Source organism: Mustelus asterias, chromosome 4, assembly GCF_964213995.1.
Source record: "Mustelus asterias chromosome 4, sMusAst1.hap1.1, whole genome shotgun sequence".
NCBI classification, from domain to species: Eukaryota; Metazoa; Chordata; class Chondrichthyes; order Carcharhiniformes; family Triakidae; genus Mustelus; species Mustelus asterias.
The window spans coordinates 52,757,253-52,829,341 of record NC_135804.1 but is presented as its reverse complement, the minus strand read 5'-3'; the positions used below and the strand labels follow the sequence as shown (position 1 = coordinate 52,829,341).

Below are 72,089 nucleotides of genomic sequence, written 5' to 3'. Positions count from 1 at the left end.
GTCGCCCACAATTGTGGCAAATCAATCTGGGTTTTGTTTCACTCCCGTTACTGTAGGCTGCTACTCTTTCTAGCCTTGCTCTTGCCTGGGGTTTCTCTTCCCCTGGGACGCCGCTAGCCCACTCCACCAGCTCATTGTAATTTTGGGACATGATCACTCCCATTTTCAGGATGATCTGGTGGGCACTAGAGAGTCCATCCTTAAAAGCTTGGATGAATGCTCGATCTCATCGCCCTGGGTCCCCTTGTCCTGAGCACTCTTGGTATAATCGGAACAATCGTTCCCCGTGCTCAGAGGCTCCTTCCCCTTTGAGCTGCTTTGTGGTGGTGATTCTGCTCCAGTTAGTGGGGGCATTCCCTAAGACCCTCTGAATTTCTTCTTTAAACTGTAAGAAGGGTGCCTGTTGGGTATTGTAAGGGGAAAAATACAAGGGAGCACACTTTAAAATGGCAATACAAGAAAGCACACTTTAAAATGGCTGCCTGGCACATAAAGGGTTAACTGGGAAAGCCAAAAGAGCAGACACAGGCTCCTGCTGTTCAGAAAAACCTAACAGACAAGCCATTTCCAAATCACAGACAGTGACTCATAGCAAACAAACACCTCAGGAAGCCAAAGCCAAGGGTCAAGACATCTTTTAAGATAAGAAAACCCCAAAACAAAGAGCTTAGATTAATGTTAAAGGAAGGCAGGAAATATGAATGCGAGGGAACCGATTAGCACCTGAACGAGACGAAACTAGCCATTGATAGATACAGACATAAGGAGATGTACCCATTCATAAAATGCTAAATGTCTATACCTGTTTGTACTCTTGTAAACATGGGGAAATGTACCCATTCATGAAATGTTAAATACTTGTACTCACTTAAACAATGTGATAATGTTCGAATCACCGGTATGCCCATTGTGTAAAGAGTATAAAAATGAACCGCTCCCGACATAATATTGAGAGAAGGTTTGCTCCAGACCATGTGCCTTGTCTCCACGGATCCGTTTAATAAATCGTATTTTCTGAATCTCGAAGTCTGACTACTAGTGGATTTTTCCCACAACAAATGGCGTAGTCGGCTAGGATCCTATTACTGGTGAGACCAATTGGCCACGGTCGCAACCGGGGTGGAGATCACGGAATCTGTGACAGTCGGACTGGATCAGAAAATACGGTTTATAAGAGGGAGATATTTGTACTGTGTATTTGTGATAGTATTTGTTATAGTGATAAGTACTAACTGCTGATAGGAATAAATAACTGTGATTTGTGCTGATCGACAAAAGGACAAGGTAGTGCCTGTCTCAAAAGCTCTGCCTTAGACTGGCTATTAAGAGCAGAAATCTGTCACGTGAAGGTCAGGAATTGAAGTGAGTGAGAGACACCAAGGGCACTAAAGGATTGTGAAGCACAAAAGGGCAGAAGTCGGTTTAACATCACCCTCTGTAGTGGCGAACAGACGCAGAGGTGCCAGCTGATTGCATGAATGTATTGAAAAGTTGGGAACTGTACTGTCAATGTGGTGAAAAGCGGGGCGGAACAGGAGTTTGATCAACTCTGACCTAAACCGAAATCCGGTGGAGAAGCACATTGCCGAAGTGGTAATCGTGGAAGCCGTGAGTATAACTTAAAACCCTGTAACGGCAGTAAAACACGGTGTGAGAATAGCAATAGTGGCCGGGGGTAGTGAAGTCCCTACGGTAGTTAGCACACTTTGCTAAGAGTAGTAATAGTGGCCGGGGTTAGTGAAGTCTGCGAAATGGCAGACAGTGAAGTTAAAAGGGGATCTGCAGGTTCCCTGATTGAAATCTACATAGTAAGAAGTTTAACAACACCAGGTTAAAGTCCAACAGGTTTATTTGGTAGCAAAAGCCACACAGGCTTTCGAAGCCCTAAGCCCCTTCTTCAGGTGAGTGGGAATTCCGTTCACAAACAGAGTTTATAAAGACACAGACTCAATTTACATGAATAATGGTTGGAATGCGAATACCTACAACTAATCAAGTCTTTAAGAAACAAAACAATGGGAGTGGAGAGAGCATCAAGACAGGCTAAAAAGATGTGTATTGTCTCCAGACAAGACAGCCAGTGAAACTCTGCAGGTCCACGCAACTGTGGGCGTTACAAATAGTGTGACATGAACCCAATATCCCGGTTGAGGCCGTCCGCGTGTGTGCGGAACTTGGCTATCAGTTTCTGCTCAGCGACTCTGCGCTGTCGTGTGTCGCGAAGGCCGCCTTGGAGAACGCTTACCCGAATATCAGAGGCCGAATGCCCGTGACCGCTTCTTTTGACTTTTGCTTGACTTTTGCCGTGACTTTTGCTACCAAATAAACCTGTTGGACTTTAACCTGGTGTTGTTAAACTTCTTACTGTGTTTACCCCAGTCCAACGCCGGCATCTCCACATCATGAAATCTACATGACAGACAGGAAGGAGTTAATAAAGAGAATGCAAAAGAATGGCTGGGATACTTCTCAAACCTTACAGCAGCAGAGAAAGTGGATAGATAAAGTAAAAAGAAACAGAACGAAGAAAATAGGAATAATGTTAACACATCAGTTAGCAGGTCTAATTGAACAAACAATTGCCTCTACAAGGAAATGGAGAGAGGACAAAGAAAGAATTAGAGAACTAGAATCCCAAGTGAGGGAATTGGAAAAACGAAATCAGGTTTTAGAAAGGCAAGGGGGAGGAGAAACTGATCCTCTACCTTCTTATGAGTCCACCCAGCAAGGGCCAACGGCACCCTCAGAAGAGTGGGAACAGCTGGAACACAACTTAGCGCCCATAACTAGAGGGGGGACAGCAGCGCGACCCAAGGCAAATTATAAACCCTTTACCCCAGGGGAAAGACAGCAGAAAATGGCTTCCCTGGGCAAATTACAAACCAGAAGCGCGAACACTACATTCGGGGAAGAATTAGACACAATCTGGGTAGGACATCAATTACACCTAAGAGACGCACACCAGCTGGTCAGGTCAGCCTGTCCAGCGGATAAGTGGAGGCAGGTAGCAGGGGGACCCGTTGCCCCTATAGCACAGGATTATAGTGGGGGACGGTGGACACATGTAATCCCCCTAACAGCAGAAATAGATGCCCAACAGGCACCCTTCTTACAGTTTAAAGAAGAAATTCAGAGGGTCTTAGGGAATGCTCCCACTAACTGGAGCAGAATTACCACCACAAAGCAGCTAAAAGGAGAAGGAGCCTCTGAGTACGGGGAACGATTGTTCCGAATATACCAAGAGTGCTCAGGACATGGGAATCCAGGGCGAGGAGATCGAGCGTTCATCCAGGCTTTTAAGGATGGACTCTCTAGTTCTCACCAGGTCATCCTAAAAATGGGAGTGATTATGTCCCAAGATTACGATGAATTGGTAGAATGGGCTAGTGGCATACACCCTGGAGATGGATAGGAGAGATCTTAGTTTTTGTATTTCAGTGTGTTTGTGAGATCTGGTAGCTTGTCGAATGTAGGTGGTTGTTGTTGTATTAGATTGAGAGCAGGGAGCTGGAGAAGCCTGTTTGTTCCTGTGGAATGTTTGTTCCAGGCAGTGGGTGCAGTGCATTGCACCTTGGTTTAGCCTCAGGGGGGCTGGGAGAGTGTTAAAACTGTTAAAGATTAAAGTGATAAGATTTCTTGAATTTACTTCTGTTTTGAGTCAATTACAGTTTGGAAGAAAGAAGAATAAAAGCGACTGTCTTAATCAATGTTCTGTATTCTCTTTGAATGTTTCACACTCATCCCAGCTTGAAATGATAAGTTTGAATGAAAAAGGATGTGCTGTGGAAAGACTTTTGGAAGCTTCCATGTGTGTGTGTGTGTGTTTAAACAAAGTGGTTGCGTGGATGCTTTGTTGTTTGCTTTAATGTTTTAATGTTAAGAAAGAATTTAAACCTTGGAAAGAGGCATGTGCTCTTTCCTTTGTCTTGAAGTAGAAATTATAAGAGTTAGTTGAGGAGTTAAGAGAAGAAAATAAGTTATTTTGTGGAAAGGTAGAAAAGCAGGAACAAAAGACTGAGGTCTATGAATCAGTTTAAAGTATATCAAGTCAGTGAAATACAGTATTAATCGCAGAATATCGCGATTTACGAACGCCAGATTGTTTGGTATTCTGAACTAGTTAAAATTATGTACTGCCGTCGGAATTTCATGAGCCATCAAGGTTCAAGGTTTGCCAAATATAAAAACACTGCAAAGCTTAAAATCTAGCCAGTTAAGAAACCAAAATGTTCCTAATCAAATAACTGGTATGTATTGTACCTGCTTTGATTTTGATTCGGCACCTGTTACTTTTCCTAGAGTGCGGGGGTTTCGATCTGGAGCTCAGTTTAAAAATGGAAACGGCTTGAATTAAAAGGATTTGGATATCACGGTTACAATGTGTAAAGTGGTATGATACAACTGCCGCTTGATTATTGATATTATACAGTATAGCACTGCCATATAGACACAAGAATAACATCAAATCCTGAAAAGCCTTAACCAACTTTGTATGATATACTATATTGGGTATTGATAAAGACATAATTATTTTGTGAAGTACTGTGGTGCGGCGTTTGCACGCAAACAAATGATCAAATTAGAGATAATGTAAGAGTACATCATATAAAGATCGGAACTGTATGGCATGTGATTTTAATGGGGAAAGCGATGTCTTTTGATAAAGATTACATACAAATGAATGGATGTCCAATTGCAGCCAAAAAAAGGCCAGTACAAAGTGTTATTTAATTCACACTAAGCTTTCTATGGAAGGGGGATATATAGTTAAAATGTATAATGCACGAGCTAAAGACATACAAACATCAGGGAGAAGGTGGACAGAGGTATTGCCCACTAGTTTAAAGAAATTAAGAGCTACCACAAACCGGACAACCGGATTAACCCCTTATGAGCTAATAACAGGACGGGCGATGCAATTACCAGAAAGCATCATAACAGGTGGGACCGATGTCGGTCCACTAAAAGATAAAATCAAGAGATACGTTCTGGACCTGAGCACCCAGCTAAAAGGGATGCGCAAATTGGTAAAAGACAAATCAGGAAATAAAAGAGGCAGAGAGAGAGCTGGAAATGTTCCCTGACGTCCCAACAGTGGGAAGTCGCGTCCTAGTGAAAACACTACCCGACAAACCAGGGTTTGCACCAAAGTGGAATGGGCCATATGAAATCATAATTAGTGGGGATACCTGTGCCTGTATAGACATAAGAGGGAAAGGTGTCTGGAAGCACTGGACGCAGCTGAAATTATACAAAGGAGATAAGTAGCTAAATTGATGAACGAACAGAACTGCTTTCCTCAACACAGGCAAAGACTGCAAGCAAGAGCCGGCGTGCGCGGGTTAATAAATGAACTCACTGTAAAAAATTGAATTGTAGTGTTAAGTTTTATAACTGTAGCGAATATGTATGTAATCGCGTATGTAATTGTATTATTTTGCGTTGTGGCAACTGTAAATCTGACTGGGCTAGAAGATAACTTGTTTTACAAAGCCCACATACATTTACAAGGGAATCGAACTGTATGTTACCCATTAACACAATCTGTAGAAGCCCTATTTGTAGCCACCCCTGGGTGGACCCCTCATGACTTATATACTGTAGATACATCAGAGACACCCTGTAAGGGACAAATTGGCAAATATAAAAGAGGTTTACAGGGGAGATGTGTGGGACTTGTAAACCCCACAAATCCTACATGCGAGGGGTCCCAAAAGGAGGGAGGAAAAGCTTGCCCAGACACTGCAAGCTATCCGCTTTGTTTCACGGGGCAGGGATGGGGATGTGCCTATGCCTTAGTCCCTAAGAATGATTCTTGTGTACAGACACAGTGTGTCCATCAACATTGTCGGATTAACAAGGGACAGATTACTTGTATTTGTGACGAATGGAAATGTTTAAACATAACCGCGGGAAGACAGCTTATTTGCGGGCAATGTAATGGAACTCACATAAGCTCAGCCAAATGGACATACCCCTTTGATACTTACCAGGTGGTGGGATCAAACGGGAAGCCAAATAAACTGAACAATTGGCAATATGAGCAAACTCACAATCGGGACACTAAATGTTACCGGGCTAAGAAGGGGTATGTATTCCTCTTCAATGGTACCTACATGACAGAAACTCCAAACCTCCCAAACCGTTTTGCGGTAGGAACAATCGGGCCACTGACTGTTCCATGCCCTCAGAAGGGGTACATTCGGAGGAGAATAGTAACCCGGGCTATTAGCAGGGAATTCTGCGCTGACTGGGAAGCCCCGGGTACACTAGGATCCTCACTGGGGTATGGGTTCCTCGGAGCTTTATCTCTAGGAGGGTCAGCCGGGGTAATTGGAGCAAAGAATAGAAACCATATTGTTTGTGGACTAACAATCCTGGGAAACAGCACTTCAAAAGCATTGGAGGCTGTTAACCAAGAAATGGCTGAATTACGATTGTATGCTCAGCAGACACGATACGCAGTGGACTACCAGTTAGCACAACAAGGGGGGATATGTGTAATCATAGGCAACAAATGCATAACCCATGTCACAGATGAGTCTTACAATATTACACAGGTCATCAATGACATCAGGACGCAACTTGATAACTTTAGACAGGGACCCACAAGAGGAGGTAGTTGGCTGGCTTGGCTGGTGGGAGAATCCTGGGAATCGTACCTGTTACATGGGTTGATCATACTCATTGTCATTATACTTGTCTGTTGTCTGACTGTGGGATGCCTTAAAGCCTGTTTTAAAATAATGTTGACAAGAATTGTGCCAGGAGCCAGTGTGTACATCGAAGAAGAGCCCCTAATGAAGATCCCTGAAGACGTCAGAAGAAATGAAGATACTGGAAGAAATAAAGACATCGAAAGAAGCAAAGAAGGAGAGAAGAATGAAGACCTGTATATGTGAATGTATGATTGTTGGTCTGGGGATTGTTCAAGCTATAATCCGACCAAAAAGGAGGGACTGTAAGGGGAAAAATACAAGAAAGCACACTTTAAAATGGCTGCCTGGCACATAAAGGGTTAACTGGGAAAGCCAAAAGAGCAGACACAGACTCCTGCTGTTCAGAAAAACCTAACAGACAAGCCATTTCCAAATCACAGACAGTGACTCATAGCAAACAAACACCTCAGGAAGCCAAAGCCAAGGGTCAAACATCTTTTAAGATAAGGAAACCCCAAAACAAAGAGCTTAGATTAATGTTAAAGGAAGGCGGGAAATATGAATGCGAGGGAACCGATTAGCACCTGAACGAGACGAAACTAGCCATTGATAGATACAGACATAAGGAGATGTACCCATTCATAAAATGCTAAATGTCTATACCTGTTTGTACTCTTGTAAACATGGGGAAATGTACCCATTCATAAAATGTTAAATACTTGTACTCACTTAAACAATGTGATAATGTTCGAATCACCGGTATACCCATTGTGTAAAAAGTATAAAAATGAACCGCTCCTGACATGCTATTGAGAGAAGGTTTGCTACAGACCATGTGCCTTGTCTCCACGGATCCGTTTAATAAATCGTATTTTCTGAATCTCGAAGTCTGACTACTAGTGGATTTTTCCCACAACACTACTATTCCCATATTGCCTGGTTATTTCAGACATTACAATAAAAGTCTTTCATAGAATCCTGCAGTGCAGAAGGAGGTCATTTGTCCCATCGAGGCTGCAACAACAACAATTCCACCCAGGTCCTACCCCCATAACCCCATTCCTACTCACCTGACAATAAGGAGCAATTTAGCATGGCCAATCAAAATAAGCCACACATCTTTGGACTGTGGGATGAACCCGCAGCACCCGGAGGAAACCAACACAGACACGGGGAGAATGTGCAGACAGACTATCACCCGAGGCCGGAATTGAACCCGGGTCCCTGGTGCTGTGAGGCAGCAGTTGTAACCACTGTGCCACATCTGCTCCTTTCATTGGTTATAACGTACTTTGAAACATCCAGTGATTATCAAAATCCCAGTGCAATTGCAAATCTTTATTTTCCTTTCTTTATATTGTCACACTCTGTGGGGTTAATGTAACAGAGCAGAACCCATGTCAAAACAACATTCTCCTAATTTACCATTATTTGCAGGTTGATGTGCAAACTGTAAACAGCAAACTAACCGACATGAATCCTAATGCTGAAGCAACAACACCATCAAACCACTGACTGCACCTTTCACCACACTGATCCATCACAACACGATTTACCTCCTTCCACCACAATGCACAAAAAGGCAGTATTGCCTCAAGGCATCATTTTCTTCACTGTGTCCTGTTTCGGCACAAACCCATCCCCAACACGCAGCACTGTCATTAGAAATGTCATTTCATAATGAGGAGAATGATTCTGATCACAGGAATTGAAGTAGTTTTATTTATTCATCAATAACAAAAATGATCATTTCAAAAATAATTCATTCATCATCACGATATTATACAAACACACAACTCATCAGGATACAGACACAGGGAACATGCAGCTTGTGGAATACAATGCATGTGGATAATATTTCATATCTTGTGTCTGAAGGGCCTGTTGTTCAGGAACAGCAGCTACATTTGGCAGAGGATTTGCCTTTACACACACAGCCATTGGCACAGTTGGTGCATCCGGCAGGACAGCAAGAGCAGCAACCTGAAAGGAGAGACAAAGACACTAATCAGTAACAATCAATGAATTCACTGAAACCTCCTCCCCACCACCCCCCACCACCCCCCCCCCCCCCCAAAGCCTCCCATTCCAGCACTCAGTTCCTCCCTCACAACCTCATAAGAACATAAGAAATAGGAGCAGGAGTAGGCCATCTAGCCCCTCGAGCCTGCCCCGCCATTCAATAAGATCATGGCTGATCTGACGTGGATCAGTACCACTTACCCGCCTGATCCCCATAACCCTTAATTCCCTTACCGCTCATCTGTCTCATATCTCCAAGTAACCCATCTGTAAAGGATCAGCATCACAACACTGTGTGAGAGAGATTGCCTGAAGATGTCCCACTCACTATCTCGACAACACTATTTCTAGTTATCAGACGAGAACAGCAACATTTTCCTATGTTAAACGAAGACATTTCTTTAACCAGCAGGTTCCTGTCTCCACATTTTTGGACGGACATTGACTCAATCTGACGGCAATGAAATCAGGTGAAATGCTGGATCTTCTACTTTTCTATCGTGTTCCTCTCTGAGTTGTGCCCAGAACTATCTGTCACATCAATACAATGTGAGGAGTTGGAAACTCTCCCACACTGACTCACTTTTCTGGCAGCGACCAGCTTTGCTGATGGGACATCGGCAGTCGGAGCATCTGCAGGTGTTTTCACAGGAGCAGGATCCTGAAAAGAGGAGAAAGACAGACATTGAGTTGTGTTCAAAGCCTGAGAAATGCCCCCCTCCCGTGTGGAGGAGGCCGCCTCTTTGGCACATTCCCTTCTCCAGTCAGTTGAATAAACAGCTTCCCCGACAATGCTGCAGTCCCTCAGTGAGACTGAGCCGGCACACTGTGCTGAAAGGACTGACACCAGCCATCACTCACCATCCAGGCACACACAGGGCTTCGAGTCAGACATTTCACTAACTTCTTCTTCAGCTTCCAGTCCTCCCCAATCAGCGCTTCTCGCTCTTGTGCCTTTTGCTGAATCGGAGCCGAGTTTTATGGGCTTGTGATCGGTGGGGAAGCGGCTGCAAAACCAGGGAAGGGGCGGCTCGCTCCGGCCTGAATGCACCCGGCACACCGAAGTGACTCAGCGGCTGAAAGTTTGATTTGCTCCCGGCTCCTTCGCTCACAACACGGCCCAGAAAGATTTCGCAATGACAGCAATTTTCCAACATTCGGTGTGGAATCAGCGTGCGTGTGAGCGTCTGCAACACGTTTCACCCCCACAGTCTGGGGGCAGTCCAGGACTGCACTTTCTCTCTGAAGTTTCATTCAGTATTTTCACTCGGGATATTTGCTACTTTCTCATTGCTCTCACAGATCCTGTGTCCACACAGTTTCTCACCTGTTTTGACATCTACAGGAGGTGACATTGATATTGGGATTTCAATGGGCAGCACGTTTGAAATGCCCAGTGTTTGGAGAGTTGGAGAATTGATCAGTTTAGTCTGATCAGAGTGAGGAAGCAGGAATACAGGTGACCTGTGAACCGTGTGCACATTCCTGTCTGTGTAAAGACTGAACTACACTGAAGATTTTTATTCACTCTGCAAATATCTAGAATCAGAAAGAATCCTGTTGGCAAGTTTTAATTCCAAATCTCAAATCACACTCAAATCCCGGCACTGGTTTCTGTCCAAAACTCCGACACAGCTCTGTGCAGCTTCCAGCCAATTGAGCTGCTGACTGCAATGAAAAGTTGTGTGTTTGAGATAGTGCTGAGCTGATTCATTGTTCCCTGGTGCCCGCGGCTGGCTCTCATCTCTGTGTCCTTTGCTTTTTCTCCAGCACAAACGCAGTTAATAAAACCCACAAAATCCCAGTTACTGGCGGAGGAGGGAGAGGGTGTGGCATCTGATGTAAGTGACCAAGTTTTAAAAATTAAAAATGTTACATTCGAGTTTACCCACTGTCCGGGCTGACACACACCTCTCCATTAATATCGCTAAAATCGGATGACCTGGTTATTTTACTTATTGCTTTTCCAGGGGTCTTCCTGTGTGCAAAGATCCTGTGGTGTTTCCCTGCCTTACAATAGTGATTATTCTTTGAATGCATTTTACCTCTTCCTGACTGCCCTCTTATTGTTGTGTGACTGACAGAATTCTGAACACAGGGTTGCAGCGCTACCTGTCCTCCTGTATGTGTCAGACACATGGACAATGTACAGCAAACACCTTCAATCCCTGGAGAAATATCACCAGGACTCCCCAACAAAATCCTGCAAATTCATTGGCAGAATCGATGCTCCAATATCAGTGTCCTGTTTCAGGCCAAGATTCTGGTTAATCAAATACATTGGGTAAGCAACATGGTCCACATGCCTGATTCAAAATTCCCAAAACAAGCTCCTTACTCTGACCTACATCACAGCAAGCAGTTACCAGTAGTGCAGTGGAAATGTTTCAGGGAATGTCCCCAAAACCCCCCTGGAAAAATTTAACAGCCCCACCAATTTACAGGAACCTCTTGCTTGAGACAGTCCAAACTGGAGATAAAGTATCCGTGAAGGTGCCAGGCATTTTGAGTATCTTCAGCAGGTCCAGGTGGAAGCCAATCACAGACAGTGGAAGGAGCATTTCAGAACCCGAGCTTGCCACCCACCCCATCAAACATTACCTACCCCAATCTGTGGCACAGTGTGTGGACCCAGCATTGGGATTTTTAGTCACCTCAGGGCCCACAACCCTGGAATGGAGGAAAGTCATCCTCAGTCCTGAAGGGCTACCATAGAGCAAGAGAGAGAGACTGATAGAATGATTGACTGCCGTGTACCGACCTGATTGAGCACTTTATAAATGCAATAAATTCCACTTTGAAATTTCCCTTTCAGCTTGCCCTCTGTCTTTCAGAACTACTGTCTCATCAACAACCAGCCCCCTACTCTCCTAAGTCCTTGAAATTGTTGTCATCTTACAAATTCAGACAGATCTTTTCCAGAACATCCTGATTGATCCTCTCTAATCAGGATTCTCCCCATTACACCACTGCGAGGAGTCTACCCAAAGTCACAATGACATCTTCTGTGATTATAATCAAAGCCCATTATCGCTGCTCAATCACCCTGCAGCCTTTAACATGGCCAATGACACATCCCCCATCTCCTTCAATACCTTGCTCAGTGCCATTGCCCTCACATGTTTCCATTCAGACCAATCCATCTGTAGGCTGAAATACGGATCACATGTTTCTGTGTGTACAAACCATTCAATTCCTCCTCATGTGATTCTTTAGATTTGTTCTCCCTCCTGGCTGTGATTTTGTGTGTGTTCTCACCTGGTTCCATTCTTGTCTTTCCAGTCTTAGACCCAAACCACCTGCAATGTATTCTATTCCAGTGCCTGCATTGTTAATTCTGGAGGTGTCCACCAAAGATCTATTCTCTGCCCTCTCCCATTTTTCACCTACATGATGCCCCTTGGTGACATCATCCCAAAACCTCTGTGTTCACATTTACACTGATGGAACCCAGCTCTCCCTCACCACCACCTCCCTCCACCTTGCACTCTTTTTAACAACAGGAGACCCCAGTACTGGAAAATCAGAAATGTCCTTGCACTACACAATTGGAAGTACAAAGCTGTTGCCTGCTTTAGCTGCCCAGCCTGGTCCCTGGGCACTGACCCCATCCCTCTGCCAGCAACTCCCTGAGGCTGATCCAGTCAGTTTGCAACGCCCGGGTCATACTTGATCCTGAGGCCAGCTTCTGACCACATTTGTGTGGCGTCATGTGGCTGCCTATTTCCACGTCTTTAACATTAGTAGACTCAACTGCTGCATCAGACCAACTGCGCTTGAAATTCTCATCCATTCCTTTGTCTTCTCCTGATTTCTGATTCCAGCACATTCTTGACCTCTCGCCCCACATTCTAACCTTCATAAACTTGAGGTCAACAAAGGTCTGCTTCTCAGGACCTAACTTATAGACAGATGGGACAGGCTTACATCTAATTTCTTGTGTAATTAACAGTAGGATGCTGCTACATTCATGCATGAGAGAGTCAGCAGGATTGCCATTGAATCATTCACTCCTCAATTGTTCATCATCATATAGCTTAACCTCACTGACCAGATTGAAACAGATGTTACTGTAGCTTGAATACATCTTATTTTGCAATCTGGCTGGATGGTACAGTTAGATCTCATCTAATTTCCTAAGATGTTGTGCTGTCATTAGGAATTTCACATCTTTAAGTAACAAAACGGGACTAATGACTGGACATTAAATAGTGGAATTTTATTCAATTCTTGACACATAAATGATAATTTCAATAATACTCATTCACTTTTCATGACTTCGTTTAAACACACAATTTATCAGGATACAGATACTGGGAACATGCAGCTTGTGGAATACAGTACTTATGGACAATATTTCATATCTTGTGTCTGAAGGGCCTGTTGTTCAAGAATAGCAGCTACGTTTGTCAGAGGATTAGCCTTTACACACACAACAGTTGGCACAGTTGGTTTTTCCTGTTTGTGGGATCCTCCTGTGCATACATTAATTGGCTTTTTCACACATTACAATAAAAGTCTTCCATTGGTTTTAAAATGCTTTGAAACATCCAATGATCATCCGAAGCCAACCAATTCTTCCTCATATGATTCTTTGGATTTCTTCTGCCTCCTGGGTGTGTTTGTGTGTGTTCCCACCTGGTCCTATTCCTGTCTTTCCAGACTTAGATGGAAAACCACCTGCAATGTATTCTCTTCCTGTTCCTGTACCATTATTTCTGGAGGTGTCCACCAAAGATCTATCCTCGGCCCTCTCCCATTTCTCATCTACGTGTTGTCCCTTGGTGATATCATCCCAAAACACTGATGGAACCCAGCTCTCACGCACCATCACCTTTCTCCACCTTGCACTCTTTCTTAACAACAGCAGACTTCAGTACTGGAAAAACAGAAATGTCCTTGCACTACATATTTGGAAGTACAAAGTCAATGTCTGCTATAGTTGCCACAAATCATTTCTCTGGGCACTGACCCCATCTCTCAGTCTTGCAACTCCCTGAGCTGAAGCCGTCAGTTTGCAATGCTGGGGTCATATTTGATCCTGAGGTCAGCTTCTAACCAGATTTGTGTGCCATCGTTTGGCTGCCTATTTCCATCTCTTTAACATTGCTCGACTCAACCACTGCACCAGACCATCTGCATTTGAAATTCTCATCCATTCCTTTGTCTTCTCCTGATTTCTGATTTCAACACACGCTTGACCCCTCGCCCCACATTCTAACCTTCATAAACCTGAGGACAACAAAACTCTGCTCCTCAGGACCTAACATGTAGGCAAATGGGACAGGTTGACATCTAATTTCTTGCATAGTTAACAGTAGGATGCAGCCACACTCGTGCATGAGAGAGTCAACAGTATTGCCACTGAATCATTCACTCCTCAATAGTTCATCATCATTTAGTTTAAACTCACTGACCAGACTGAAACAGATGCTCCTGTAATTTGAATACATATTATTTTGCTGTCTGGCATGATGGTATGGTTGGATCTCTGCTAATTTGTCAGACTTTGTGCTGTCAGCAGGCAAATCACATCCTTAGGTATGAAAATGGGATTGATCACAGGACATCAAATAGCGGAACTTTATTCAAAAAAGGATAATTTCAATAATATTCATTAACTTTTCATGACTTCATTTAAAGACACTATTCATCAAGTTACTGATTCTAGGAAAAGTACAGCTGGTGGAATACAGTTGTTGTGGGAAAAATCCACTAGTAGTCAGATCTCAAGGTTCCAAAAATACAGTTTATTCAACGGAGCTCCGTGGAGACAAGGCACAAGTCAGTCGCAAACCTTCTCTCAGTAAAATGACGGGAACGGTCCATCTTTATACTTTTCACACAATAGATGGACTGGAGATTTGAACATTATCACATCATTATAGGCAGATACAAACAGATACAAACATTTAACATAGTATTGTTCTTATGAATGGGTACATTTCCTATGTCTGTGGCTATCAATGGTTGGTTTCGGCTCATTCAGGTGCTAATCGGTTTCCCGGAATTAATATTTTCCCGCTCTTTCTATGACTAATCTACTCCCTTTGTCTCGGGTTTTTTCCTTATCTAAAAGATGTCTCGATCCTTGGCTGGCTTCCTGGGGTGTTTGTTAACTTTAAATAACTGTCTGTGATTCTAAATGGCTTGTCTGTTGGGTTTGATTTCAAGTGATCTTTGTCTAAGTGGAAGCCGGTGTCTGTTTTGAGGTTCCTTTTCCAGTTAACTCTTTGTTTGCCAGGCAGTCATTTTAAAGTGTGCTTTCCTTACGTTTTTCCCCTTACACTACTGACTTGTGCCTTGTCTCCACGGAGCTCCGCTCCGTTGAATAAACTGTATTTTTGGAACCTTGAGATCTGACTACTAGTGGATTTTTCCCACAACAATAGCAATAAGTAAAAAGCCAAGCCATCCGATTTTAGCGATGTTAATGGAGATCTGCGTATCCATTGGGACAGTGGGTAAACTCGAATGTAACATTTTTAATTTTGGAAACTTGATCATTTACAACAGATGCCACACCCTCTCTCTCCTCCGCCAGTAACTGGAGTTTTGTGGGTTTTATTAACTGAGTTGGTGCTGGAGAAAAAGCGAAGGACACAGAGATTAGAGCCAGCCGCGTGCACCAGGGAACAATGAACCAGCTCAGCACTATTTCAAACACACAACTTTTCATTGCAGTCAGCAGCTCAATTGGTTGGAAGCTGCACAGAGCTGTGTAGGAGTTTTGGACAGAAACCAGTGCCGGGATTTGAGTGTGATTTGAGATTTGAAATTAAAGATTGCCAACAGGATTCTTTCTGATTCCAGATATTTCCAGAGTGAATAAAAATCTTCAGTGTAGTTCAGTCTTTACACAGACAGGAATGTGCACACGGTTCACAGGTCACCTGTATTCCTGCTTCCTCACTCTGATCAGACGAAACTGATCAATTCTCACCTCTCCAAACACTGGGCATTTCAAACGTGCCGCCCATTGAAATCCCAATATCAATGTCAACTCCTGTAGATATCAAAACAGGTGAGAAACTGTGTGGACACAGGATCTGTGAGAGCAATGGGAAAGTAGCAAATATCCCGAGTGAAAACACTGAATGAAACTTCAGAGAGAAAGTGCAGTGCTGGACTGCCCTCAGACTGTGGGGCTGAAACGTGTTGCAGACGCTCACACACACGCTGATTCCGCACCGAATGTTGGCAAATTGCTGTCATTGAGAAATCTTTCTGGGCCGTGTTGTGAGCGAAGGAGCCGGGAGCAAATCAAACTTTCAGCCGCTGAGTCACTTCGGTGTGCCGGCTGCATTCAGGCCGGAGCGAGCCGCCCCTTCCCCGCTTTTGCAGCCGCTTCCCCACCGATCACAAGCCCATAAAACTCGGCTCCGATTCAGCAAAAGACACAAGAGCGAGAAGCGCTGATTGGGGAGGACTGGAAGCTGAAGAAGAAGTTAGTGAAATGTCTGACTCGAAGCCCTGTGTGTGCCTGGATGGTGAGTGGTGGCTGGTGTCAGTCCTTTCAGCACAGTGTGCCGGCTCAGTCTCACTGAGGGACTGCAGCATTGTCGGGGAAGCTGTTTATTCAACTGACCGGAGAAGGGAATGTGCCAAAGAGGCGGCCTGCTCCACACGGGAGGGGGGCAGCTTTGAACACAACTCAATGTCTGTCTTTCTCCTTTTCAGGATCCTGCTCCTGTGAAAACACCTGCAGATGCTCCGACTGCCGATGTCCCATCAGCAAAGCTGGACGCTGCCAGAAAAGTGAGTCAGTGTGGGAGAGTTTCCAACTCCTCACATTGTATTGATGTGACAGATAGTTCTGGGCACAACTCAGAGAGGAACACGATAGAAAAGTAGAAGATCCAGCATTTCACCTGATTTCATTGCCATCAGATTGAGTCAATGTCCAGTCTTAAGAATGTGGCGACGGGAACCATGCTGGTTAAAGAAATGTCTCAGTTTAACATGGGAAAGCGTTGATATTCTAGACTGATCACTAGAAATAGTGTTGTCGAGATAGTGAGTGGGACATCTTCAGGCAATCTCTCTCACACAGTGTTGTGATGCTGATCCTGTACAGATGGGTTACTTGGGGGTATGAGACAGATGAGCTTTTGAGGGAGGAGCTGAGAGATGGAATGGGAGGCTCGGGGTGGGGGGGGGTTAGTGGCTGTTTCATAGAATTCATTGATTGTCACTGATTTGTGTTTTTGTCTCTCCTTTCAGGTTGCTGCTCTTGCTGTCCTGCAGGATGCACCAACTGTGCCAGTGGCTGTGTGTGTAAAGACAAATCCTCTGACAAATGTAGCTGCTGTTCCTGAACAACAGGCCCTTCAGACACAAGATATGAAATATTGTCCATATGTACTGTATTCCACAAGCTGCATGTTCCCTGTGTCTGTATCCTGATCAGTTGTGTGTTTGTGTAAAATAATGAAAATGAATGAATTATTTTTGAAATGATCATTTTTGTTATTGTTGAATAAATAAAACTACTTCAAACCCTGTGATCAGAATCATTCTCTTCATTTTGAAGAGACATTTCAAATGACAGTGTAGCATGTTGGGGATGGGTTTGTGCCTAAACAGGACACATTAAAGAAAATGTTGCCTTGAGGCAATACTGCCTTTTTGTGCATTGTGGTGGATCAGTGTGGTGAAAGGTGGAGTTATTGTAATGTGTGAAATGTCCAGCCAATATGTGCACAGGAAGATCTCACAAACAGGATGCACCAACTGTGCCAATGGTTGTGTGTGTAAAACAAATCCTCTGACAAATGTAGCTGCTGTTCCTGAACAACAGGCCCTTCAGACACAAGATATGAAATATTGTCCATAAGTACTGTATTCCACAAGCTGCATGTTCCCTGTATCTGTATCCTGATCAGTTGTGTGTTTAAATGAAATTATGAAAAGTGAACGAATATTATTGAAGCTATCATTTTTGTGTCAAGGACTGAATAAAATTCCACTATTTAATATCCAGCCATTAATCCCATTTTCTTGTGAGATGTGATAATCCTAATGACAATACAATGTCTGAGACATTAGCTGAGATCTGCATGCACCATCCGGCCACATTGCAAAATAAGATGTATTCAAACCACAGTAACATCTGTTTCAGTCTGGCCAATGAGGTTAAACTATATGAGGATGAACCATTGTAGGAAATGATGGAGTGAAAGTTTCAATGACAAATGTGTTGACTCTCGTGTGCACTAGGGTGGCAGAATCCTACTGTTAACTACACCAGAAATTAGATGTAAGCCTGTCCCATCTGTCTACAAGTTCGGTCCTGCAAAACAGAGTTTTGTTGACCTCAGATTTAGGAAAGTTAGCATGTGGGGAGATCGGTCAAGTTTGTGCTAAAATCAGAAATCTGGCGATAATAAAGGAATAGACAAGAATTCCAGCCACAGATGTTTTGATGCCATAGTTGAGTCCAGCAATGTTAAAGAGGTGGAATTGGCAGCCTTAGTGATGGTACACAAAAGTGGTTGGAAGCTGGCCTCAGGGTCAAATATGATCCAAGAATTGCAAACTGACTGGCTCTGCCTCAGGGAGTTGCTAGGCAGAGGGATGGGATCAGTGTCCAGAGACAAGGCAGGGCAGCGATAGCAGACAATGGCTTTGGACTTCCAAATATGTAATGCAAGGAATTTTCTGATTTTCCAGAACTGGAGTCTGCTGTTGTTAAGAAAAATTGGAGGGGCGGAGGGAGGTGGTGGTGAGGTAGAGCTGGGTTCCATCAGTGTAAATGTGGACGCTGACACTGTGTTTTGGGATGATGTCACCAAGGGACATCATGTAGATGAGAAATGGGGAAGGCCGAGGATAGATCTTTGGTAGACACCTCCAGAAATAATGGTGCAGGAACAGGAAGAGAAGTCAGTGCAGTTGGTTTTGGGTCTAACACTGAAAAGACAAGAATGGAACCTGGTGAGAACACACTCAAACACAAAACCAAGGAGGGAGAGCAAATCTAAAGAATCACATGCAATGGAATCAGATGGCTTGTCTACCCAGAAACATGTGACCTGTATTTCAGTCTACAGACGGATTGGCCTGAGTAGAACCATGTAAGGGCAATGGCACAGAGCAATGTGCCATCCTCCGGGTGCTCCGGTTTCCTCCCACCGTCCAAAGATGCGCAAGGTAGGTTGATTGGCCATGCTAAATTGCTCCTTTGTGTCAACGGACAGCAGGGTAAATACAGGGGACAGGGCCTGTGTGAGATTGTTGCCAGCGCAGGCTCAATGGGCTGAATGGCCTCCTGCACTGTAGGTATTCTGTGGTTCTGTGAGTCCTGGTGATATTTCTCCAGGAATTTAAGGTGCTTCCTGAGTTTTAATTTCATATAAACCTCTATGTTGCCACAGTGACTTGCATTCCTTCAGTGCTTGGTGTGGATCAGATTAGTATGGGGGTCAACCCCAGTTCTGGCTGGGGTGGATTTGAGACCTCCTTTGTCCTACTTGTTGTTGTTTTTAACTTTATTTATTAGTATCACATGTAGGCTTACTCTGCGATGAAGTTATTGTGAAAATCCCTGAGTCGCCACACTCCGGCGCCTTGTCGGGTTACTGAGGGAGAATTCAGCATGGCCAATGCCTCTAACCAGCACACCTTTTGGACTGTGGAGGGAAACTGGAGTGCCCAGAGGAAGCCTATGCAAGTACGGATTGGGTCAGTGGCCAGGGCCAAGATTTGTGACAGCTATAACAGACAATGGCTTTGGACTCCCTGTTGTGGGAAAAATCCACTAGTAGTCAGACTTCGAGATTCAGAAAATACGATTTATTAAATGGAGCTCCATGGAGACAAAGTACTTGGTCTGTAGCAAACCTTCTCTCAATTGTATGCCGGGAGAGGTTCAAATTTATATCCTTTACACAATGGGTAAACCGGTGAGTCGAACATTATCACATTGTTTATGTGAGTACAAGTATTTAACATTTTATGAATGGGTACATTTCCTCATGTTTACAAGAGTACAAACAGGTATAGACATTTAGCATTTTATGAATGGGTACATCTCCTTATGTCTGTATCTATCAATGGCTAGTTTCGTCTCGTTCAGGTGCTAATCGGTTCCCTCGCATTCATATTTCCCGCCTTCCTTTAACATTAATCTAAGCTCTTTGTTTTGGGGTTTCCTTATCTTAAAATATGTCTTGACCCTTGGCTTTGGCTTCCTGAGGTGTTTGTTTGCTATGAGTCACTGTCTGTGATTTGGAAATGGCTTGTCTGTTAGGTTTTTCTGAACAGCAGGAGCCTGTGTCTGCTCTTTTGGCTTTCCCAGTTAACCCTTTATGTGCCAGGCAGCCATTTTAGAGTGTGCTTTCTTGTATTGCCATTTTAGAGTGTGCCCCCCTTGTATTTTCCCCCTTACAGTCCCTCCTTTTGGTCGGATTATAGCTTAGACAATCCTCAGACCAACAATCATACATTCACAAAGAATAAAGAACAAAGAACAGTACAGCACAGGAAACAGGCCCTTCGGCCCTCCAAGCCTGTGCCGCTCCTTGGTCCAACTAGACCAATCGTTTGTATCCCTCCATTCCCAGGCTGCTCATGTGACTATCCAGGTAAGTCTTAAACGATGTCAGCGTGCCTGCCTCCACCACCCTACTTGGCAGCGCATTCCAGGCCCCCACCACCCTCTGTGTAAAAAAACGTCCCTCTGATGTCTGAGTTATACTTCGCCCCTCTCAGCTTGAGCCCGTGACCCCTCGTGATCGTCACCTCCGACCTGGGAAAAAGCTTCCCACTGTTCACCCTATCTATACCCTTCATAATCTTGTATACCTCTATTAGATCTCCCCTCATTCTCCGTCTTTCCAAGGAGAACAACCCCAGTCTACCTAATCTCTCCTCATAGCTAAGACCCTCCATACCAGGCAACATCCTGGTAAACCTTCTCTGCACTCTCTCCAATGCCTCCACGTCCTTCTGGTAGTGCGGCGACCAGAACTGGACGCAGTACTCCAAATGCGGCCTAACCAGCGTTCTATACAGCTGCATCATCAGACTCCAGCTTTTATACTCTATACCCCGTCCTATAAAGGCAAGCATACCATATGCCTTCTTCACCACCTTCTCCACCTGTGTTGCCACCTTCAAGGATTTGTGGACTTGCACACCTAGGTCCCTCTGTGTTTCTATACTCCTGATGACTCTGCCATTTATTGCATAACTCCTCCCTACATTATTTCTTCCAAAATGCATCACTTCGCATTTATCCGGATTAAATTCCATCTGCCACCTCTCCGCCCAATTTTCCAGCCTATCTATATTCTGCTGTATTGCCCGACAATGCTCTTCGCTATCCGCAATTCCAGCCATCTTTGTGTCATCCGCAAACTTGCTGATTACACCAGTTACACCTTCTTCCAAATCATTTATATATATCACAAATAGCAGAGGTCCCAGTACAGAGCCCTGCGGAACACCACTGGTCACAGACCTCCAGCCGGAAAAAGACCCTTCGACCACTACCCTCTGTCTCCTATGGCCAAGCCAGTTCTCCACCCATCGAGCCACTTCTCCTTGTATCCCATGAGCCTTAACCTTCTTAACCAACCTGCCATGTGGGACTTTGTCAAATGCCTTACTGAAATCCATATAGACGACATCCACGGCCGTTCCTTCATCAACCGTTTTTGTCACTTCCTCAAAAAACTCCACCAAATTTGTAAGGCACGACCTCCCTCTTACAAAACCATGCTGTCTGTCACTAATGAGATTGTTCCGTTCTAAATGCACATACATCCTGTCTCTAAGAATCCTCTCCAACAACTTCCCTACCACGGACGTCAAGCTCACCGGCCTATAATTTCCTGGGTTATATACATATACAGGTCTTCGTTCTTCTCTCCTTCTTTGCTTCTTTTGATGTCTTTATTTCTTCCAGTATCTTCATTTCTTCTGACGTCTTCGGGGATCTTCATTGGGGGTTCTTCTTCGATGTACACACTGGCTCCTGGCACAATTCTTGTCAACATTATTTTAAAACAGGCTTTAAGGCATCCCACAGTCAGACAACAGACAATATAATGACAATGAGTATGATCAACCCATGTAACAGGTACGATTCCCAGGATTCTCCCACCAGCCAAGCCAGCCAACTACCTCCTCTTGTGGGTCCCTGTCTAAAGTTATCGAGTTGCGTCCTGATGTCATTGATGACTTGTGTAATATTGTAAGACTCATCTGTGACATGGGTTATGCATTTGTTGCCTATGATTACACATACTCCCCCTTGTTGTGCTAACTGGTAGTCCACTGCGTATCGTGTCTGCTGAGCATACAATCTTAACTCAGCCATTTCTTGGTTGACAGCCTCCAATGCTTTTGAAGTGCTGTTTCCCAGGATTGTTAGCCCACAAACAATATGGTTTCTATTCTTTGCTCCAATTACCCCGGCTGACCCTCCTAGAGATAAAGCTCCGAGGAACCCATACCCCAGTGAGGATCCCAATGTACTCGGGGTTTCCCAGTTAGCGCAGAATTCCCTGCTAATAGCCCGGGTCACTATTCTCCTCCGAATGTACCCGTTCTGAGGGCATGGAACAGTCAGTGGCCCGATTGTTAGTTTGCTCATACTGCCAATTGTTCAGTTTATTTGGCTTCCCGTTTGATCCCACCACCTGGTAAGTATCAAAGGGGTATGTCCATTTGGCAGAGCTTACGTGAGTCCCATTACATTGCCCGCAAATAAGCTGTCTTCCCGCGGTTATATTTAAACATTTTCGTTCGTCACAAATACAAATAATCCGTCCCTTGTTGATCCGACAATGTTGACGGACACACTGTGTCTGTACACAAGAATCATTCTTAGGGACTAAGGCATAGGCACATCCCCATCCCTGCCCCGTGAAACAAAGTGGATAGCTTGCAGTGTCTGGGCAAGCTTTTCCTCCCTCCTTTTGGGACCCCTCGCATGTAGGATTTGTGGGGTTTACAAGTCCCACACATCTCCCCTGTAAACCTCTTTTATCTTTGCCAATTTGTCCCTTACAGGGTGTCTCTGATGTATCTACAGTATATAAGTCTTGAGGGGTCCACCCAGGGGTGGCTACAAATAGGGCTTCTACAGATTGAGTTAATGGGTAACATACAGTTCGATTCCCATGTAAATGTATGTGGGCTTTGTAAAACAAGTTATCTTCTAGCCCAGTCAGATTTACAGTTGCCACAACGCAAAATAATACAATTACATACGCAATTACATACATATTCGCAACAGTTATAAAACTTAACACTACAATTCAATTTTTTACAGTTATTTCATTTATTAACCCGCGCACGCCGGCTCTTGCTTGCAGTCTTTGCCTGTGTTGAGGAAATCAGTTCTGTTAGTTCATCACTTTAGCTACTTATCTCCTTTGTATAATTTCAGTTGCGTCCAGTGCTTCCAGACACCTTTCCCTCTTATGTCTATACAGGCACAGGTGTCCCCACTAATTATAATTTCATATGGCCCATTCCACTTTGGTGCAAACCCTGGTTTGTCGGGTAGTATTTTCACTAGGACATGACTTCCCACTGTTGGGACGTCAGGGAGCATTTCCAGCTCTCTCTCTGCGTCTTTTATTTCCTGATTATCTTTTACCAATTTGCGCATCCCTTTTAGCTGGGTGCTCAGGTCCAGAACGTATCTCTTGATTTTATCTTTTAGTGGACCGACATCGGTCCCACCTGTTATGATGCTTTCTGGTAACTGCATCGCCCGTCCTGTCATTAGTTCATAAGGGGTTAATCCGGTGGTCCAGTTCGTGGTCGCCCTTAATTTCATTAGTATGGTGGGCAATACCTCTGTCCACCTTCTCCCTGATGTTTGTATGTCTTTAGCTAGTGCATTATACATTTTAACTATATACCCCCCTTCCATAGCAAGCTTAGTGTGAATTAAGTAACACTTTGTACTGGCCTTTTTTTGGCTGCAATTGGACATCCATTCATTTGTATGTAATCTTTATCAAAAGACATCGCTTTCCCCATTAAAATCACATGCCATTCAGTTCCGATCTTTATATGATGTACTCTTACATTATCTCTAATTTGATCATTTGTTTGCGTGCAAGCGCTACACCACAATACTTCACAAAATAATTGTCTTTATCAATACACAATATAGTATATGAATATATCATACGAAGTTGGTTAAGGCTTTTCAGGATTTGATGTTATTCTTGTGTCTATATGGCAGTGCTATACTGTATAATAAAAATAATCAAGCGGCAGTTGTATCATACCACTTTACACATCGTAACCGTGATATCCAAACCCTTTTAATTCAAGCCGTTTCTATTTTTAAACTGAGCTCCAGATCGAAACCCCCGCTCTCTAGGAAAAGTAACAGGCGCCGAATCAAAATCAAAGCAGGTACAATACATACCAGTTATTTGATTAGGAACATTTTGGTTTCTTAACTGGCTAGATTTTAAGCTTTGCAGTGCTTTTATATTTGGCAAACCTTGAACCTTGATGGCTCATGAAATTCCGACGGCAGTACATAATTTTAACTAGTTCAGAATACTAAACTATCTGACGTTCGCAAATCGCGATATTCTGTGATTAATACTGTATTTCACTGACTTGATATACTTTAAACTGACTCATAGACAATATATTTACCTCAGTCTTTTGTTCCTGCTTTTCTACCTTTCCACAAAATAACTTATTTTCTTCTCTTAACTCCTCAACTAACTCTTATAATTTCTACTTCAAGACAAAGGAAAGAGCACATGCTTCCTTCCAAGGTTTAAATCCTTTCTTAACATTAAAACAAACAACAACAAAGCATCCACACAACCACTTTGTTTAAACACACACACACACACATGGAAGCTTCCAAAAGTCATTCCACAGTACATCCTTTTTCATTCAAACTTATCATTTCAGACTGGGATGAGTGTAAAACATTCAAAGAGAATACAGAACATTGATTAAGACAATCGCTTTTATTCTTCTTTCTTCCAAACTGTAATTGACTCAAAACAGAAGTAAATTCAAGAAATCCTATCACTTTAATCTTTAACAGTTTTAACACTCTCCCAGCCCCCCTGAGGCTAAACCAAGGTGCAATGCACTGCACCCACTGCCTGCAACAAACATTCCACAGGAACAAACAGGCTTCTGCAGCTCCCTGCTCTCAATCTAATACAACAACAACAACCACCTACATTCGACAAGCTACCAGATCTCACAAACACACTGAAATACAAAAACTAAGATCTCTCCTATCCATCTCCAGGGTGTATGCCACTAGCCCATTCTACCAATTCATCGTAATCTTGGGACATAATCACTCCCATTTTTAGGATGACCTGGTGAGAACTAGAGAGTCCATCCTTAAAAGCCTGGATGAAAGCTCGATCTCCTCGCCCTGGATTCCCATGTCCTGAGCACTCTTGGTATAGTCGGAACAATCGTTCCCCGTACTCAGAGGCTCCTTCTCCTTTTAGCTGCTTTGTGGTGGTAATTCTGCTCCAGTTAGTGGGAGCATTCCCTAAGACCCTCTGAATTTCTTCTTTAAACTGTAAGAAGGGTGCCTGTTGGGCATCTATTTCTGCTGTTAGGGGGATTACATGTGTCCACCATCCCCCACTATAATCCTGCGCTATAGGGGAAGCGGGTCCACCTACTACCTGTCTCCATTTATCCGCTGGACAGGCTGCCCTGACCAGCTGGTGTATGTCTCTTAGGTGTAATTGATGTCCTACCCAGATTGTGTCTAATTCCTCCCAGAATGTGGTGTTCGCGCTTCTGGTTTGTAATTTGCCCAGGGAAGCCATTATCTGCTGTCTTTCCCCTGGGGTAAAGGGTTTATAATTTGCCTTGGGTCGCGCTGCTGTCCCCCCTCTAGTTATGGGCGCTAAATTATGTTCCAGCTGTTCCCACTCTCCTGAGGGTGCCGTTGGCCCTTGCTGGGTGGACTCATAAGAAGGTAGAGGATCAGTTTCTCCTCCCCCTTGCCTTTCTAAAACCTGATTTCGTTTTTCCAATTCCCTCACTTGGGATTCTAGTTCTCTAATTCTTTCTTTGTCCTCTCTCCATTTCTTTGTAGAGGCAATTGTTTGTTCAATTAGACCTGCTAACTGATGTGTTATTATTCCTATTTTCTTCGTTCTGTTTCTTTTTACTTTATCTATCCACTTTCTCTGCTGCTCTAAGGTTTGAGAAGTATCCCAGCCATCCTTTTGCATTCTCTTTATTAACTCCTTCCTGTCTGTCATGTAGATTTCAATCAGGGAACCTGCAGATCCCCTTTTAACTTCACTATCTACCATTTCGCAGATTTCACTAACCCCGGCCACGATTATTCTTTAGTAAAGTGTGCTAACTACCGTAGGGACTTCACTACCCCCGGCCACTATTACTACTCTTAGCAAAGTGTGTTAACTACCGTAGGGACTTCACTACCCCCGGCCACTATTGCTATTCTCACACCGTGTTTTACTGCCGTTACAGGGTTTTAAGTTATACTCACGGCTTCCACGATTACCACTTCGGCAATGTGCTTCTCCACCGGATTTCGGTTTAGGTCAGAGTTGATCAAACTCCTGTTCCGCCCCGCTTTTCACCACATTGACAGTACAGTTCCCAACTTTTCAAACTTTCATGCAATCAGCTGGCACCTCTGCGTCTGTTCGCCACTACAGAGGGTGATGTTAAACCGACTTCTGCCCTTTTGTGCTTCACAATCCTTTAGTGCCCTTGGTGTCTCTCACTCACTTCAATTCCTGACCTTCACGTGGCAGATTTCTGCTCTTAATAGCCAGTCTAAGGCAGAGCTTTTGAGACAGGCACTACCTTGTCCTTTTTGTCGATCAGCACAAATCACAGTTATTTATTCCTATCAGCAGTTAGTACTTATCACTATAACAAATACTATCACAAATACACAGTACAAATATTTCCCCCTTATAAACCGTATTTTCTGATCCAGTCCGACTGTCACAGATTCCGTGATCTCTACCCCGGTTGCGACCGTGGCCAATTGGTCTCACCAGTAATAGGATCCTAGCCGACTACGCCATTTGTTGTGGGAAAAATCCACTAGTAGTCAGATTTCAAGATTCAGAAAATACGATTTATTAAATGGAGCTCCATGGAGACAAAGTACTTGGTCTGTAGTAAACCTTCTCTCCATTGTATACCGGGAGCGGTTCAAATTTATACCCTTTACACAATGGGTTAGACCGGTGATTCGAAGATTATCACATTTACAAGTATTTAGCATTTCATGAATGGGTACATTTCCTCATGTTTACAAGAGTACAAACAGGTATAGACATTTAGCATTTTATGAATGGGTACATCTCCTTATGTCTGTATCTATCAATGGCTAGTTTCGTCTCGTTCAGGTGCTAATCGGTTCCCTCGCATTCATATTTCCCGCCTTCCTTTAACATTAATCTAAGCTCTTTGTTTTGGGGTTTCCTTATCTTAAAAGGTGTCTTGACCCTTGGCTTTGGCTTCCTGAGGTGTTTGTTTGCTATGAGTCACTGTCTGTGATTTGGAAATGGCTTGTCTGTTAGGTTTTTCTGAACAGCAGGAGCCTGTGTCTGCTCTTTTGGCTTTCCCAGTTAACCCTTTATGTGCCAGGCAGCCATTTTAGAGTGTGCTTTCTTGTATTGACATTTTAGAGTGTGCCCCCCTTGTATTTTCCCCCTTACAGTGTAAATGTGGACGCTGACACTGTGTTTTGGGATGATGTCACCAAGGGGCAACATGTAGATGAGAATTGGGAGAAGGCCGAGGATAGATCTTTGGTAGACACCTCCAGAAATAATGGTGCAGGAACAGGAAGAGAAGTCAGTGCAGTTGGTTTTGGGTCTAACACTGGAAAGACAAGAATGGAACCTGGTGAGAACACACTCAAACACAAACCAAGGAGGGAGAGCAAATCTAAAGAATCACATGCGATGGGATCGGATGGCTTGTCTACCCAGAAACATGTGACCTGTATTTCAGTCTACAGACGGATTGGCCTGAGTAGAACCATGTAAGGGCAATGGCACAGAGCAACGTGCCATCCTCCGGGTGCTCCGGTTTCCTCCCACCGTCCAAAGATGCGCGAGGTAGGTTGATTGGCCATGCTAAATTGCTCCTTTGTGTCAACGGACAGCAGGGTAAATACAGGGGACAGGGCCTGTGTGAGATTGTTGCCGGCGCAGGCTCAATGGGCTGAATGGCCTCCTGCACTGTAGGTATTCTGTGGTTCTGTGAGTCCTGGTGATATTTCTCCAGGAATTTAAGGTGCTTCCTGAGTTTTAATTTCATATAAACCTCTATGTTGCCACAGTGACTTGCATTCCTTCAGTGCTTGGTGTGGATCAGATTAGTATGGGGGTCAACCCCAGTTCTGGCTGGGGTGGATTTGAGACCTCCTTTGTCCTACTTGTTGTTGTTTTTAACTTTATTTATTAGTATCACATGTAGGCTTACTCTGCGATGAAGTTATTGTGAAAATCCCTGAGTCGCCACACTCCGGCGCCTTGTCGGGTTACTGAGGGAGAAGTCAGCATGGCCAACGCCTCGAAACAGCACACCTTTTGGACTGTGGAGGGAAACTGGAGTGCCCAGAGGAAGCCTATGCAAGCACGGATTGGGTCAGTGGCCAGGGCCAAGATTTGTGACAGCTATAACAGACAATGGCTTTGGACTCCCAAAATGGAAATCTCTGATTTTCCAATACTGGAGTCTGCTGTTGTTAAAAAAGAGTGGAAGGGTGGAGAGAGGTGGTGGTGAGGGAGAGCTGGGTTCCACCAATATAAATGTGGCCACTGACACTGTGTTTTGGGATCATGTCACCAAAGAACAAAGAACAAAGAAAATTACAGCACAGGAACAGCCCCTTCGGCCGTCCAAGCCTGCACCGATCATACTGCCCGACTTAACTAGAACCCCCTACCCTTCCGGGGACCATATCCCTCTATTCCCATCCCTGTTTTTCCGTTTGGAGGAAGGTAACTAGTGGCGTGCCACAGGGATCGGTACTCGGGCCGCAACTGTTTACCATTTATATAGATGATCTGGAGGAGGGGACGGAGTGTAGAGTAACGAAGTTTGCAGACGACACAAAGATAAGTGGAAAAGTGAATCGTGTGGAGGACGGAGAAGATCTGCAGAGAGATTTGGACAGGCTGAGTGAGTGGGCGAGGATATGGCAAATGGAGTATAACGTTGAGAAATGCGAGGTTATACACTTTGGAGGAAATAATAACAAATGGGATTACTATCTCAATGGAAACAAATTAAAACATGCTACCGTGCAAAGGGACCTGGGGGTCCTTGTGCATGAGACGCAAAAGCCCAGTCTGCAGGTACAACAGGTGATCAAGAAGGCAAATGGGATGTTGGCCTATATTGCGAGGGGGATAGAATATAAAAGCAGGGATGTCTTGATGCACCTGTACAGGGCATTGGTGAGGCCACAGCTGGAATACTGTGTGCAGTATTGGTCCCCTTATATGAGGAAGGATATATTGGCATTGGAGGGAGTGCAGAGAAGGTTCACCAGGTTGATACCGGAGATGAGGGGTTTGGATTATGAGGAGAGGCTGAGGAGATTGGGTTTGTACTCGTTGGAGTTTAGAAGGATGAGGGGGGATCTTATGGAGACTTATAAGATAATGCGGGGGCTGGATAGGGTGGAGGCGGAGAGATTCTTTCCACTCAGTAAGGAAGTTAAAACTAGAGGACACAGCCTCAAAATAAAGGGGGGTCGGTTTAAGACAGAGTTGAGGAGAAACTTCTTCTCCCAGAGGGTGGTGAATCTCTGGAATTCTCTGCCCACTGAGGTGGTGGAGGCTACCTCGCTGAATATGTTTAAAGCGCGGATGGATGGATTCCTGATCGGTAAGGGAATTAAGGGTTATGGGGATCAGGCGGGTAAGTGGTACTGATCCACGTCAGATCAGCCATGATCTTATTGAATGGCGGGGCAGGCTCGAGGGGCTAGATGGCCTACACCTGCTCCTATTTCTTATGTTCTTATGTTCTAATCATGTACTTGTCAAGACGCCCCTTATAAGTCACTACCGTATCCACTTCCACTACCTCCCCCGGCAATGAGTTCCAGGCACTCACTACTCTCTGTGATAAAAAATCTGCCTCGTATATCTCCTTTAAACCTTGCCCCTCGCACCTTAAACCTGTGCCCCCAGTAATTGATTCTTCCACCCTGGGAAAAGCTTCTGACTACCCACTCTGTCCATGCCTCTCATAATCTTGTAGACTTCTATCAAGTCGCCCCTCAACCTCCGTCGCTTCAGTGAGAACAAACCAAGTTTCAACTACCTCTCCTCATACTAGTGCCCTCCATACCAGGCAACATCCTGGTAAATCTTTTCTGTACCCTCTCCAAAGCCTCCACATCCTTCTGTTAGTGTGGCGACCAGAATTGAACACTATATTCCAAGTGCGGCCTAACTAAGGTTCTATAAAGCTGCAACATGACTTGCCAATTTTTAAACTCAATACCCTGGTCGATGAAGGCAAGCATGCCGTATGCCTTCTTGACTACCTTCTCCACCTGCATTGCCACTTTCAGTGACCTGTGTACCTGTACACCCAGATCCCTTTGCCTATCAATACTCTTAAGGGTTCTGCCATTTACTGTATATTTTCTACCTGTATCAGACCTTCCAAAATGCATTACCTCACATTTGTCCAGATTAAACTCCATCTGCCATCTCTCCACCCAAGTCTCCAACTGATCTATATCCTGCTGTATCCTCTGATGGTCCTCATCGCTATCCGCAAATCCACCAACCTTTGTGTCGTCCGCAAACTTACTAATCAATCCAGTTACATTTTCCTCCAAATCATTTATATATATTACAAACAGGGGCAACATGCAGATGAGAAATGTACATCTTTGGTGGACACCTCCAGAAATAATGGTGCAGGAACAGGAAGAGAAGTCAATGCAGGTGGCTTTTGCCTCAACTGGAAAGACAAGAATGGAACTCGGTGAGAACACACTCAAACATACACCCAGGAGGGAGAAGAAATCTAAAGAATCACGAGGAGTAATTGGATGGCTTGTCCACATAGAAACACGTGACCCGTATTTCAGCCTACAGATGGATTGGTCTCAGTGGAACCCTGTGAGGGCAATGGCACTGAGCAAGGTCTTGAAGGAGATGGGGGATGTGTCATTGGCCATGTTAAAGGCTGCAGGATGATTGAGCAGCGATAATGGACTTTGATTATAATAGTAAGAAGTTTAACAACACCAGGTTAAAGTCCAACAGGTTTATTTGATAGCAAAAGCCACACAATTCACAATGTGTGGCTTTTGCTACCAAATAAACCTGTTGGACTTTAACCTGGTGTTGTTAAACTTCTTACTGTGTTTACCCCAGTCCAATGCCGGCATCTCCACATTTTGATTATAATCACAGAGGATGTTATTGTGACTTTGGGTAGAGTCCTCACATTGGTGTAATGGGGAGAATCCTGATTAGAGAGGATCAATCAGGAAATTCTGGGAAAGATGTATGTGAACCTGTAGGATGACAAAAAGATCAAGCATTTAGGTGAGTTAGGGGCTGGTTGTTGATGAGACAGTAGTTCTGAAAGACAGAGAGCAAGCGGAAAGGGAAATTTCAAAGAGGAATTCAGTACATTTGCAAAGTGACTAACCGGGTCTGTACACAAATGTCAACCATTCTGTCAGGACTGAGGATGACTGTCCTCCACTCCACGGTTGTGGGTCCTGAGATGAGAAAAAAGCGCAATGCTGGATCCACACACTGTGCCACAGAATGGGGTAGATAGGGTTTGATAGGGTGGGTGGCAATCTCGAAATGTCTAACACCTTCACGGATACTTTGGATGGCCTCAAGTGAGGGGTTCCTGTGAATTGGTGTGGCTTTTACATTTCTGTGCCTTTGAGGATATTCCCTAAAACATTTCCACTGCCCTCCTGGTAACTGCTCACCGTGATGTAGGTCAGAGCAGAGAGCTTGTTTTGGGAATCTTAAATCAGGCATGTGGACCACCCAATATACCTGATTAACCATAACCAGGGCCTCCATACTGGGAATGTTGGCCTGAGAAGGGACACCTGATATTGGAGCATCGATTCTGTCATTGAATTTGCAGGAATTTGTAGGGGAGTCAGCAGTGGTTAGCACTGCTGCCTCACAGCACCATGGAACCTGGTTCAATTCCAGCCTCAGGTCACTGTCTATGTGGAGTTTGCATATTCTCCCCATGTCTGCGTGGGTTTCCTCTGGGTGCTCCAGTTTCCTCCCACACTCCAAAGATGTGTGAGGTAATTTGATTTGGCATGCTAAATTGCCCCTTTGTGTTAGGCAGACTAGCAGGGTAAATACATGGGGTTACGGCGATAGGGCTTGGGTGGGATTGCTGCCGGTGAAGGCTCAATGGGCTGAATGGCCTCCTGCACTTTAAATATTCTGTGATTCTGTCAGTCCTGGTGACATTTCTCATGAGTTTTAAAATTTAAGTTTATTTATTGGTGTCACAAGTAGGCTGACAATGCAATGAATTTACAGTGAAAATCCCCCAGTCACCACAATTGCCTGTTCAGGTACATTGAGGCGGAATTCAGCATGGCCAATGCACCGAATCAGCATGCCTTTGGGACTGCGGGAGGAAACCGGAGCATCCAGAGAAAACCCACGCAGATACGGGGAGGACATGCAGACTCTGCACACACGGTGAACCAAGCTGGGAAACGAACCCAGGTCCCTGGCACTGTGAGGCAGTAGTGCTAACCACTGTGCCACCGTGCCGCTCCTGTACATTGTCCATGCCTCTGACACGTATAGGAAGGCAGGTAGCACTGCAGCCCTGTGCTCAGAATTCTGTCAGTCACACAACAGTAAGAGGGCAGTCGGGAAGAGGTGAAATGCTTTCAAAGAATAATCACTATTGTAATGCAGGGAAACACCACAGGATCTTTACTCACAGGAAGATCCCAAAAATAGTAACAAGTAAAATGACCAGGTCATGTGATTTTAGCGATGTTCATGGAAAGGTGTGTGTCCGCTGGGTCAGTGGGTAAACTCCAAACTTTTAATTTTGGAAACTTGATCATTTACCACAGATACCACACCCTCTCTCTCCTCCGCCAGTAACTGGGGTTTTGTGGGTTTTATTAACTGAGTTTGTGCTGGAGAAAAAGCAAAGGACACAGAGATTAGAGCCAGCCGCGTGCACCAGGGAACAATGAACCAGCTCAGCACTATTTCAAACACATAACTTTTCATTGCAGTCAGCAGCTCAATTGGCTGGAAGCTGCACAGAGCTGTGTAGGAGTTTTGGACAGAAACCAGTGCCGGGATTTGAGTGTGATTTGAGATTTGAAATTAAAGAATGCCAACAGGATTCTTTCTGATTCGAGTTATTTCCAGAGTGAATAACAATCTTCTGTGCAGGTCAGTCTTTACACAGACAGGAATGTGCACACGGTTCACAGGTCACCTGTATTCCTGCTTCCTCACTCTGATCAGACTAAACTGATCAATTCTCACCTCTCCAAACACTGGGCATTTCAAACGTGCTGCCCATGGAAATCCCAATATCAATGTCAACTCCTGTAGATATCAGAACAGGTGAGAAACTGTGTGGACACAGGATCTGGGAGAGCAATGAGAAAGTAGCAAATATCCCGAGTGAAAACACTGAATGAAACTTCAGAGAGAAAGTGCAGTCCTGGACTGCCCCCAGACTGTGGGGGTGAAACGTGTTGCAGACGCTCACACACACGCTGATTCCACACCGAATGTTGGCAAATTGCTGTCATTGCGAAATCTTTTTGGGCCGTGTTGTGAGTGAAGGAGCCGGGAGCAACTCAAACTTTCAGCCGCTGAGTCACTTCGGTGTGCCGGGTGCATTCAGGCCGGAGGGAGCCGCCCCTTCCACGGTTTTGCAGTCGAAACTACACCGATCACAAGCCCATAAAACTCGGCTCCGATTCAGCAAAAGGCACAAGAGCGAGAAGCGCTGATTGGGGAGGACTGGAAGCTGAAGAAGAAGTTAGTGAAATGTCTGACTCGAAGCCCTGTGTGTGCCTGGATGGTGAGTGGTGGCTGGTGTCAGTCCTTTCAGCACAGTGTGCCGGCTCAGTCTCACTGAGGGACTGCAGCATTGTCGGGGAAGCTGTTTATTCAACTGACTGGAGAAGGGAATGTGCCAAAAGAGGCGGCCCTGCTCCACACGGGAGGGGGGCATTTCTCAGGCTTTGAACACAACTCAACGTCTGTCTTTCTCCTCTTTTCAGGATCCTGCTCCTGTGAAAACACCTGCAGATGCTCCGACTGCCGATGTCCCACCAGCAAAGCTGGACGCTGCCAGAAAAGTGAGTCAGTGTGGGAGAGTTTCCAACTCCTCACATTGTATTGATGTGACAGATAGTTCTGGGCACAACTCAGAAAGAAACACGATAGAAAAGTACAAGATCCAGCATTTCACCTGATTTCATTGACATCAGATTGAGTCAATGTCCAGTCTTAAGAATGTGGCGACGGGAACCCTGCTGGTTAAAGAAATGTCTCAGTTTAACATGGGAAAGCGTTGATATTCTAGACTGATCACTAGAAATAGTGTTGTCGAGATCGTGAGGGGGACATCTTCAGGCAATCTCTCTCACACAGTGTTGTGATGCTGATCCTGTACAGATGGGTTACTTGGGGATATGAGACAGATGAGCTTTTGAGAGAGGAGCTGAGAGATGGAATGGGAGGCTCGGGGTGGGGGGGTTAGTGGCTGTTTCATAGAATTCATTGATTGTTACTGATTTGTGTCTTTGTCTCTCCTTTCAGGTTGCTGCTCTTGCTGTCCTGCAGGATGCACCAACTGTGCCAGTGGCTGTGTGTGTAAAGACAAATCCTCTGCCAAATGTAGCTGCTGTTCCTGAACAACAGGCCCTTCAGACACAAGATATGAAATATTGTCCATATGTACTGTATTCCACAAGCTGCATGTTCCCTGTGTCTGTATCCTGATCAGTTGTGTGTTTGTGTAAAATAATGAAAATGAATGAATTATTTTTGAAATGATCATTTTTGTTATTGTTGAATAAATAAAACTACTTCAAATCCTGTGATCAGAATCATTCTCTTCATTATGAAATGACATTTCTATTGACAGTGTAGCGTGTTGGGGATGGGTTTGTGCCTCAACAGGACACATTCAAGAAAATGATGCCTTGAGGCAATACTGCCATTTTGTGCGTTGTGGTGGAAGGAGGTAAATCATGTTGTGATGGATCAGTGTGGTGAAAGGTGGAGTTATTGTAATGTGTGTAATGTCCAGCCAATATGTGCACAGGAAGATCTCACAAACAGGATGCACCAACTGTGCCAATGGTTGTGTGTGTAAAACAAATCCTCTGACAAATGTAGCTGCTGCTCCTGAACAACAGGCCCTTCAGACACAAGATATGAAATATTGTCCATAAGTACTGTATTCCACAAGCTGCATGTTCCCAGTATCTGTATCCTGATCAGTTGTGTGTTTAAATGAAATTATGAAAAGTGAACGAATATTATTGAAGTTATCATTTTTGTGTCAAGGACTGAATAAAATTCCACTATTTAATATCCAGCCATTAATCCCATTTTCTTGTGAGATGTGATAATCCTAATGACAATACAATGTCTGAGACATTAGCTGAGATCTGCATGCACCATCTGGCCACATTGCAAAATAAGATGTATTCAAACCACAGTAACATCTGTTTCAGTCTGGCCAATGAGGTTAAACTATATGAGTGTAAAGGGAAAAATACAAGGGGGGCACACTTTAAAATGGCAATACAAGAAAGCACACTTTAAAATGGCTGCCTGGCACATAAAGGGTTAACTGGGAAAGCCAAAAGAGCAGACACAGGCTCCTGCTGTTCAGAAAAACCTAACAGACGAGCCATTTCCAAATTACAGACAGTGACTCATAGCAAACAAACACCTCAGGAAGCCAAGCCAAAGGTCAAAACATCTTTTAAAATAAGGAAACCCCGAAACAAAGAGTTTAGATTAACGTTAGAGGAACGCGGGAAATATGAATGCGAGGGAACCGATTAGCACCTGAACGAGACGAAACTAGCCATTGATAGATACAGACATAAGGAGATGTACCCATTCATAAAATGTTAAATGTCTATACCTGTTTGTACTTATGTAAACATGAGGAAATGTACCCATTTATAAAATGTTAAATGCTTGTACTCACTTAAACGATGTGATAATATTCAAATCACCGGTTTACCCATTGTGTAAAGGGTATAAAAATGAACCGCTTCCCGACATACTAGTGAGAGAAGGTTTGCTACAGACATGTGCCTTGTCTCCACGGAGCTCCGTTTAATAAATCGTATTTTCTGAATCTCGAAGTCTGACTACTAGTGGATTTTTCCCACAACATGAGGATGAATCATTGTAGGAAATGATGGAGTGAAAGTTTCAATGACAAATGTGTTGACTCTCGTGTGCACTAGTGTGGCAGAATCCTACTGTTAACTACACCAGAAATTAGATGTAGGCCTGTCCCATCTGTCTACAAGTTCGGTCCTGCAAAACAAAGTTTTGTTGACCTCAGATTTAGGAAAGTTAGAATGTGGGGAGATCGGTCAAGATTGTGCTGAAATCAGAAATCTGGCGATAATAAAGGGATAGACAAGAATTCCAGCCACAGATGTTTTGATGCCATAGTTGAGTCCAGCAATGTTAAAGAGGTGGAATTGGCAGCCTTAGTGATGGTACACAAAAGTGGTTGGAAGCTGGCCTCAGGGTCAAATATGATCCAAGAATTGCAAACTGACTGGCTCTGCCTCAGGGAGTTGCCAGGCAGAGGGATGGGATCAGTGTCCAGAGACAAGGCGGGGCAGCGATAGCAGACAATGGCTTTGGACTTCCAAATATGTAATGCAAGGAATTTTCTGATTTTCCAGAACTGGAGTCTGCTGTTGTTAAGAAAAATTGGAGGGGTGGAGGGAGGTGGTGGTGAGGTAGAGCTGGGTTCCATCAGTGTAAATGTGGACGCTGACACTGTGTTTTGGGATGATGTCACCAAGGGGCAACCTGTAGATGAGAAATGGGAGAAGGCCGAGGATAGATCTTTGGTAGACACCTCCAGAAATAATGGTGCAGGAACAGGAAGAGAAGTCAGTGCAGTTGGTTTTGGGTCTAACACTGGAAAGACAAGAATGGAACCTGGTGAGAACACACTCAAACACAAACCAAGGAGGGAGAGCAAATCTAAAGAAGCACATGCGATGGAATCGGATCGCTTGTCTACCCAGAAACATGTGACCTGTATTTCAGTCTACAAATGGATTGGCCTGAGTAGAACCATGTAAGGGCAATGGCACAGAGCAATGTGCCATCCTCCGGGTGCTCCGGTTTCCTCCCACCGTCCAAAGATGCGCGAGGTAGGTTGATTGGCCATGCTAAATTGCTCCTTTGTGTCGATGGACAGCAGGGTCAATACAATGGGTAATGGTGACAGGTCCTGTGTGAGATTGTTGCCGGCGCAGGCTCAATGGGCTGAATAGCCTCCTGCACTGTAGGTATTCTGTGGTTCTGTGAGTCCTGGTGATATTTCTCCAGGAATTTAAGGTGCTTCCTAAGTTTTAATTTCATATAAACCTCCATGTTGCCACAGCAACCCTTCCGGGGACCATATCCCTCTATTTCCATCCTAATCATGTACTTTTCAAGACGCCCCTTAAAAGTCACTACCGTATCCACTTCCACTACCTCCCCCGGCAACAAGTTCCAGGCACCCACTACTCTCTGTGATAAAAAATCTGCCTCGTATATCTCCTTTAAACCTTGCCCCATGCACCTTAAACCTGTGCCCCCTTCCTTCAGTGGTTGGTGTGGATCAGATTAGCATGGGGGTCAATCCCAGTTCTGGCTGTGGTGGATTTGAGACCTCCTTTGTCCTACTTGTTGTTGTTTTTAACTTTATTTATTAGTATCACATGTAGGCTTACTCTGCGATGAAGTTATTGTGAAAATCCCCGATTCGCCACACTCCGGCGCCTTGTCGGGTTACTGAGGGAGAATTCAGCATGGCCAATGCCTCTAACCAGCACACCTTTTGGACTGTGGAGTGAAACTGGAGTGCCCAGAGGAAGCCTATGCAAGTTCGGATTGGGTCAGTGGCCAGGGCCAAGATTTGTGACAGCTATAACAGACAATGGCTTTGGACATCCCAAAATGGAAATCTCTGATTTTCCAATACTGGAGTCTGCTGTTGTTAAAAAAGAGTGGAGGGGTGGAGAGAGGTGGTGGTGAGGGAGAGCTGCATTCTATCAATATAAATGTGGCCACTGACACTGTGTTTTGGGATCATGTCACCAAAGAACAAAGAACAAAGAAAATTACAGCACAGGAACAGGCCTTTCGGCCCTCCAAGCCTGCACCGATCATACTGCCTGACTTAACTAGAACCCCCTACCCTTCCGGGGACCATATCCCTCTATTTCCATCCTAATCATGTACTTGTCAAGACGCCCCTTAAAAGTCACTACCGTATCTACTTCCACTACCTCCCCCGGCAACAAGTTCCAGGCACCCACTACTCTCTGTGATAAAAAATCTGCCTCATATATCTCCTTTAAACCTTGCCCCATGCACCTTAAACCTGTGCCCCCTAGTAATTGACTCTTCCACCCTGGGAAAAAGCTTCTGACTATCCACTCTGTCCATGCCTCTCATAATCTTGTAGACTTCTATCAGGTCGCCCCTCAACCTCCGTCGCACCAGTGAGAACAAACCAAGTTTCTCCAACCTCTCCTCATAGCTAGTGCCCTCCATACCAGGCAACATCCTGGTAAATCTTTTCTGTACCCTCTCCAAAGCCTCCACATCCTTCTGGTAGTGTGGCGAACAGAAATGAACACTATATTCGAAGTGCGGCCTAACTAAGGTCCTATAAAGCTGCAACATGACTTGCCAATTTTTAAACTCAATACCCCAGCCGATGAAGGCAAACATGCCGTATGCCTTCTTGACTACCTTCTCCACCTGCATTGCCACTTTCAGTGACCTGTGTACCTGTACACCCAGATCCCTTTGCCTATCAATACTCTTAAGGGTTCTGCCATTTACTGTATATTTTCTACCTGTATCAGACCTTCCAAAATGCATTACCTCACATTTGTCCAGATTAAACTCCATCTGCCATCTCTCCACCCAAGTCTCCAACTGATCTATATCCTGCTGTATCCTCTGATGGTCCTCATCGCTATCCGCAAATCCACCAACCTTTGTGTCGTCCGCAAACTTACTAATCAATCCAGTTACATTTTCCTCCAAATCATTTATATATATTACAAACAGGGGCAACATGCAGATGAGAAATGTACATCTTTGGTGGACACCTCCAGAAATAATGGTGCAGGAACAGGAAGAGAAGTCAATGCAGGTGGCTTTTGTCTCAAACTGGAAAGACAAGAATGGAACTCGGTGAGAACACACTCAAACACACACCCAGGAGGGAGAAGAAATCTAAAGAATCACGAGGAGTAATTGGATGGCTTGTCCACATAGAAACATGTGACCCGTATTTCAGTCTACAGATGGATTGGACTGAGTGGAACCATGTGAGGGCAATGGCACTGAGCAAGGTATTGAAGGAGATGGGGGATGTGTCATTGGCCATGTTAAAGGCTGCAGGGTGATTGAGCAGCGATAATGGACTTTGATTATAATAGTAAGAAGTTTAACAACACCAGGTTAAAGTCCAACAGGTTTATTTGATAGCAACAGCCACACAATTCACAATGTGTGGCTTTTGCTACCAAATAAACCTGTTGGACTTTAACCTGGTGTTGTTAAACTTCTTACTGTGTTTACCCCAGTCCAACGCCGGCATCTCCACATTTTGATTATAATCACAGAGGATGTCATTGTGACTTTGGGTAGAGTCCTCACAGTGGTGTAATGGGGAGAATCCCGATTAGAGAGGATCAATCAGGAAATTCTGGGAAAGATTTATGTGAACCTGTAGGACGACAAAAAGATCAAGCATTTAGGCGAGTTAGGGGCTGGTTGTTGATGAAACAGTAGTTCTGAAAGACAGAGAGCAAGCGGAAAGGGAAATTTCAAAGAGGAATTCAGTACATTTGCAAAGTGACTCACCGGGTCTGTACACAAATGTCAATCATTCTGTCAGGATTGAGGATGACTGTCCTCCACTCCACGGTTGTGGGTCCTGAGATGAGTAAAAAGCGCAATGCTGGATCCACACACTGTGCCACAGAATGGGGTAGATAGGGTTTGATAGGGTGGGTGGCAATCTCGAAATGTCTGACACCTTCACGGATACTTTGGACGGCCTCAAGTGAGGGGTTCCTGTGAATTGGTGTGGCTTTTACATTTCTGTGCCTTTGAGGATATTCCCTAAAACATTTCCACTGCCCTCCTGGTAACTGCTCACTGTGTTGTAGGTCAGAGCAGAGAGCTTGTTTTGGGAATCTTGAATCAGGCATGTGGACCACCCAATATACCTGATTAACCATAACCAGGGCCTCCATACTGGGAATGTTGGCCTGAGAAGGGACACCTGATATTGGAGCATCGATTCTGTCATTGAATTTGCAGGAATTTGTAGGGGAGTCAGCAGTGGTTAGCACTGCTGCCTCACAGCACCATGGAACCTGGTTCAATTCCAGCCTCAGGTCACTGTCTATGTGGAGTTTGCATATTCTCCCCATGTCTGCGTGGGTTTCCTCTGGGTGCTCCAGTTTCCTCCCACACTCCAAAGATGTGTGAGGTAATTTGATTTGGCATGCTAAATTGCCCCTTTGTGTTAGGCAGACTAGCAGGGTAAATACATGGGGTTACGGCAATAGGGCTTGGGTGGGATTGCTGCCGGTGAAGGCTCAATGGGCTGAATGGCCTCCTACACTTTAAATATTCTGTGATTCTGTCAGTCCTGGTGACATTTCTCATGAGTTTTAAAGTTTACGTTTATTTATTGGTGTCACAAGTAGGCTTACAATGCAATGAATTTACAGTGAAAATCCCCCAGTCGCCACAATTGCCTGTTCAGATACATTGAGGCAGAATTCAGCATGGCCAATGCACCGAATCAGCATGCCTTTGGGACTGCGGGAGGAAACCGGAGCATCCAGAGAAAACCCACGCAGATACAGCGAGGACATGCAGACTCTGCACAGACGGTGAACCAAGCTGGGAAACGAACCCAGGTCCCTGGCACTGTGAGGCAGTAGTGCTAACCACTGTGCCACCGTGCCGCTCCTGTACATTGTCCATGCCTCTGACACGTATAGGAAGGCAGGTAGCGCTGCAGCCCTGTGCTCAGAATTCTGTCAGTCACACAACAGTAAGAGGGCAGTCGGGAAGAGGTGAAATGCTTTCAAAGAATAATCACTATTGTAAGGCAGGGAAACACCACAGGATCTTTACTCACAGGAAGATCCCCAAATAAGTAACAAGTAAAATGACCAGGTCATGTGATTTTAGCGATGTTCATGGAAAGGTGTGTGTTCGCTGGGTCAGTGGGTAAACTCCAAACTTTTAATTTTGGAAACTTGATCATTTACATCAGATACCACACCCTCTCTCTCCTCCGCCAGTAACTGGAGTTTTGTGGGTTTTATTAACTGAGTTTGTGCTGGAGAAAAAGCAAAGGACACAGAGATTAGAGCCAGCCGCGTGCACCAGGGAACAATGAACCAGCTCAGCACTATTTCAAACACACAACTTTTCATTGCAGTCAGCAGCTCAATTGGCTGGAAGCTGCACAGAGCTGTGTAGGAGTTTTGGACAGAAACCAGTGCCGGGATTTGAGTGTGATTTGAGATTTGAAATTAAAGATTGCCAACAGGATTCTTTCTGATTCTAGATATTTCCAGAGTGAATAACAATCTTCTGTGCAGGTCAGTCTTTACACAGACAGGAATGTGCACACGGTTCACAGGTCACCTGTATTCCTGCTTCCTCACTCTGATCACACTAAACTGATCAATTCTCACCTCTCCAAACACTGGGCATTTCAAACGTGCTGCCCATTGAAATCCCAATATCAATGTCAACTCCTGTAGAGATCAAAACAGGTGAGAAACTGTGTGGACACAGGATCTGGGAGAGCAATGAGAAAGTAGCAAATATCCCGAGTGAAAACACTGAATGAAACTTCAGAGAGAAAGTGCAGTCCTGGACTGCCCCAGACTGTGGGGGTGAAACGTGTTGCAGACGCTCACACACACGCTGATTCCACAACGAATGTTGGCAAATTGCTGTCATTGAGAAATATTTTTGGGGCCGTGTTGTGAGTGAAGGAGCCGGGTGCAAATCAAACTTCCGGCTCACCCCCGCCTGAATGCACCCGGGACACCGAGATGACTCAGCGGCTGAAAGTTTGATTTGCTCCCGGCTCCTTCACTCACCACACGGCCCAGAAAGATTTCTCAATGACAGCAATTTGGAGCGGCTCCTTTGTGATTGGAAATATTGACAGAGTGACTCCAATCAAACTCCAGTCTCCAAGGTGTACACAAGCTCCTCTCCATTCCCCCGCTTCCATCCTCATTCAGCAATGAGTGTGACTGGGAACTGCTTTCCCCATTCCCCGCCAGATCCGGCCGCTCCAGATTACATACTATCCCCTTCTCCTCTGCTCTCTCAACACAGCTCACCATTCCAGAATCCTCCTGGAATACAAGAATTACCCGCGGTTCCATCTCTCTCCCGCCAACCTTTATCTTTGATAACTTGCCCCAAGATATCTTTCTTATACTTTCCTGGGATGTGGATGTCAGTGACAAGGAAAAGGTTTATTCCCATCCCTAATTGCCCTTGCAGGATGCTGTGCATCCAGATTCTTGAACCGCTATCGTACTTGTGGTGGAGGTACAACCACAGTGCGGTTAGGAAGTTGAAGGATTCAGCCCATCCCCAATGAATGAACAATGATATAGTTCAGAGTCACGATGGTGTGCGGCTTGGAGGGAAACCTGCTGCTGGTGGTATTTCCATGCAATTGCTGTCCTTGTACTCCTCGGTGGCAGCAGTCTTGGATTTACAAGGTGCTGTTGAATGAGATTTGATGACTTAGAAACACTTCAGTACAGAAGGAGGCCATTCGGCCCATCATGTCTGGGTCGACCACAATCCCACCAGGCCCTATTCCCGTAATCCCACAGATTTACCCTGCTAATCCCCCTGACACTAGGGTCAATTTAGCATGGCCATTCAACCTAATCCACACACCTTTGTACTGTGGGAGGAAACTGGAGCACCCGGAGAAAACCCACGCAGATATGGGGAGAATGTGCAGACTCCACACAGACAGTGACCCGAGGCTGGAATTGAACCCGGGTCCCTGGTGCTTTGAAGCAGCAATGCTAACAATCGCCCAGTTGGTGCAGTGCATCTTGTAGATGGTCCACACTGCTGCCCATGTACATCAGTGATGGAGGGGGTGAATGTTTAAGGCCAACCATGGAGTGCCAATCATGCGGACAGCTTTGTCCTGGATGGTGTGAAGAATTGTTTAAGACTCATTCTTCGAGGCAAATGCAGTGTGTTCCATCACACTCCTGACTTGTGCTTTGTATATGGTGGATGGGCTTTGCGGAGTCAGGAGGTGAGTTGTTCACTGCAATATTTCCCAGCCTCTAACCAGCTCTTGCCACCAGAGTATTTATCTGGCTGGCGCACTTCAGTTTCTAGTCAATGGTCACCCCCAGGGTGTTGGCAGTGGGGGGTTCAGTGATGATAATGAGATTGAATATAAAGGGAGATGGTTACAGTCTCACTTATTGAGGATGGCACCCGTGTGTTGCAAAAAGTTAATTGCCACTTTACATTCCACATCTCTCTACTGTCCATATTGTGCTTTATACAGACATGGACTGTTGCAGGGTCTGAAGAGTTGGGAATGAAGCTGAACATTGTGCAATTATCAGCAAACATCCCCATTTCCGACCTTATGATGAAAGGAAGGTCATTCTTGAAGCAGCTGAGAGTGGTTGGGCCCAGGACACTGCCCTGAGGAACACCTGTGTTGTGTCCTGGAGCTGAGGTGATTGAACTCCAGCCCTCACTTCCTTCCTGCTCAGTGAGACTCCAACCTGTGGAGAAGATTCCCCCTGATTCCCATTGACTCCAGTTCTGTTAGACCTTCCTGAAGCCTCACTCGATCAAATGATACCTTGACATCAAGTGCAACTGATTTCACCTCACGTCTGAAATTCAGCTCTATTGTCCAGGTTTGGGCCAACTCTGTAATGTGCTAAATGGCCCTAATGGACCCCACACTGAGCATTGATGAGCAGATTATTGAACAGTAAGTGCTGTTTGATAAAACAGAAAAGAATACCTTCCATCTCTTTGCTGATCATTAAGACTTAGCTCATCGGAAGGGTCTCGCCCACATTGGACTCGTCCTGCTTTTAATGGATAGGACACAGCTGAGGAATTTCCCATATTGTCTGGATGCTGCTGTAGCTGTACACTATTGTAGTAGTACACTGTTGTAGTGTACAGTGGTGCATCTGTGCACTCTTGTAGCTGGACACTGGTGTAGCTGTACGCTGTTGTCACTGTACACTGTTGCAGCTGTACACTGTTGTCACTGTACACTGTTGTAGCTGTACATTGGTGTAGCTGTACACTCTTGTAGCTGTACATTCTTGTAGCTGTACACTCTTGTAGCTGTACATTCTTGTAGTTGTACACTCTTGTAGCTGTACATTCTTGTAGCTGTACACTCTTGTAGCTGTACATTCTTGTAGCTGTACCCTCTTGTAGCTGTACATTCTTGTATCTATAGTGGAACAGCTTGGCTAGGGGCTTGGATAGTTCTGCGGCATCTGTTTTCGTTACTGCTACCAGGATGATGTCAGGTCCTGGAGACTTTGCTGTGTCCAGTGTGTTCAGCTGTTTCTTGATATTCACATGCAGAAAATCAAATTGCCTGAATATTGGCATCTGTGACACTGGGGACCACAGCAGGAAACCAAGATGTATTATCCAGTCAACACTCTGGCTGGAGATAAATGGAAATGCTTCTGTTTTGCCTATTGCAGTCATGTTTTTTGCCACCTGATCTTTGAGGATGGGGAGATTTTTGGAGATTTCTCCTCTTGTTAGTTATTAATTTGTCCCCTACCAGTAACTATTGGATGTGGCTGAGTGGTAGAACTTGTATCTGATGCCTTGCATCTGAGATCACTTCACTGTCAATAGCATTCTCTAATTATCTTCCTCAGCCACTTCACTGAGGACCCTGAATGACTGCAACCATCATCTTGATTCACAATGCTCCCTCTCCACTCAGTTCACTGACCTCTTATGCTCTCATAGCCTCTCTCTTCATGTAACTCCCCAATCCATGTTGACAGCCACACCCTTGATCTTTATATCTCACATAGGCTCACTACCTCCAGCAAGACAATCCAATGATATGTTTCATCAATTTTTGGTTTCACTTTTTATGAACATTCCTTATTCCATGTTTATCAATTTACTTTCTTCTGTATCTGCCCCTGGAAAATCTATTCTCCAATTTAGTTACAGCTGCAATGTAAAAATTCCAACTCTCCAGTCTCTGGCTCTCCCCTCCCCGTGATAATCTTTCAGTGACTGATTTGCTCACTTGCTCTCTCACCTACACCATTGATGACACAATCCCAATGAAACGTTAACTCTCCCTCACCCTGGCCGTTGCACTTGGTAAATCCTCATCTCTCTTCCCTTATTGAATCATAGAAGCTTCTGTTCAAGTCACAGGGAGCTGAGTGGACCGGGGGATAACTACTTTCCCCATTCAATTCCTGATATTGCAGCACCAAATTACACAATAATCATTCTGTTAAAACTGTTCATTATTCCAGGAACATCCTGAAATGTAAAAATAATCCCTGCCACCTGTTCTCTACTGCAAACCACACTTCTAAACCCCTTCGCCCAGTCTGCTCCACCTTCACTTCCAACAATATGGGCCAGGAACTCACACATTTCTTGGTCAAAGAATGAATGGGCCAAAAGGACTCCCTCTGACTTTCTGAACTGTCTCATCGGAGACTTTCACCTGTTCCACTAGCCCATCAGACTAAAATGTTTCTCACTTAGACCCCTGCCCACGCTCTCAACTCACATCATTTAAAAATCATATCCTTGTTTTAACAAAAATTTCAGGTGCTATAAAATACAGGTTGTTGTTGTAGTGTAGAGCAGTTCAGTCTTTACACAGACAGGAATGTGCACACGGTTCACAGGTCACCTGTATTCCTGCTTCCTCACTCTAATCAGACTAAACTGATCAATTCTCACCTCTCCAAACACTGGGCATTTCAAACGTGCTGCCCATTGAAATCCCAATATCAATGTCAACTCCTGTAGATATCAAAACAGGTGAGAAACTGTGTGGACACAGGATCTGTGAGAGCAATGAGAAAGTAGCAAATATCCCGAGTGAAAACACTGAATGAAACTTCAGAGAGAAAGTGCAGTCCTGGACTGCCCCCAGACTGTGGGGGTGAAACGTGTTGCAGACGCTCACACACACGCTGATTCCACACCGAATGTTGGCAAATTGCTGTCATTGAGAAATCTTTCTGGGCCGTGTTGTGAGTGAAGGAGCCGGGAGCAAATCAAACTTTCAGCCGCTGAGTCACTTCGGTGTGCCGGCTGCATTCAGGCCGGAGCGAGCCGCCCCTTTCCTGGTTTCGCAGCCGCTTCCCCACCGATCACAAGCCCATAAAACTCGGCTCCGATTCAGCAAAAGACACAAGAGCGAGAAGCGCTGATTGGGGAGGACTGGAAGCTGAAGAAGAAGTTAGTGAAATGTCTGACTCGAAGCCCTGTGTGTGCCTGGATGGTGAGTGGTGGCTGGTGTCAGTCCTTTCAGCACAGTGTGCCGGCTCAGTCTCACTGAGGGACTGCAGCATTGTCGGGGAAGCTGTTTATTCAACTGACTGGAGAAGGGAATGTGCCAAGGAGGCGGCCTCCTCCACACGGGAGGAGGGCTTTTCTCAGGCTTTGAACACAACTCAATGTCTGTCTTTCTCCTCTTTTCAGGATCCTGCTCCTGTGAAAACACCTGCAGATGCTCCGACTGCCGATGTCCCATCAGCAAAGCTGGACGCTGCCAGAAAAGTGAGTCAGTTTGGGAGAGTTTCCAACTCCTCACATTGTATTGATGTGACAGATAGTTCTGGGCACAACTCAGAGAGGAACACGATAGAAAAGTACAAGATCCAGCATTTCACCTGATTTCATTGACATCAGATTGAGTCAATGTCCAGTCTTAAGAATGTGACGACGGGAACCCTGCTGGTTAAAGAAATGTCTCAGTTTAACATGGGAAAGCGTTGATATTCTAGACTGATCACTAGAAATAGTGTTGTCGAGATAGTGAGGGGGACATGTTCAGGCAATCTCTCTCACACAGTGTTGTCATGCTGATCCTGTACAGATGGGTTACTTGGGGGTATGAGACAGATGAGCTTTTGAGGGAGGAGCTGAGAGATGGAATGGGAGGCTAGGGGTGGGGGGTTTAGTGGCTGTTTCATAGAATTCATTGATTGTCACTGATTAGTGTCTTTGTCTCTCCTTTCAGGTTGCTGCTCTTGCTGTCCTGCAGGATGCACCAACTGTGCCAGTGGTTGTGTGTGTAAAGACAAATCCTCTGCCAAATGTAGCTGCTGTTCCTGAACAACAGACCCTTCAGACACAAGATATGAAATATTGTCCATATGTACTGTATGCCACAATCTGCATGTTCCCTGTATCTGTATCCTGATCAGTTGTGTGTTTGTGTAAAATAATGAAAATGAATGAATTATTTTTGAAATGATCATTTTTGTTATTGTTGAATAAATAAAACTACTTCAAATCCTGTGATCAGAATCATTCTCTTCATTTTGAAATGACATTTCTAATGACAGTGCTGCGTGTTGGGGATGGGTTTGTGCCTAAACAGGACACATTGAAGAAAATGATGCCTTGAGGCAATACTGCCTTTTTGTGCATTGTGGTGGAAGGAGGTAAATCATGTTGTGATGGATCAGTGTGGTGAAAGGTGGAGTTATTGTAATGTGTGAAATGTCCAGCCAATATGTGCACAGGAAGATCTCACAAACAGGATGCACCAACTGTGCCAATGGCTGTGTGTGTAAAACAAATCCTCTGACAAATGTAGCTGCTGCTCCTGAACAACAGGCCCTTCAGACACAAGGTATGAAATATTGTCCATAAGTACTGTATTCCACAAGCTGCATGTTCCCAGTATCTGTATCCTGATCAGTTGTGTGTTTAAATGAAATTATGAAAAGTGAACGAATATTATTGAAGTCATCATTTTTGTGTCAAGGACTGAATAAAATTCCACTATTTAATATCCAGCCATTAATCCCATTTTCTTGTGAGATGTGATAATCCTAATGACAATACAATGTCCGAGATATTAGCTGAGATCTGCATGCACCATCCGGCCACATTGCAAAATAAGATGTATTCAAACCACAGTAACATCTGTTTCAGTCTGGCCAATGAGGTTAAACTATATGAATGTAAAGGGAAAAATACAAGGGGGGCACACTTTAAAATGGCAATACAAGAAAGCACACTTTAAAATGGTTGCCTGGCACATAAAGGGTTAACTGGGAAAGCCAAAAGAGCAGTCACAGGCTCCTGCTGTTCAGAAAAACCTAACAGACAAGCCATTTCCAAATTACAGACAGTGACTCATAGCAAACAAACACCTCAGGAAGCCAAGCCAAGTGTCAAAACATCTTTTAAGAAAAGGAAACCCCGAAACAAAGAGCTTAGATTAATGTTAGAGGAACGCGGGAAATATGAATGTGAGGGAACCGATTAGCACCTGAACAAGACGAAACTAGCCATTGATAGATACAGACATAAGGAGATGTACCCATTCATAAAATGTTAAATGTCTATACCTGTTTGTACTTATGTAAACAAGAGGAAATGTACCCATTCATAAAATTTAAGTGCTTGTACTCACTTAAACGATGTGATAATATTCGAATCACCGGTTTACCCATTGTGTAAAGGGTATAAAAATGAACCGCTTCCCGACATACTAGTGAGAGAAGGTTTGCTACAGACATGTGCCTTGTCTCCACGGAGGTCCGTTTAATAAATCGTATTTTCTGAATCTCGAAGTCTGACTACTAGTGGATTTTTCCCACAACATGAGGATGAATCATTGTAGGAAATGATGGAGTGAAAGTTTCAATGACAAATGTGTTGACTCTCGTATGCACTAGTGTGGCAGAATCCTACTGTTAACTACACCAGAAATTAGATGTAAGCCTGTTCCACCTGTCTACAAGTTCGGTCCTGCAAAACAGAGTTTAGTTGACCTCAGATTTAGGAAAGTTAGAATGTGGGGAGATCGGTCAAGATTGTGCTGAAATCAGAAATCTGGCAATAATAAAGGAATAGACAAGAATTCCAGCCACAGATGTTTTGATGCCATAGTTGAGTCCAGCAATGTTAAAGAGGTGGAATTGGCAGCCTTAGTGGTGGTACACAAAAGTGGTTGGAAGCTGGCCTCAGGGTCAAATATGATCCAAGAATTGCAAACTGACTGGCTCAGCCTCAGGGAGTTGCCAGGCAGAGGGATGGGATCAGTGTCCAGAGACAAGGTGGGGCAGCGATAGCAGACAATGGCTTTGGACTTCCAAATATGTAATGCAAGGAATTTTCTGATTTTCCAGAACTGGAGTCTGCTGTTGTTAAGAAAAATTGGAGGGGTGGAGGGAGGTGGTGGTGAGGTAGAGCTGGGTTCCATCAGTGTAAATGTGGACGTTGACACTGTGTTTTGGGATGATGTCACCAAGGGGCAACATGTAGATGAGAAATGGGAGAGGGCTGAGGATAGATCTTTGGTAGACACCTCCAGAAATAATGGTGCAGGAACAGGAAGAGAAGTCAGTGCAGTTGGTTTTGGGTCTAACACTGAAAAGACAAGAATGGAACCTGGTGAGAACACACTCAAACACAAAACCAAGGAGGGAGAGCAAATCTAAAGAATCACATGCAATGGAATCAGATGGCTTGTCTACCCAGAAACATGTGACCTGTATTTCAGTCTACAGACGGATTGGCCTGAGTAGAACCATGTAAGGGCAATGGCACAGAGCAACGTGCCATCCTCCGGGTGCTCCGGTTTCCTCCCACCGTCCAAAGATGCGCGAGGTAGGTTGATTGGCCATGCTAAATTGCTCCTTTGTGTCAACGGACAGCAGGGTAAATACAGGGGACAGGGCCTGTGTGAGATTGTTGCCGGCGCAGGCTCAATGGGCTGAATGGCCTCCTGCACTGTAGGTATTCTGTGGTTCCGTGAGTCCTGGTGATATTTCTCCAGGAATTTAAGGTGCTTCCTAAATTTTAATTTCATATAAACCTCTATGTTGCCACAGCAACTTGCATTCCTTCAGTGCTTGGTGTGGATCAGATTAGCATGGGGGTCAACCCCAGTTCTGGCTGGGGTGGATTTGAGATCTCCTTTGTCCTACTTGTTGTTGTTTATACCTTTATTTATTAGTATCACGTGTAGGCTTACTCTGCGATGAAGTTATTGTGAAAATCCCTGAGTCGCCACACTCCGGCGCCTTGTCGGGTTACTGAGGGAGAGGTCAGCATGGCCAACGCCTCGAACCAGCACACCTTTTGGACTGTGGAGGGAAACTGGAGTGCCCAGAGGAAGCCTATGCAAGTACGGATTGGGTCAGTGGCCAGGGCCAAGATTTGTGACAGCTATAACAGACAATGGCTTTGGACTCCCAAAATGGAAATCTCTGATTTTCCAATACTGGAGTCTGCTGTTGTTAAAAAAGAGTGGAGGGGTGGAGAGAGGTGGTGGTGACGGAGAGCTGGGTTCCATCAATATAAATGTGGCCACTGACACTGTGTTTTGGGATCATGTCACCAAAGAACAAAGAAAATTACAGCACAGGAACAGCCCCTTCGACCCTCCAAGCCTGCACCGATCATACTGCCCGACTTAGCTAGAACCCCCTACCCTTCCGGGGACCATATCCCTCTATTCCCATCCTAATCATGTACTTGTCAAGACGCCCCTTAAAAGTCACTACCGTATCCACTTCCACTACCTCCCCCGGCATGAGTTCCAGGCACCCACTACTCTCTGTGATAAAAAATCTGCCTCGTATATCTCCTTTAAACCATGCCCCTCGCACCTTAAACCTGTGCCCCCAGTAATTGATTCTTCCACCCTGGGAAAAAGCTTCTGACTATCCACTCTGTCCATGCCTCTCATAATCTTGTAGACTTCTATCAGGTCGCCCCTCAACCTCCGTCGCTTCAGTGAGAACAAACCAAGTTTCTCCAACCTCTCCTCATACTAGTGCCCTCCATACCAGGCAACATCCTGGTAAATCTTTTCTGTACCCTCTCCAAAGCCTCCACATCCTTCTGTTAGTGTGGCGACCAGAATTGAAGACTATATTCCAAGTGCGGCCTAACTAAGGTTCTATAAAGCTGCAACATGACTTGCCAATTTTTAAACTCAATACCCCGGCCGATGAAGGCAAGCATGCCGTATGCCTTCTTGACTACCTTCTCCACCTGCATTGCCACTTTCAGTGACCTGTGTACCTGTACACCCAGATCCCTTTGCCTATCAATACTCTTAAGGGTTCTGCCATTTACTGTATATTTTCTATCTGTATCAGACCTTTCAAAATGCATTACCTCACATTTGCCCAGATTAAACTCCATCTGCCATCTCTCCACCCAAGTCTCCAACTGATCTATACCCTGTTGCATCCTCTGATGGTCCTCATCGCTATCCGCAAATCCACCAACCTTTGTGTCGTCTGCAAACTTACAAATCAATCCAGTTACATTTTCCTCCAAATCATTTATTCTCTATTACAAACAGGGGCAACATGCAGATGAGAAATGTACATCTTTGGTGGACACCTCCAGAAATAATGGTGCAGGAACAGGAAGAGAAGTCAATGCAGGTGGCTTTTGTCTCAAACTGGAAAGACAAGAATGGAACTCGGTGAGAACACACTCAAACATACACCCAGGAGGGAGAAGAAATCTAAAGAATCATGAGAAGTAACTGGATGGCTTGTCCACACAGAAACATGTGACCCGTATTTCAGTCTACAGATGGATTGGTCTGAGTGGAACCCTGTGAGGGCAATGGCACTGAGCAAGGTATTGAAGGAGATGGGGGATCTGTCATTGGCCATGTTAAAGGCTGCAGGGTGATTGAGCAGCAATAATGGACTTTGATTATAATAGTAAGAAGTTTAACAACACCAGGTTAAAGTCCAATAGGTTTATTTGGCAGCAAGCTTGTGTGGCTTTTGCTACCAAATAAACCTGTTGGACTTTAACCTGGTGTTGTTAAACTTCTTACTGTGTTTACCGCAGTCCAAAATCTCCACATTTTGATTATAATCACAGAGGATGTCATTGTGACTTTGGGTAGAGTCCTCACAGTGGTGTAATGGGGTGAATCCTGATTGGAGAGGATCAATCAGGAAATTCTGGGAAAGATGTATGTGAACCTGTAGGATGACAAAAAGATCAAGCATTTAGGCGAGTTAGGGGCTGTTTGTTGATGAGACAGTAGTTCTGAAAGACAGAGAGCAAGCTGAAAGGGAAATTTCAAAGAGGAATTCAGTACATTTGCAAAGTGACTCACCGGGTCTGTACACAAATGTCAATCATTCTGTCAGGACTGAGGATGACTGTCCTCCACTCCACGGTTGTGGGTCCTGAGATGAGTAAAAAGCGCAATGCTGGATCCACACACTGTGCCACAGAATGGGGTAGATAGGGTTTGATAGGGTGGGTGGCAATCTCGAAATGTCTGACACCTTCACGGATACTTTGGACGGCCTCAAGTGAGGGATTCCTGTGAATTGATGTGGCTTTTACAGTTCTGTGACTTTGAGGATATTCCCTAAAACATTTCCGCTGCCCTCCTGGTAACTGCTCACTGTGATGTAGGTCAGAGCAGAGAGCTTGTTTTGGGAATCTTGAATCAGGCATGTGGACCACCCAATATACCTGATTAACCATAACCAGGGCCTCCATACTGGGAATGTTGGCCTGAGAAGGGACACCTGATATTGGAGCATCGATTCTGTCATTGAATTTGCAGGAATTTGTAGGGGAGTCAGCAGTGGTTAGCACTGCTGCCTCACAGCACCATGGAACCTGGTTCAATTCCAGCCTCAGGTCACTGTCTATGTGGAGTTTGCATATTCTCCCCATGTCTGCGTGGGTTTCCTCTGGGTGCTCCAGTTTCCTCCCACACTCCAAAGATGTGTGAGGTAATTTGATTTGGCATGCTAAATTGCCCCTTTGTGTTAGGCAGACTAGCAGGGTAAATACATGGGGTTACGGCAATAGGGCTTGGGTGGGATTGCTGCCGGTGAAGGCTCAATGGGCTGAATGGCCTCCTGCACTTTAAATATTCTGTGATTCTGTCAGTCCTGGTGACATTTCTCATGAGTTTTAAAGTTTATGTTTATTTATTGGTGTCACAAGTAGGCTTACAATGCAATGAATTTACAGTGAAAATCCCCCAGTCGCCACAATTGCCTGTTCAGATACATTGAGGCAGAATTCAGCATGGCCAATGCACCGAATCAGCATGCCTTTGGGACTGCGGGAGGAAACCGGAGCATCCAGAGAAAACCCACGCAGATACAGCGAGGACATGCAGACTCTGCACAGACGGTGAACCAAGCTGGGAAACGAACCCAGGTCCCTGGCACTGTGAGGCAGTAGTGCTAACCACTGTGCCACCGTGCCGCTCCTGTACATTGTCCATGCCTCTGACACGTATAGGAAGGCAGGTAGCGCTGCAGCCCTGTGCTCAGAATTCTGTCAGTCACACAACAGTAAGAGGGCAGTCGGGAAGAGGTGAAATGCTTTCAAAGAATAATCACTATTGTAAGGCAGGGAAACACCACAGGATCTTTACTCACAGGAAGATCCCCAAATAAGTAACAAGTAAAATGACCAGGTCATGTGATTTTAGCGATGTTCATGGAAAGGTGTGTGTTCGCTGGGTCAGTGGGTAAACTCCAAACTTTTAATTTTGGAAACTTGATCATTTACATCAGATACCACACCCTCTCTCTCCTCCGCCAGTAACTGGAGTTTTGTGGGTTTTATTAACTGAGTTTGTGCTGGAGAAAAAGCAAAGGACACAGAGATTAGAGCCAGCCGCGTGCACCAGGGAACAATGAACCAGCTCAGCACTATTTCAAACACACAACTTTTCATTGCAGTCAGCAGCTCAATTGGCTGGAAGCTGCACAGAGCTGTGTAGGAGTTTTGGACAGAAACCAGTGCCGGGATTTGAGTGTGATTTGAGATTTGAAATTAAAGATTGCCAACAGGATTCTTTCTGATTCTAGATATTTCCAGAGTGAATAACAATCTTCAGTGTAGTCCAGTCTTTCCACAGACAGGAATGTGCACACGGTTCACAGGTCACCTGTATTCCTGCTTCCTCATTCTGATCAGACTAAACTGATCAATTCTCACCTCTCCAAACACTGGGCATTTCAAACGTGCTGCCCATTGAAATCCCAATATCAATGTCAACTCCTGTAGAGATCAAAACAGGTGAGAAACTGTGTGGACACAGGATCTGGGAGAGCAATGAGAAAGTAGCAAATATCCCGAGTGAAAACACTGAATGAAACTTCAGAGAGAAAGTGCAGTCCTGGACTGCCCCAGACTGTGGGGGTGAAACGTGTTGCAGACGCTCACACACACGCCGATTCCACACCGAATGTTGGCAAATTGCTGTCATTGAGAAATATTTTTGGGGCCGTGTTGTGAGCGAAGGAGCCGGGAGCAAATCAAACTTCCGGCTCACCCCCGGCCTGAATGCACCCGGGACACCGAGATGACTCAGCGGCTGAAAGTTTGATTTGCTCCCGGCTCCTTCACTCACCACACGGCCCAGAAAGATTTCGCAATGACAGCAATTTGGAGCGGCTCCTTTGTGACTGGAAATATTGACAGAGTGACTCCAATCAAACTCCAGTCTACAAGGGCTACACAAGCTCCTCTCCATTCCCCCGCTTCCATCCTCATTCAGCAATGAGCGTGACTGGGAACTGCTTTCCCCATTCTCCGCCAGATCCGGCCGCTCCAAATTACATACTATCCCTTTCTCCTCTGCTCTCTCAACACAGCTCACCATTCCAGAATCCTCCTGGAATACAAGAATTACCCGCGGTTCCATCTCTCTCCCATCAATCTTTATCTTTGATAACTTGCCCCAAGATATCTTTCTTATACTTTCCTGGGATGTGGGTGTCAGTGACAAGGAAAAGGTTTATTCCCATCCCTAATTGCCCTTGCAGGATGCTGTGCATCCAGATTCTTGAACCGCTATCGTACTTGTGGTGGAGGTACAACCACAGTGCGGTTAGGAAGTTGAAGGATTCAGCCCATCCCCAATGAATGAACAATGATATAGTTCAGAGTCACGATGGTGTGCGGCTTGGAGGGAAACCTGCTGCTGGTGGTATTTCCATGCAATTGCTGTCCTTGTACTCCTAGGTGGCAGTAGTCTTGGATTTACAAGGTGCTGTTGAATGAGATTTGATGACTTAGAAACACTTCAGTACAGAAGGAGGCCATTCGGCCCATCATGTCTGGGCCGACCACAATCCCAGCCAGGCCCTATTCCCGTAATCCCACAGATTTACCCTGCTAATCCCCCTGACACTCGGGTCAATTTAGCATGGCCATTCAACCTAATCCACACACCTTTGTACTGTGGGAGGAAACTGGAGCACCCGGAGAAAACCCACGCAGATATGGGGAGAACGTGCAGACTCCACACAGACAGTGACCCGAGGCTGGAATTGAACCCAGGTCCCTGGTGCTTTGAAGCAGCAATGCTAACAATCGCCCAGTTGGTGCAGTGCATCTTGTAAATGGTCCACACTGCTGCCCCTGTACATCAGTGATGGAGGGGGTGAATGTTTAAGGCCAACCATGGAGTGCCAATCATGCAGACAGCTTTGTCCTGGATGGTGTAAAGAATTGTTTAAGACTCATTCTTCGAGGCAATTGAAGTGTGTTCCATCACACTCCTGACTTGTGCTTTGTATATGGTGGATGGGCTTTGCGGAGTCAGGAGGTGAGTTGTTCACTGCAATATTTCCCACTCTCTAACCAGCTCTTGTCACCAGAGTATGTATCTGTCTGGCGCACTTCAGTTTCTAGTCAATGGTCACCCCCAGGGTGTTGGCAGTGGGGGGGTTCAGTGATGGTAATGAGATTGAATATAAAGGGAGATGGTTACAGTCTCACTTATTGAGGATGGCACCTGTGTGTTGCAAAAAGTTAATTGCCACTTTATATCCCACATCTCTCTACTGTCCATATTGTGCTTTATACAGACATGGACTGTTGCAGGGTCTGAAGAGTTGGGAATGAAGCTGAACATTGTGCAATTATCAGCAAACATCCCCATTTCCGACCTTATGATGAAAGGAAGGTCATTCTTGAAGCAACTGAGAGTGGTTGGGCCTAGGACACTGCCCTGAGGAACACCTGTGTTGTGCCATGGAGCTGAGGTGATTGAACTCCAGCCCTCACTTCCTTCCTGCTCAGTGAGACTCCAACCTGTGGAGAAGATTCCCCCTGATTCCCATTGACTCCAGATTTGTTAGAGCTTCCTGAAGCCTCACTCGATCAAATGATACCTTGACATTGAGTGCAACTGATTTATCCTCACGTCTGAAATTCAGCTCTATTGTCCAGGTTTGGGCCAACGCTGTAATGTGCTAAATGGCCCTAATGGACCCCACACTGAGCATTGATGAGCAGATTATTGAACAGTAAGTGCTGTTTGATAACACAGTAAAGAACACCTTCCATCTCTTTGCTGATCATTAAGACTTAGCTCATCGGAAGGGTCTCGCCCACATTGGACTTGTCCTGCTTTTAATGGATAGGACACAGCTGAGGAATTTCCCATATTGTCTGGATGCTGCTGTAGCTGTACACTATTGTAGTAGTACACTGTTGTAGTGTACAGTGGTGCATCTGTGCACTCTTGTAGCTGGACACTGGTGTAGCTGTACGCTGTTGTCACTGTACACTGTTGTAGCTGTACACTGTTGTCACTGTACACTGTTGTAGCTGTACATTGGTGTAGCTGTACACTCTTGGAGCTGTATATTCTTGTAGCTGTACACTCTTGTAGCTGTACATTCTTGTATCTGTAGTGGAACAGCTTGGCTAGGGGCTTGGATAGTTCTGCAGCACCTGTTTTCGTTACTGCTACCAGGATGATGTCAGGTCCTGGAGACTTTGCTGTGTCCAGTGTGTTCAGCTGTTTCTTGATATTCACATGCAGAAAATCAAATTGCCTAAAGATTGGCATCTGTGACACTGGGGACCACAGCAGGAAACCAAGATGTATTATCCAGTCAACACTCTGGCTGGAGATAAATGGAAATGCTTCTGTTTTGCCTATTGCAGTCATGTTTTTTGCCACCTGATCTTTGAGGATGGGGAGATTTTTGGAGATTTCTCCTCTTGTTAGTTATTAATTTGTCCCCTACCAGTAACTATTGGATGTGGCTGAGTGGTAGAACTTGTATCTGATGCCTTGCATCTGAGATCACTTCACTGTCAATAGCATTCTTTAATTATCTTCCTCAGCCACTTCACTGAGGGCCCTGAATGACTGCAACCATCATCTTGATTCACAATGTTCCCTCTCCACTCAGTTCACTGACCTCTTATGCTCTCATAGCCTCTCTCTTCACGTAACTCCCCAATCCATGTTGACAGCCACACCCTTGATCTTTATATCTCACATAGGCTCACTACCTCCAGCAAGACAATCCAATGATATGTTTCATCAATTATTGGTTTCATTTTTTACGAACATTCCTCATGCCATGTTTAGCAATTTACTTTCTTCTGTATCTGCCCCTGGAAAATCTATTCTCCAATTTAGTTACAGCTGCAATGTAAAAATTCCAACTCTCCAGTCTCTGGCTCTCCCCTCCCCGTGATAATCTTTCAGTGACTGATTTGCTCACTTGCTCTCTCACCTACACCATTGATGACATAATCCCAATGAAACCTTAACTCTCCCTCGCCCTGGCGATTGCACTTGGTAAATCCTCATCTCTCTTCCCTTCTGTTCAAGTCACAGGGAGCTGAGTGGACCGGGGGATAACTACTTTCCCCATTCAATTCCTGATATTGCAGCACCAAATTACACAATAATCATTCTGTTAAAACTGTTCATTATTCCAGGAACATCCTGAAATGTAAAAATAATCCCTGCCACCTGTTCTCTACTGCAAACCACACTTCTAAACCCCTCCGCCCAGTCTGCTCCACCCTCACCTCCAACAATGTGGGCCAGGAACTCACAGATTTCTTGGTCAAAGAATGAATGGGCCGAAAGGACACCCTCTGACTTTCTGAACCGTCTCATCAGCGACTTTCACCTGTTTCACTAGCCCATTAGACGAAAATGTTTCTCAATTAGACCCCTGCCCACGCTCTCAACTCACATCATTTAAAAATCATATCCTTGTTTTAACAAAAATTTCAGGTGCTATAAAATACAGGTTGTTGTTGTAGTGTACAGCAGTTCAGTCTTTACACAGACAGGAATGTGCACACGGTTCACAGGTCACCTGTAGTCCTGCTTCCTCACTCTGATCAGACTAAACTGATCAATTCTCACCTCTCCAAACACTGGGCATTTCAAACGTGCTGCCCATTGAAATCCCAATGTCAATGTCAACTCCTGTAGATATCAAAACAGGTGAGAAACTGTGTGGACCCAGGATCTGGGAGAGCAATGAGAAAGTAGCAAATATCCCGAGTGAAAACACTGAATGAAACTTCAATGAGAATGTGCAGTCCTGGATAAAAGCAAATTACTGCGGATGCTAGAATCTGTAACCAAAAGAGGAAATACTGGAAAATGTCAGCAGGCCTGGCCGCAGCTGTAAGGAGAGAGAAGAGCTTATCTTTCGAGTGCATGCGACCGGTTTGACAAAGGGTCATAGAGACTCGAAACGTCAGCATTTTTCTCTCCTTACAGATGCTGCCAGAGCTGCTGAGATTTTCCAGCAGTTTCTCTCAAACTGAAGTCCTGGACTGCCCCCAGACTGTGGGGGTGAAACGTGTTGCAGACGCTCACACACACGCTGATTCCACACCGAATGTTGGCAAATTGCTGTCATTGCGAAATCTTTCTGGGCCGTGTTGTGAGTGAAGGAGCCGGGAGCAAATCAAACTTTCAGCCGCTGAGTCACTTCGGTGTGCCGGGTGCTTTCAGGCCGGAGCGAGCCGCCCCTTCCCCGGTTTTGCAGCCGCTTCCCCGCCGATCACAAGCCCATAAAACTCGGCTCCGATTCAGCAAAAGGCACAAGAGCGAGAAGCGCTGATTGGGGAGGACTGGAAGCTGAAGAAGAAGTTAGTGAAATGTCTGACTCGAAACCCTGTGTGTGCCTGGATGGTGAGTGGTGGCTGGTGTCAGTCCTTTCAACACAGTGTGCCGGCTCAGTCTCACTGAGGGACTGCAGCATTGTCGGGGAAGCTGTTTATTCAACTCACTGGAGAAGAGAATGTGCCAAAGAGGCGGCCCTGCTCCACACGGGAGGGGGGCATTTCTCAGGCTTTGAACACAACTCAATATCTGTCTTTCTCCTTTTCAGGATCCTGCTCCTGTGAAAACACCTGCAGATGCTCCGACTGCCGATGTCCCATCAGCAAAGCTGGACGCTGCCAGAAAAGTGAGTCAGTGTGGGAGATTTTCCAACTCCTCACATTGTATTGATGTGACAGATAGTTCTGGGCACAACTCAGAGAGGGACACGATAGAAAAGTAGAAGATCCAGCATTTCAGCTGATTTCATTGCCATCAGATTGGGTCATTGTCCAGTCTGAAGAATGTGGAGACAGGAACCCTGCTGGTTAAAGAAATATCTTCGTTTAACATGGGAAAGTGTTGATATTCTAGACTGATGACTAGAAATAGTATGGTAGAGATAGGGAGGGGGAAACCTTCAGGCAATTTCTCTCACAGTGTTGTGATGCTGATCCTCTGCAGATGGGTTACTTGGGGATATGAGACAGATGAGTTTGTGAGGGAGGAGCTGAGTGCTGGAATGGGAGGCTCGGGGGGGTTTTCAGTGAACTCATTGATTGTTACTGATTTGTGTCTTTGTCTCTCCTTTCAGGTTGCTGCTCTTGCTGTCCTGCAGGATGCACCAACTGTGCCAGTGGCTGTGTGTGTAAAGACAAATCCTCTGCCAAATGTAGCTGCTGTTCCTGAACAACAGACTCTTCAGACACAAGATATGAAATATTGTCCATATGTGCTGTATTCCACAAGCTGCATGTTCCCTGTGTCTCTATCCTGATCAGTTGTGTGTTTGTGTTTAATAATGAAAATGAATGAATTATTTTTGAAATGATTATTTTTGTTATTGTTGAATGAATGAAACTACTTCAAATCCTGTGATCAGAATCATTGTCTTCATTAAGAAATGACATTTTTAATGACTGCACAGCGTGTTGGGGATGGGTTTGTGCCTAAACAGGACACATTCAAGAAAATGATGCTGTCAGGGGAAAAATGTAAGGAAAATGTAAGGCACGGTAGCACAGTGGTTAGCACTGCTGCTTCACAGCTCCAGGGTCCTGGGTTCGATTCCCGGCTCGGGTCACTTTCTGTGTGGAGTTTGCACATTCTCCTCGTGTCTGCGTGGGTTTCCTCCGGGTGCTCCGGTTTCCTCCCACAGTCCAAAGATGTGCGGGTTAGGTTGATTGGCCAGGTTAAAAAATTGCCCCTGAGAGTCCTGGGATGTGTAGGTTAGAGGGATTAGCAGGTAAAATATGTGGGGATAGGGCCTGGGTGGGATAGTGGTCGGTGCAGACTCGATGGGCCGAATGGCCTCCTTCTGCACTGTAGGGTTTCTATGATTTCTATGAAAGCACACTTTAAAATAGCTGCCTGGCACATAAAGAGTTAACTGGGAAAGGAACCATAAAACAGACACCGGCTTCCACTTATACAAAGATCACTTCAAATCAAACCCAACAGACAAGCCATTTAAAAATCACAGACAGTGACTTAAAGTAAACAAACACCTCAGGAAGCCAAGCCAAGGATCGAGACATCTTTTAGATAAGGAAAAAACCCGAGACAAAGGGAATAGATTAGTCATAGGAAGAGCGGGAAAATATGAATGCAGGGAAACCAATTAGCACCTGAATGAGCCGAAACCAACCATTGATAGCCACAGACATAGGAAATGTACCCATTCATAAGAACAATACTATGTTAAATGTCTGTATCTGTTTGTATCTGCCTATAACGATGTGATAATGTTCAAATCACCGGTCCATCTATTGTGTAGAAGGTATAAAGATGGACCGTTCCCGACATTTTACTGAGATAAGGTTTGCTACTAACATGTGCCTTGACTCCCGCAGCTCCGTTGAATAAACTGTGTTTTGGAATCTCGAGATCTGACTACTAGTGGACTTTTCCCACAACAATGCCTTGAGGCAATATTGCTTTTTTGTGCATTGTGGTAAATCATGTTGTGATGGATCAGTGTGGTGAAAGGTGGGGTTATTGTAATGTGTGCAATTCCCAGCAATATGTGCACAGGAAGACGCAACAAACAGCATGCACCAACTGTGCCAATGGCTGTGTGCGTAAAGGCAAATCCTCTGAAAAATCTAGCTGCTGTTCCTGAACAACAGGCCCTTCAGACACAAGATATGAAATATTGTCCATATGTATTGTATTCCACAAGCTGCATGTTCCCAGTGTTTGTATCTGATCAGTTGTGTGCTTAAATGAATTAATGAAAAGTGAATGAATATTGTTGAAATTATCAGTTTTGTGTCAAGAATTGAATAAAATTCCACTATTTACTGTCAATTCATTATTCCCATTTTCTTACTAGATGTGATATTCTGAATGACAATGCAATGTCTGAGCTGAGATGTGAATGTACCATCCGGCCACATTGCAAAATAAGATGTATTCAAACCACAGTAACATCTGCTTCAGTCTGGTCAATGAGGTTAAACTGTATGATGATCAACCAGTGTCAGAAATGATGGAGTGAAATATCCAATGACAAATTTGCTGATTCTCTTGTGCCTCACCATATCCTAGTGTGGCAGCATCCTACTGCTAACTATAACAGAAATTTAATGTACATCTGTCTACAGATTAAGTCCTGAGATGCAGAGTTTTATTGACCTCAGATTTATGAAAGTTAGACGGGCCTCTGACCCAAATGTCCCATGCCAGAAAGGATTTAAACATTTGGGTCAGAGGCCCTTAAACACATCCCTTCCCTCCCACAGCAGACTAGGACACAATTCATCCAGACCCGGAGATTTATCCACTTCTAAGCCTGCCAACACCTTCAATACCTTATCCCTCCCTATGTCAATTTGCTCAAGAACCTTGCAGTCTCTCTCCCTGAATTTCATACCTTCATCTTCATTCTCTTGACTGAAGACATGTGAAGTGGTGGCACAGTGGTTAGCACTGCTGCCTTACAGTGCCAGGGACCTGGGTTCAATTCCGATCTCGTGCATCTGTCTGTGTGGAGTTTGCACCTTCTCTCTGTATCTACATGGGTTTACTCTGGGTGCTCCGGTTTCCTCCCACGCTTCAAAGATGTGTAGGTTAGGTGGAATTGGCCATGGTAAATTGCCCTTAGTGTCGGGGGATTAGCAGGGTAAATGATTGTAGTATTAATTCAACACTACCAATGTCCTCTGGCTCCTCCCACAGATTGTCCCCTTAATGAACCCTACACACCCTGGATACCCTTTTCCCGTTGATGTACCTGTTGGTAGAATACCACAGGATTTTCCCTATGTTTACCAGCCATAGCTTGCTCATATCCCATCTTTGCCTTACTAATTGTATTCTTAAGTTCCACCCTGCACTTTCTGTACTTCACTAACACATCCGCAGATTTGCTCCCCTTGTACTTGCTAAAAGCCTTTATTTTCCTACTCACCATATCCTGAATATCTCTGGTCATCCGTGATTGTCTGCACTTGTTACTCCTTCTTATCACCCGAGAGGAAACATGCTCACCATAGTAATTCTTCAGTGACTGATTTGCTCACTTGCTCTCTCACCAACACCATTGATAACATAGTCCCAGTGAAACCCTAACTCTCCCTCACCCCGGCCACTCCACTTGGTAAATCCTCACCTTTGTTCCCTCATGTTCAAGTCACAGGGAGCTGAGCGGACGGAGGTATAATTGCTTTCCCTATTCACTCCTGATATTGCTGCACCAAGTTACACCAGAATCGCTCTGTTAAAACTTTTCATTGTTCCAGGAACATCCTGAAATGTAAAAACAGTCCCTACCACCTGTTCTCTACTGCAAACCACATTTCTAAACCCCTCCGCCAGTCTGCTCCACCCTCACCTCCAACAATAAGGGTCAGCAGCTCACAGGTTTCTTTCTCAAAGAATGAAAGGGACGAATGGACTCCCACTAACTTTCTGAACTGTCTCTTCAGCGGCTTCCACCCGTCCCACTAGCCCAACAGACTAAAATATTTCTCAATTAGACCCCTGTCCTCGCTCTCAACTCACATCATTTAAAAATCGCATCCTATATCCATAAAAAGTACCTGGACATATTTATTCCTTTCCAGGCCCTACAGGTTGTTATTGTAGTCTACAGTAGTTCAGTCTTTACACAGACAGGAATGTGCACACGGTTCACAGGTCACCTGTATTCCTGCTTCCTCACTCTGATCACACTAAACTGATCAATTCTCACCTCTCCAAACACTGGGCATTTCAAATGTGCTGCCCATTGAAATCCCAATATCAATGTCAACTCCTGTAGATATCAAAACAGGTGAGAAACTGTGTGGACACAGGATCTGGGAGAGCAATGGGAAAGTAGCAAATATCCCGAGTGAAAACACTGAATGAAACTTCAGAGAGAAAGTGCAGTCCTGGACTGCCCCCAGACTGTGGGGGTGAAACGTGTTGCAGACGCTCACACACACGCTGATTCCACACCGAATGTTGGCAAATTGCTGTCATTTCTGGGCCGTGTTGTGAGTGAAGGAGCCGGGAGCAAATCAAACTTCCGGCTCACCCCCGGCCTGAATGCACCCGGGACACCGAGATGACTCAGCGGCTGAAAGTTTGATTTGCTCCCGGCTCCTTCACTCACCACACGGCCCAGAAAGATTTCTCAATGACAGCAATTTGGAGCGGCTCCTTTGTGACTGGAAATATTGACAGAGTGACTCCAATCAAACTCCAGTCTACAAGGTGTCCACAGGCTCCTCTCCATTCCCCCGCTTCCATCCTCATTCAGCAATGAGTATGACTGGGAACTGCTTTCCCCATTCTCCGCCAGATCCGGCCGCTCCAGATTACATACTATCCCCTTCTCCTCTGCTCTCTCAACACAACTCACCATTCCAGAATCCTCCTGGAATACAAGAATTACCCACGGTTCCATCTCTCTCCCGCCAACCTTTGAAAACTTGCCCCAAAATATCTTTCTTATCCTTTCCTGGGATATGGGTGTCAGTGACAAGGAAAAGGTTTATTCCCAATCCCTAATTGCCCTTGCAGGATGCTGTTCATCCAGATTCGTGAACCGCTGCAGTACTTGTGGTGGAGGTACAGCCACAGTGCGGTTAGGAAATTGGAGGATCTAGCCCAGCACCAATGAATGAACAGTGATATAGTTCAGCGTCACGATGGTGTGCGGCTTGGAGGGAAACCTGCTGGTGGTGGTATTTCCATGCAATTGCTGCCCTTGTACTCCTAGGTGGCAGTTGTCCTGGGTTTGCAAGGTGCTGTTGAATGAGACTTGATGAGTTAGAAACCCTACAGTGCAGACGTAGACCATTCGGCCCATCAAGTCTGGGCCGACCACAATCCCAGCCAGGCCCTATTCCTGTAATCCCACGTATTTACCCTGTTAATCCTCCTGACACTAAGGTTAATTTAGCATGGCCAATCCACCTAATCCACACATCTTTGTACTGTGGGAGGAACCGGAGCACCCGGAGGAAACCCACGCAGACATGGGGAAAACGTGCAGACTCCGCACAGACAGTGACCCGAGGCTAAAATTGAACCCGGGTCCCTGGTGCTCTGCAGCAGCAGTACTAACAATCGCCCAGTTGGTGCAGTGCATCTTGTAGATGGTCCACACTGCTGACATTGTACATCAGTGATGGAGGGAGTGAATGTTTAAGGCCAATCATGTGGACAGCTTTGTCCTGGATGGTGTGAAGAATTGTTTAAGACTCATTCTTCGAGGCAAATGCAACGTGTTCCATCACACTCCTGACTTGTGCTTTGTATGTGGTGGATGGGCTTGGCGGAGTCAGGAGGTGAGTTGTTCACTGCAATATTTCCCAGCCTCTAACCAGCTCTTGCCACCAGAGTATTTATCTGGCTGGCGCCCTTCAGTTTCTAGTCAATGGTCACCCCCAGGGTGTTGGCAGTGGGGGATTCAGTGATGGTAATGAGATTGAATATAAAGAGAGATGGTTACAGTCTCACTTATTGAGGATGGTCATTGACTGGCATCTGTGTGTTGCAAAAAGTTAATTGCCACTTTATATCCCACATCTCTCTGCTGTCCATATTTTGCTTTATACAGACATGGACTACTGCAGGGTCTGAAGAGTTGGGAATGATGCTGAACATGTGCAATTATCAGCAAACATCCCCATTTCTGACCTTATGGTGAAAGGAAGGTCATTCTTGAAGCAACTGAGAATGGTTGGGCCTAGGACAGTGCCCTGAGGAACACCTGTGTAATGTGCTGCAACTGAGGTGACTGAACTCCAACCCCCACTTCCTTCCTGCTCAGTGAGACTCCAACCTGTGGAGAAGATTCCCCCTGATTCCCATTGACTCCAGTTCTGTTAGAGCTTCCTGAAGCCTCACTCGATCAAATGATACTTTGACATCGAGTGCAACTGCATTCACCTCACCTCTGAAATTCAGCTCTATTGTCCAGGTTTGGGCCAACGCTGTAATGTGCTAAATGGCCCTAATGGACCCCACACTGAGCATTGATGAGCAGATTATTGAACTGTAAATGCTGTTTGATAGCACAGTAGAGAACACCTTCCAGCTCTTTGCTGATCATTAAGACTAAGCTCATGGGAAGGGTCTCGCCCACATTGGACTTGTCCTGCTTTTAATGGATAGGACACAGCTGAGGAATTTCCCATATTGTCTGGATGCTGCTATAGCTGTACACTATTGTAGTAGTACACTGTTGTAGTGTACAGTGGTGCATCTGTGCACTGTTGAAGCTGTACAGTGTTGTAGCTGTACATACACTGTTGTCACTGTACACTGTTGTAGCAGTACACTGTTGTAGCTGTACACTGGTGCACCTGTACACTCTTGCAGCTGACACTAGTGTCGCTGTACACTGTTGTAGCTGTACAGTGTTGTAGCTGTACACTTGTCACTGTACACTGGTGTAGATGTACACTCTTGTAGCTGTACTGGAACAGCTTGGCTAGGGGCTTGGTCAGTTCTGCAGCATCTGTTTTCATTCATAGAAATCATAGAAACCCTACAGTGCAGAAGGAGGCCATTCGGCCCATCGAGTCTGCACCGACCACAATCCCACCCAGGCCCTACCCCCACATATTTACCTGCTAATCCCTCTAACCTACGCATCTCAGGACTCTAAGGGGCAATTTTAACCTGGCCAATCAACCTAACCCGCACATCTTTGGACTGTGGGAGGAAACCGGAGCACCCGGAGGAAACCCACGCAGACACGAGGAGAATGTGCAAACTCCACACAGACAGTGACCCGAGCCGGGAATCGAACCCAGGTCCCTGGAGCTGTGAAGCAGCAGTGCTAACCACGGTGCTACCGTGCCGCTGTCAGGATGATGTCAGGTCCTGGAGACTTTGCTGTGTCCAATGTCTTCTTGTTTCTTGATATTCACATGGAGAAAATCAAATTGTCTGAAGATTGGCGTCTGTGAGACTGGGGACCACAGCATGAGTCCAAGGTGTATTATCCAGTCAACACGCTAGCTGGACATGAATGGAAATGCTTCTGTCTTGATCATTGCATTTATGTTTTTTGCCACCTGATCTTTGAGGATGGGGATAATTTTGGAGATTTCTCCTCCTGTTAGTTATTACTTTATCCCCTACCAGTAGCTATTGGATGTGGCTGGATAGTAGAACTTGAATCTAATCCATTGCATCTGAGATCACTTCACTGTCAATAGCATTCTCTAATTATCTCCCTCAGCCACTTCATTGAGGGCCCTGAATGATTGCAACCATCATCTTGATTCACAATGTTCTCTCCCCACTCAGTTCACTGCCCTTTTATCCTCCCATAGCCTCTTCCTTCATGGTAAACCCCCAATCCATGCTGACAGCCAGACCCTTGACTGTAATATCTCACTATTTCCTCTGAGACAGTCCAATGATATCTTTCATCATTTATTGGTCTCACTTGTTACCCAAATTCCATGTTTAGCATTTTACTTTCTTCTGTATCTGCCCCTGAAAAATCTATTCTCCAATTTAGCTGCAATGTTAAAATTTCAACTCTCCAGCCTCTGGCTCTCCCCTCACCATGATAATTCTTCAGCGACTGATTCACTCACTTGCTCTCTCACCAACACCATTGATGACATAGTCCCAATGAAACCTTAACTCTCCCTCACCCTGGCCACTCCACTTGGTAAATCCTCATCTCTGTTCCCTTATGTTCAAGTCACAGGGAGCTGAATGGACCGGGGGATAACTGCTTTCCCCATTCACTCCCAATATTGCAGCACCAAATTACACAATAATCATTCTGTTAAAACTGTTTATTGTTCCAGGATCTCCCTGAAATGTAACAATAATCCCTGCCACCTGTTCCCTAGTGCAAAACATATTCCTAAACCCTTCCAGCCAGTCTGCCCCACTCTCACCTCCAACAGTAAGGGCCAGGAGCTCACAGATTTCTTGGTCAAAAAGAGAATGGGCCGAATGGACTCCCTCTAACTTTCTGAACTGTCTCATCAGCGGCCTCCATCCGATCCACGAGCCCCCAGACTAAAATATTTCTCAATTAGACCCCCGCCCATGCTCCCAACTCACATCATTTAAAAATCACATCCCTGTTTCAACAAAAATGTCTGTAAAGCGTCTTTGGACGTATTTATTCCATTCTGGGCGCTATATAAATCTAAGTTGTTGTTGTTGTAATGTACCGTAGTTCAGTCTTTACACAGACAGGAATGTGCACACGGTTCACAGGTCACCTGTATTCCTGCTTCCTCACTCTGATCAGACTAAACTGATCAATTCTCACCTCTCCAAACACTGGGCATTTCAAACGTGCTGCCCATGGAAATCCCAATATCAATGTCAACTCCTGGAGATATCAAAACAGGTGAGAAACTGTGTGGACACAGGATCTGTGAGAGCAATGAGAAAGTAGCAAATATCCCGAGTGAAAACACCGAATGAAACTTCAGAGAGAAAGTGCAGTCCTGGACTGCCCCCAGACTGTGGGGGTGAAGGGTGTTGCAGACGCTCACACACACGCTGATTCCACACCGAATGTTGGCAAATTGCTGTCATTGCGAAATCTTTCTGGGCCGTGTTGCGAGCGAAGGAGCCGGGAGCAAATCAAACTTTCAGCCGCTGAGTCACTTCGGTGTGCCGGGTGCATTCAGGCCGGAGCGAGCCGCCCCTTCCACGGTTTTGCAGCCGCTTCCCCACCGATCACAAGCCCATAAAACTCGGCTCCGATTCAGCAAAAGGCACAAGAGCGAGAAGCGCTGATTGGGGAGGACTGGAAGCTGAAGAAGTTAGTGAAATGTCTGACTCGAAGCCCTGTGTGTGCCTGGATGGTAAGTGGTGGCTGGTGTCAGTCCTTTCAGCACAGTGTGCCGGCTCAGTCTCACTGAGGGACTGCAGCATTGTCGGGGAAGCTGTTTATTAAACTGACTGGAGAAGAGAATGTGCCAAAGAGGCGGCCCTGCTCCACACGGGAGGGGGGCATTTCTCAGGCTTTGAACACAACTCAATGTCTGTCTTTCTCCTCTTTTCAGGATCCTGCTCCTGTGAAAACACCTGCAGATGCTCCGACTGCCGATGTCCCACCAGCAAAGCTGGACGCTGCCAGAAAAGTGAGTCAGTTTGGGAGAGTTTCCAACTCCTCACATTGTATTGATGTGACAGATAGTTCTGGGCACAACTCAGAGAGGAACACGGTAGAAAAGTAGAAGATCCAGCATTTCACCTGATTTCATTGCCATCAGATTGAGTCAATGTCCAGTCTGAAGTATGTGGAGACAGGAACCCTGCTGGTTAAAGAAATGTCTTCGTTTAACATGGGAAAGTGTTGATATTCTAGACTGATCACTAGAAATAGTGTTGTCGAGATAGTGAGTGGGACATCATCAGGCAATCTCTCTCACACAGTGTTGTGATGCTGATCCTCTACAGATGGGTTACTTGGGGATATGAGACAGATGGGTTTGTGAGGGAGGAGCTCAGTGCTGGAATGGGAGGCTCTGAGGGGGGGGGGGGGGGAGGACTCAGTGAACTCATTGATTGTTACTGATTTGTGTCTTTGTCTCTCCTTTCAGGTTGCTGCTCTTGCTGTCCTGCAGGATGCACCAACTGTGCCAGTGGCTGTGTGTGTAAAGACAAATCCTCTGCCAAATGTAGCTGCTGTTCCTGAACAACAGGCCCTTCAGACACAAGATATGAAATATTGTCCATATGTACTGTATTCCACAAGCTGCATGTTCCCTGTGTCTCTATCCTGATCAGTTGTGTGTTTGTATAAGATAATAAATGAATGAATTGTTTTTGAAATGATCATTTTTGTTATTAGTGAATAAATAAAACTACTTCAAATCCTGTGATCAGAATCATTCTCCTCATTATGAAATGACATTTCTAATGACAGTGCAGCGTGTCGGGGATGGGTTTGTGCCTAAACAGTTTACTTAAATTAATGAAAAAATAATTAATATTTTCATAATTAAAATGATAATCTCAGTTGCTGTGGTTTGTGCAATTCTCTTCATCAAGTATGTGTTTCTTCTAACCACAGCAAAATGAACATGGTATGAGTTTGAACCTGAAACGGCTGCATTGTATAAATGACTTCTAGAATGCTGCTTGCAGTCTGAGGAGTGGTAGAGTTTGTTGGTAGTGTGGGGAATGGTGCAGTCAATGTTGTTGCATTTTTGCTGTTGGGACTCACCTGGGCTAAGAAACTCTTGAAGCTTCGCCCTCAAACCAGCAAAGAATGGGGGTCGGGAAATACTGTCTTCTGGTAGGAGTTTCCTTCTGAGAGTCCGTACCCCAAAGCAGTGATCCAATATGGGATCTGCCCCAGCAGCAAGTCAGCAGGCTGTCAGGTGACACGATTATGGGAGGACTTGTCAATCACTGGCCAAGTACGTACTCAGAATCCAATGAAGGTTTTTGGCAAGCTGCAAGGTGCATGGGAGTTTCTTCAGTAGAGGCAGAATCGCATCCTGCCTTTACATATAGTGGATAGAGGGGACACATCCATCTTGCCCTTTATTTTTCTTTAGTGACTCTGGGGAACTGCTCTGGCACAAAAATTAACTTCGAGGTAATCAGGTATTAATGACACGCACAGTCGGGAGTGTGATAGAATACTCTCCACTTAGCTGGATGAGTTCAACACCACCCAAGAAGATCAATGTCATTCAGGACAAAGCAGCAACTCACAAAGACTCCTTCAACAGCAACTTTCAAACACACGAGCTCTCCCACCTCGTCAGACAAGGTATTGTCCATACACCATCCAGACTTGGAATTTTATCACCATTCCTTCACTGTGGTTGGGTCAAAATTCTTGAACTCCTCTCTAACTGCACTGTGGGTGTACTTACGCTAAATGGACTGCAGCGGTTGAGGAAAATGGCTCACCACCACCTTCTCAAGGGGAGTTAGGGATGGGCATCAAAAGCTGGTCTAGCCAGTGACGCTCATGTCCCATGACAGAATAAAAGAAAAAGGCACGAAATATTCAACAGCTGCTTAAGAGAGTGGCTTGTGCTACTTTTTGTGAAATGAAAAATATTCGCAAGTGTTATCAACAGTGAGGGCACTTGTACAACCACAGTGAAGGATGTCAAATCTGCCAAGTCATTGACAGTAAGACGTATGATGCAGTTCTAACATATCTCAATGCAACTTGTAAGGGTCCTGGAGATTTTGTAGGTGTTAAGAAATCACTACCAGCTAGAACTCAATGCCTTGCAGGGAAATGAGAGGCAATCACATTTCTAAATGATGGGAAGAAGCAGTTAGTGGTCAGGATATAGGACACTGATGTTCAAGATGCAGAATTTGGATTAGAATGTATACTAAATTCTACCCCCTCTATGTACAGAATGTATTTGCTAAATTTGCAATATCTAGCTATGTATACTAAAGGTATATTTTTTCCTTTTTTTCCCTAACACGGATAAAGTTAACTGAAATCAGCAGTTCATAACATTCCTTAAGTCAAACCCCTCACATCTTACTGTACACAGTTATACTGACAGAACATCATATTGGACACTTTTAACTTTTCTTACAGAGACTGAAAGGAAAAAGACAGATCAAAGATGGTTCAACCTCAAAACAGTGAAATATCCCAAGGCATTTCACAAGAGCATTACTGAACAAAAAGTAATCAATATTCTTTTTTAAGTAGGGTAGGAGGGGTGAAAATCTTGAACTCTTTTAAGAGTCAGACAATGTGAGACGTTAAGTTCAAATTTCTTTATTTGGGATGTATGAGATATAATGGAATGAATCTATTCCTTTTTCTCTATTTATCTTATGATTTAGGATATTTAGCATCAGCAAATGGGAACAAATCCAGCCAGTGCCTGAAGATGTGGAGTGGGAGGTGGCTGTGGATTTCATTGAAGATATTTTATCTGTTGGGCATCTTGTAGTCTGAGGAAAGGGTGTATACATTGTCAACAGCAGCATCTTTGGATGGTTGGAACTGGGGTCCTACATGTTGCTCTCACACTCCCTGAGAGACAGAGCAGTCTCATTAAAAAAAGCAGACTCAAACCAAAAGATCAGATGTTAGATTTCCACACAATTCAAACTCAGTCTTGAGATTTTCCCATTTGACAAACATATTGAGATCCAGACTGAGCACATAATGTAGGCCACTACTTCATTGCAGTCATGAAGGAGTGCTGCACTCCCCGAGTTATGATGTGAAATCCTCAGATGAGCAGAAGATATCATGGCATTTGTAAGATTCACTCTGGTGTGAGGGATTACGTAAAAGAGCTGAGAAGTCAAAAGTTATTTAGTTTTAAGGTTTAACTGGTTTATTTG

The 72,089-nt window shown here is 45.0% G+C and overlaps 4 long non-coding RNA genes across 4 annotated transcripts; all 4 read left to right on the top strand.

Annotated features, from left to right (window-relative positions):
* The first annotated feature begins 32,930 nt into the window (after positions 1-32,930).
* On the top strand, positions 32,931-34,770 carry LOC144492287 (uncharacterized). Its single transcript, XR_013497576.1, has 3 exons — positions 32,931-33,743; positions 33,946-34,023; positions 34,487-34,770. It is a non-coding gene; the product is annotated as an uncharacterized LOC144492287 (long non-coding RNA).
* An 11,155-nt stretch (positions 34,771-45,925) lies between these two features.
* Positions 45,926-48,044, top strand: LOC144492286 (uncharacterized). The gene is made up of 3 exons (XR_013497575.1): positions 45,926-46,520; positions 46,721-46,798; positions 47,262-48,044. It is a non-coding gene; the product is annotated as an uncharacterized LOC144492286 (long non-coding RNA).
* Positions 48,045-58,622: 10,578 nt separating this feature from the next.
* On the top strand, positions 58,623-61,623 carry LOC144492285 (uncharacterized). The gene is made up of 3 exons (XR_013497574.1): positions 58,623-59,186; positions 59,386-59,463; positions 59,911-61,623. It is a non-coding gene; the product is annotated as an uncharacterized LOC144492285 (long non-coding RNA).
* Positions 61,624-67,976: 6,353 nt separating this feature from the next.
* On the top strand, positions 67,977-69,625 carry LOC144492284 (uncharacterized). The gene is made up of 3 exons (XR_013497573.1): positions 67,977-68,602; positions 68,804-68,881; positions 69,344-69,625. It is a non-coding gene; the product is annotated as an uncharacterized LOC144492284 (long non-coding RNA).
* Positions 69,626-72,089: the final 2,464 nt, after the last annotated feature.